Below are 72089 nucleotides of genomic sequence, written 5' to 3'. Positions count from 1 at the left end.
GCAGAGAGAAGGAATTGAGTATTAGTGCAATAATGCATCTAAAGAAAATTATCCAAATAAATGTGATGAAATTAGAAAAAGCTTTAAAAATGAAAGCAAACACAAATGTTCATGAGAACCAGGTGCACGATCCCAGCAGAAAAATACGGTCAAGTTTTATAGGTATTTGAACTGTGTAGCTGTTAGAAGAGGGAGGCATGGATATAGCTATAAAGACCAGACTTGATGAATGATCTGAGGATAGAAGAGATAATAAAATGGGGATGGTGAATAGAATAAGATAAAAGAATGTGAGAAAATAAAACATGGGAAGAAAACTGCAGATTTTGGTGAATGAACCTCTCAACTTATTTGTTTAACAATCAGGTATAACACCAAAAATAACGAGGGACAAAGACCCCAAATCAGGAACATAGTTTTAAATATTACTGTAATTCACAAAGAAATAAACAGAATAACAGGTGATACAACAAAACATTTTCTGACAAATAGGAAGTCTAAAACAATAATGTATGACATTATTGAGTAAACGCAATCCTCACTGATTGACCAGAAAATCAAAATGTTTTTCAGGGTCTGGGAAAAAATAGGAGCCAAAATTAAGAACATTCTGCAAAATCAGGGATGGTTAAGAGCTATGCTGAGAGGTAGAAAGTGCTATACTTACAGATTCTTTTAGTTTTGAGATTATGCTTAACACAAGGTCTGAATGTTGACTTGTTGGGAATATGCCTAACATTTTCAGAAAAGTTGTTCCACAACTTAGCAAAAATGAAACAGCGAGATGAGTCATCAAACATTTTACTAGAACACAAGACTCAAACACGACTGGAAGGATATGAAGGAAAGAAAATAATTCTAATACTAAGTGGAGTTTGATGCATTTATATGTCTACAACAAATAGTGGCCCTGCTACAGTGGCATCATTGTGGCATGCAAGTGGAATTCAAGCTAGATAAGTGACCTAAAGGAGACACAGTGATAAGCAATACAGGAATGTCCAGAAGCAAAATGGGAGATTTTAGTGAGGACACACATAGCAACAGAAGTAAGAAGAAGTGGGGTATGATTAGCCAATCGTAAAGGCCTACCATTTCACTAATTCTAGTGACAAATGAAATTGTTTGTTCTTTGAATTTTAATCTGTTATGAATTATAAATCCTATTTTTTCTGACATGCCCACATCTCTGCTATTTCTGTTAAAGTTTAGTACAATCCATGAAGAGTTTGCACCAGCAGAGGGTTAATGGGTCTGAAAAGGATTGCTTTAGTTTACTGTTCTGGCAGCTTGTCTCACTTAACCATAGCAGTGTGGATTCCTAACACCATCAACTGAGGATTCAGAACACAACAAAGGTGTGTCACCTGCATGATAGGTGAGCTGTAACACAATGTTCTAGCATGTTTTACCATGTTACTGAAGAATATGACAAAAATACGCATTAATCCTTCTTGAACTTCTTGTAAAAGTCTCTCAGGCTGACAATAAAAAGATGGTGGTACCTTGGTTTACTATCAAATGTCAACAACGATTCCATGAGTGATGACTTACGCAAACGGAAATGCTGAAAATGCCAGTATTGAACAGACACAAATACGACACATTGTTGACATTATTGAAACATAACTTGACTTCCACTGACTGTCTACTCTCATTTTGCAGGGAGGCCAAGCCCCCCGACACCCCCCACACCCCCTGATAATTATATATTACAACTCTGAGATTGCACTACAGAGAGGAAAAGGGCAAAGTTCACATTCCCCACTGTAGTGTGATCAACAATCGAAATGTCAGTCTCACAACAATGAATGCACGCTAGCATTCACTGTTGCGGTTTCGATATATCTCAAGTTGTCTTTATGATAACTTTGAAAACTGCCTTTTGATAATCAGTTCGCTTAACGGCAATCAAGATTTTGATTGTAAACCAGTTACCTCGTCTGCTGTCTCGGGGATTCTCTCTAAAATAACTTCAGCACTATTGTAAGGAATCTTCAGACAAGCCATCTGCAGCTAGGTGAATTAATAGGATGGAGATGACTGTCGGTGGTGTCAAAGGCCTTGCACACATTAAGAAATATTACAGAAATTATTGTAGCCAAGAAAACTTGTAGTTTTTTTGTTATATTGAGGAATACAGGTACTCAGTATCATGGCTGCATGGAAGGTATTTTGCTGTGATTTGAGAATCCAGAAAGAATTCCATACAACTTGTAAGTGAATATTTACATGTATGCTGTCTTCTAACACAGATGACAAACTCTTCCTATCTTTGGTAACAGCCTCAGAGCTGGCAAGGATATGAGAAACCACCTTACTGTTACTAAATACACCACCATAAGGGCAACTCTGTTGACCAGTTGATTCTACAATGTGGGATCAATGACCTTCATCTACATTTGGACTCAGCATGGATTCAGTGGGTATTCACCATAAAATCTTTACTTGGCATACTTGTCTTAACAAATGTGCTTCATTCTCTTTAGTTAATCATAAATAGTAACTGAATTTACTACCTTTCTCCATGATGAGGGGCATCCCCTTTTCCTCACCATATAATTAACCCTGCTTTCTGTACATTGTAATAAACTATGGAAGAAGATTTTTCTCATGTATGATATATCATGTGTTATTATTATTACTTAATGAGTGCTCATATTTACTTACCAAATTATTTACCTCTGTTCTCATTTAAGTCTATTATTTAGCATTTTTATTGTTGTACATGGCTCGTCATGTTCACAAAATGCATGCTTTTACGATGTTTATAACTCTATGTTGCTTATGCTGGTAATTAAAAAAGGCATCTTGGGAGTTGGATTTCATTATTTTAAGTTATTGTAACAGATGAAGATGGTTGCACTTATCAAAGTTTTTAAATATACATGAAAGAAGTACAGATAGTAGACTGTTCTGATGGAACTAGAAGGCCCTATGTTATACAGTGGTATTATGACTGCTGCTGTCAAACAAACTGGAGTTATATTTTTTCTAACACCTAGCAGGGACAGTGATGAGATTGGGGATGAATTTGCTAATGATTTTAGTTTATTTGTAGACACTTCCAAGAGAAGAATGTGAGACAGGTTTGAGCCAGTCAGACAAAAGATATAGTGGGTATCCTGCAAAAATAATAAAAAAAGTGATGCCATGCCATAGTGTAGAGGGTAAATCTTTAACTTTGACCCAGTTGACTCAGGTGTGAATAGTGATTCAGGTGTCAGAGCCACAGCAGACGGTGGGTCTATACCAGTTCATCAAATTGCTATTCAGCAAATACCCATTCATCAAACACCTATTTATCGAAGCTGCTCTTCATTAAATGGAAAAATTTTCACTAGGGCAAACAAGCAGTTTTCCAACCGAGAAACCACAAAAAAAAAAAAAAACATAAAATTTAAAATCTGCCAAGGTGGAGGATTACACCCCACACTGGCCCCAACTAAATATACCATCCCAGAGATCAAACTGCAGTGGGGAAAACGGGAAATTCCAGATGGTGGCCAACTACTGGTTTGCTCTAGTGAAAATTCACCATTTGATTAAGAACATAGGTGTTCCATAAATGGCTATTCACTGAATAGCCATTTGACAAACTGATATAGACCCGAGGAAGGATAGGTGTACCTATCCTGTAGGCGAAGGGTGTACATCTGCATGCTCTTTGCATTAGATTCCTTGTAAAGTCTGGGAACACATAAGGGGCCATGCCCAATGTAGGAACAGATGGGGAAATTAGCCGAGTTGCAGAAGAGGCAGAATGATGAGCCACATACCCCACTGCTCCTCCAGATATGAGATATAATTACAGATGTGCACAGGTGAGAATGGGGATTCTGCAGCCAGATGCCTCACTCTCCTCACTGGTCCTGAGTATGGACTGGGGTACGTTCAGTGGCATACAAGAGTGCCTGGTAGACCTGGGGCATGAGAAAGAAACGCTGGTGGCAGTGGATGGTCAGCTGCGGGGAAAAGAGGCTCATAAAATAATAAAAAAGATACTGAGTATTATGATCTCAGTAAATGGGGAAAGTAAGTTGCTATTTCTATGGGATAAAACTTTAGCACCAACATATTTCTCAGCGTCTAAGAGTTGAACCCTAGTGAGCTGTACAAAGTAAGTTGTGGGTGGTGAATTGTTAACAGTGTTGTTTGTGGAAATGAGTGTTACACAGGTCCCCCTGGTGGATATTAAACTGGCCTCTGCATTGCTTTAGAAGTCCAGTTTGTCTACAGACTATGTGTAGCTGTAGAGGTTAATTCTGTGACTTTGATGATACAGGTGGGCAACAGGCAGTTACATACAGTACAGGAACATTTTGCAGAAAAACTCTTCTGTCACTATGTCATTATTCTGGACTGTACTGGGCCCCTCCCATGTAATGAACAAGAGTTGATAATCAGTCCCCTATATCATTAGTGGCCCTATAGCCCTTCCTAGGTGGACAGCAAGGGCACTGGTTACTGCACCCATATTATTTTGGCAATTTCTGGAAATTTCATTTTTCTTACACAATCCACATTTTTATAAAGTATGACATGAAACTTCTGACTAAAATGACACACACTATTTAAATATTCAACTAACTCTTCTGAAAGATGGCAACTGTTTAAGAAACATTACATTGTATCACAAGGAGGCCTTTAACTAATTATTCATCAAGGGATATGTTTTATTTTTGGTTTCATTATTTTTAGCTATATGTTAAGAGTTCTTGATCAAATGAACCATGTGTTAAAACAATAGAACTTTGACAAAAAGAATTAAATACATGAAAGAAGTGAAAATAACTTATTCCATGTCGATGAAGCACTAATCATTATGTTTTCTGAACAGGGCTGGTAAAAAAGGTTTCCTCCTGAAAGGATAACAATTGACCTTCCTGAGAATTCTGCATGGGGTCTATCAGCAGCTAATGGGGTAGAAACGGGTGAACATTGGTCTTCCAGTACATTAAGATCAAGTGAAGAAAACAGCTGAGAACTCAACAGCCACATATATAATGAAGAATGGCCAGTTACAGTAAGTGTACAGATGGTAGGGACAGAACACAAGTCACTGAGGAAACTAGATAAAATGTGCACTGCAAAGATAAGCACGTGCAGTATGGGATATGGGTTGTTCCCTTTTATGAAGATAACTGCTTGCCTAGAACAGACTGCTGTGTTAGTAGGGTTATAGTTTTGTACTGCCTACCAGTATAATTTTTCTATTGCTTATCTCTCATTTTATTGCAGTATTTTATTATAAATCTTTGCATGCGTTTTAAAACATTTAACAATGAGCAATGGAGAAGTGTGCAGGGGACAAGGCATAAATAACTAAAACAACAAAAACATACAGATCGCATAGCTCTTTCTTCACCTGCTGGCATTATTTTTAAGGCTTTGTTGTACATGGGAGCAGCATACATTTGCTGCAAAGCAAGCCAAATCTATTGTTTGCCTGTGGTAGACAGCAAAGAGTACATTACTTTAAGTCCCAGCAAGCCAAACGACTGTTCTGCACAACAGGAAGGAATCGCTTCAACAGGTCGAACTCTGTGAGCTGGGAACTGCAGGTACTAATTAAAGATTGCATCAGATCATGGTTTCCTTCTTGGGACAGGTGGTGGACTCTGTGACAATATGCATAAATATCGATTTTGGGTAAGTCATATACTTATTTATTTATTGACATTTGATAACCGGGAAAGTCCAATTGGGTAGAAGTCCATTTTCAGTGAAGGTCTGGGGAGAAAAGCTGAATTTTTAAATTTACCTAACATGTTTGTTTGGACACATTTTATAATTATTTTACTATCTACTAACTCTTATTACAGAGATAAAGTTAAAAATAGTGGTGTAGTGAATTAGCAGCCTCAGATGAAAATAATCAACTTACACTTTTTGCCACATGAAAGCAATATTTCCTAAAAAATGACTGCACAGTATAATTCTATCTGCATGTGTGTGTGTGTGTGTGTGTGTGTGTGTGTGTGTGTGTGTGTGTGTGTGTGTGTGTGTGTGTGTGTGTGTAGTATGTGTGACTGTTTTATTTACTGGTTATGTTACAGAAAGAATGTTTAATAAGATGATGTGTAGGGTTAGGGTTAGGGTTAGTACACATGAATATGTAGGGTTAGGGTTAGTACACATGAATATGTAGGGTTAAGGTTAGGGTTAGTACACATGAATATGTAGGGTTAGGGTTAGTACACATGAATAAAGTGGTGTAGAGGCAATCCACATTACTCCCGCTGACCATACTACTGTATATCTAATAGAATAGTGTGAAATGCCCATTACAAACATAAACTGAGGATTAGGGAAGACTGCAGCAAGGCAGAAAACCTATAACCCAGATATAGTGTCCTTGTTCCCCCATATCATCTTCTGTAGTGTCCCGACTCCCCCATAGCATCTCCCTTATTGCTGACTCTGTTGCTTTAAGAGTAAGCACAGAAGCTTTGCAAAGCATCTCTGACCCTGACCTGATTACTAGGAAAAAAGGTATCTGATGTAGGTTAAAAACACGTGCAGAGCCTTATGATGTGTTCGTTGTTTATAGTGGAGTAAATAATCTGAAAAAATCATCACTTTTGAATATATAGTAGAATATGTTGGGGCTACTGCATAATCTATAAAGCAACATCTTTCCTGCATTTCACATGACATCAGAATTTCAAACATGCAGTTGTGTGTGTTAAGCACATGGAGCTATAAGCTTGGGGTTCAGTGTCTGTTGGCCGAGAGAGAGAGAGAGAGGGAGAGATAGAGAGAGACAGAGAGATAGAGAGATACATAAGCAGTCTAACTATTTTGCATATGATAGGTTTCGCTGCTCTCCAGTGGCAGATCATATACTTCTGTCCTCATAATATTTTTTTTTAGACTGTAACAAATATCATAAAAAGAAAAACTTGATAGATAATCAGTCTAGAAAAGTCAGAGGTGAAAGTAATGTTAATTAATTTATACTTTTTGTTCACCAGTGTGTGTGTGTGTCTGTGTAGTATGTACGACAGTCTTATTTAATGGTTTTGTTATAGAAATATTTTTTTAGTAAGATAATGTGTAGGGTAGGTGTCAGGAAACTAGGGTGAAAGTTGTTTCAAAGCATAAGGGGACTTGCCCTACTCTTTTTGTGAGGTGTTATAGAATCTTTTACATCCACATAAGATACAATAAACAAGTAATTCTTTACCAACACCATCCAATCTCTTGCTAGCCATCTTTTACCAGACACATCAAATCTGCCTAACGCACCTTTAAACCCTCCTCCATCCTTTCAATTTCAACCAGTCCCTACTTCTACTATAAGCTCTCTTCTATGAAAACTGAAACTTTCCACCCCTTCTGCTGACCAACTCCCAGTAGAATACCTTCAAACTGCTGCCAGACCCATCGCCTACCCCATATCCATTCTTATTAATAGAACTATCAGTGAAGGATATATCCCATCCATCTGGAAAATTTCTTACATTATTCCTCTACACAAAGGTGGGAACTCTAGTGAATACTCCAACTTTCGTCCTATAGCCTTACTTTCACCTCTGGCAAAAATTATGGAAAAATGTATACAGAAGCAACTTCTACACCACCTTCTCCAAAATAAACTACTGGCAAACTGTCAACACGGTTTTAGACCCTACCACAGTACCACCACTGCCCTGCTACAGATTCTATTAACAAGTGTAACAATGGCCTTCTTTCCTCTGCAATTTTCGTTGATTTATCCAAAGCCTTTGACATGGTTCATCATCAGCTGCTCTTGCATATTATGAAATCACTTTCGCTAGATCCATTAGCCATCAACTGGTTCAAATCTTACCTCGATCACAGAAAACAAGCAGTACTTTGGCACAATAATCTCTCTAATCTCTTACCTATCTCCGTGGGCGTCCCTCAGGGCTCCATATTAGGCCCTCTCCTATTTTCTATCTTTATTAACGATTTTCAGTCAGCAATTCCACATACTGCCTGCATTCAGTATGCAGATGACTCCACTATTATCTGCTCAGCTACTTCTCAAATCGACCTGCAGAACATCACAAGGATTGCATTTAATACTGTTGAACAATGGTTTACAAAATGTTGCCTCCTTCTAAATCCAAAGAAAACTAAACTTCTACTCTTCTCCCCAACCCGTAAGTCCACCCCCATCCATTTTACACTTGCATCTAAAGATGGTACTGTTATCTCTCCAGACCTCACAACCAAACTCCTAGGAATAACTATAGACAACAACCTCAATTTTGACACACATATTAACAGTACAATAAAAACAATCAACAAGAAACTTGGATCCCTCTATAGAATCAAACCCTTTCTTACCCCAACAGCCAGGACTGCTATAGCCAGAACACATCTAATCTCTACATTACTCTATGCCTCACCCATTTATACAAACCTTTCTAAAGCCAACATTAACAAGCTGACTGTATCCTATAATAATATTGCTAGATTTGCTGCTGCCTCTCCTCATCGAACTCATCATTGTCTAAATCTTAAACAACTTGATTGGTTAGAGTTTCTACACCATCTCCACTTTTCTCAGCTTACTATTGCCCACAAAACCCTACACCAATCCTCCAATACTCCTATTCTTGCAAGCCTCCTTACCCTCTACCAAAATCCGAAAAACCTACGCTCTTCTAACAAACTTCTGATTAACACCTGCAGATCCAACAATTTGGCAGGAGACTCCCTCTGCTGCAATTCCATTGGTAGACTTTGGAATGCTCTTCCCTCTGAACTTACAACTCTCTGCTCTCATGCTCTTCTCTAAAAGAAGCTTAAGCTTCATCTCATGACTCACTGGTTATGCTCCTGTTCTATCCCTGACTAACTGCTGCTTCCTCCCACCTACAACCTCCTGGTTTAAATAGCCTTCTCTTCTAACTCTGCTCAGGATATAACTTTCTACTGAAGTCTCCACTTAGATATCAATATTTCATCTATGTTTATTGCTCTGGCCATGCCTTATACAAAAAAAAAAAAAAAAAAAAAAAATTTATGCTCTGTTTTTGTATACAACTAATTGTTACTTCCTTCTATTTTGCTGTATTCTTCTGTATACTTTTTCATGATTGTACTTAATTTTGGTGTTTTTTATTCTGTAATGTTAGTTTGTATATCATTTGTTAATGGCTTGTTGTACTCAACATGGAGCTTTTCTCCCAGGGCCTCTACTGAAAATGGACATGCATCCAGCTAGACTAGCCCGGTCAACAAATGTAAAATAAAATAAAATAAAAATAAATAAGTATATGGAGTCTTGACTTAACATCTCATTCGAAGGTTAACTCAGGAGTGCATCGCCCCCCTTATACTGCACTACAGTGTCAGCAACTGATCTACCTGGTGTGGGAATAGAACCCACAGCTTTCTGCAACAAAGGCAAGTGTGCTCCCTTTTGCAGCACTGACACTGTTATGATGCAAGAAACCTTTACAAAGGTTAGGTGATACAGATGCTGTTCCCTTTGTGGGGAATATTTATAACTGCATCACAATCAAAACATGCTTTCAAGGCACAAAATGCTTCCCGCAAATTCCTGGATTTTCCTCCTTCCCATTCTGAAGGTTAAACGGAGTTGGTGATGTTTGTTCGAGGTCACTTAAGTTCAGGAAGTCAAGAAAATGAAGAACAGGAGGAACTTACTAGCACAACTGGAATAGTCAGTTATACTGAATGCAGTATCATAGGAAACTGCTCCTGAATGCATCCAGAGCAGGAATGCATTCCCAATACTTAAGAATCCATGAAAAAAAAATACTAATGGGAATTTTAACTGTCCATGGATTGACTGGGCAAATTATTGCACAGTGAGTAAGATGAATGAGTATTATCAATGTAATAACTGATTCTGCCAATATAGTCTTAAACTAGCACTTTGAAATCCACAAGGAATCAGCAATATCTTAGATATTATACTAATGATTTATTTATTTATTTATTTATTTATTTTACATTTGTTAACCGGGAGAGTCCGACTAGATACATGTCCATTTTCAGCGGAGGCCCGGGGAGAAAAGCTCCAGGTACATAACAGACATATGAACATTGTTAATGCAAAAAAGGAAGATAGTTGAGTTCTAAATACAATATAAAGATACATCACATCTTGGAAAAAAAATAACAGCAGCATATAAAAAAAACATAGGTCAGTTACAAAGGCGCCTTGTTAAAAGCGGTTAAGGATAGTGAGGTAAGAGAAGGGTAAATGATAGTGGTTAATCAGGTTTGGAACAGGGACATTGCCAGAGAGTATTGAGATGGGGTTTAAGCTTTTTGTTGAATTGTAGGAGTGAAGGTTCTGAGGTGAGCATGGTCGGTAGGGAGTTCCACATTTTACCTACAAAGTTTGAGAATAGAGAATCCCCAGCAGAATTATTGGCTTTGATAGTTTGAGCTAAGATCTTATTGGAGGAGCGTAAAGATTGCAGGTTAATATAGGGGTGAATGATGTTTTTCAGAGCTGGTGTTTTCTCTGGGTGATACAGTATCTGGTGAGCCATTTTGAGTTGGTTGAAATGGAGTTGGCTGGAAAACTCTAACCACCCTAGTTGCTTCAAGTTAGTGCAGTGGTGCGTTCTAAAGGTGGAATTTGTGGCAAATCTAGCTATGCGATTGTAACAAGAAGCAAGTTTGTTAAGGGTCGTCTTGTTTAGGTTTGTAAAGAGGGGGGAGACATAGAAAAGAGTTGATAGTAGGTGTGTGCTGGCAATTGTAATTTTAGCGTGAGGAGTGAGAAAGTGTTTTACTTTATAGAGAGAGCCAAGCTTTTTATTGATGGTTTTGATGATTAGATTGAAATGGGTGTCAAATTTAAGGGAGTTATCAATGGTAACACCTAATAGCTTTGTGTGAGCTTCTGGTGATATAGTGATTCCATTGGAGGATGTAATAGAGAAGGTGGGGGCAGAGTCTTGTTAGTGTGTGAGAAAGTAAGTAGTTTTGTTTTGTTGGGGTTGAGAACTAGTTGACGACTTGAGAACCATTTTTCTATTAGGTTGAAGGTGTCTTGGGTTGAAGCAGTGAGGTCTGCCAGGTTGGAGGCAGTGCTGATGATAGTCGAATCATCTGCATATTGAATGCATGTGGCATGGGGGGTGATTGTGGGCAGGTCATTAACAAAGATGGTGAAGAGAAGTGGGCCAAGAATAGATCCTTGGGGAACTCCAAGTGTAACAGGTAGGCATGTGGATAATTTGTCCTGCCATAGAACAGCCTGTTGCCTATTGGACAGGTAGGATTGGAACCATTTCAGCGTGGAATTGCTGAGTGATAGTTTTTTTAATGTATGGAGGAGTTGAATGTGGTTCACCATATCAAAGGCCTTGGAGAGGTCTAAGAAAAGAGCAGATGATAGTTTGTTATTGTTTCTGAAGTTATTGATGGTATTAGAAAAGGATAGTAGGGCTGATGTGGTACTGTGATTTGGCCTGAAGCCATTTTGGGAGTTGGCTAGAATTTTATTTTTGGTGAGGTGTTCCATCAGTTGTTTGTGGACACACTTTTCCATAATTTTGGCCAGGGGTGAGAGTATAGCTATAGGTCTGTAGTTGGTTAGCTCTAGTGAGCTACCACCTTTATGGAGAGGAATAATGTGGGACATTTTCCATATGGAGGCCATGAAGGCTCCTGACAAGGTACGGTTTATGATTATGGAGCGGGATAGGAAATGGCCTCAGCTGCTTTTTGCAGAAACTCAGCTGGGAGAAGGTCAGCTGCTAGCTTAGTGGGTTTTAGTTTTTTAAGAAGAGATGTTATAAAGGATATGGGTACTGGATCGAAGGTAAATAGATGATCTGATGTAGTTGTAGTATTCTGCTGGCATGGGTAGTGGAGTGGGCTGGTTGTTTGTTTGAATTGTGTGGCCAGGGATTGTATAGTTTCTGTGAAGAAACTATTGAATGTGTTAGCAATGTTTACAGGGCACTGTTGTTTGCAAGTTGTTGGAGTGGGGGTGGTTGCCTGGCCTGGGTTGCAGGAGCTTGTTTAAGCCTGCCCAGAATTTTTGTGGACTAATAAGGTGTTTGTGTTGGAGGTGGAGGAAGAAGTTTTTTTTTATCATTTAAGATCATTCTTTTAGTTTCATTTCTAAGTTGCAGGAAGGTTTGGTGGGAGTGTGGGTCTTTAGAGGTACACCATGTGACCCACATCTTGTTTCTAGATAGGATTTTGGATTTTGTTTCCTTAGAGAGCCATGGTGCAGTTTTGGTTTTAGTTCTAATGGACCGTATTGGAGCATGGGAATCTAGAATCTTGAGGAAGGTGGTGTTGAAGTAGATAACTGCCTCTTCAAGAGGAAGAGACTTGAGTATTGTCCAGTTGTGGGCTTTAAGTTCAGTTTGAAAAATGGAGGCGTTGAATTTATTATTGTTCCTGATTTTTTTTATGGTTGTAAGAAGGGGGGTAATTTTCTTGAATTTGATAACATAGGTGAGTAAGTAATCACTCATGTCCTCTAGGTGAGTACCTGCTGAGTACTGGTCAGGATCTTTATTAGCAAGGATCCAGTCCAGGATGCTGTCTTTGTTTTGGGGTTTACCTAGTCTGGTAGGAGTGGATATGAGCTGAGAAAAGCCATGTATATTTATGCTGCTAGATGGGGAGCTAGATGAGAAGGAATTCCAATCGATGTTGAAGTCACCTAACACTATGGATTCCTGGGGATGAGTTTGAGTTAACCAGTGGAGAAAGTCCTCTAAGGTTTTGTTATTATTGTTGCCTGGGGGGATGTAAATACATGCTATATTTATGCTTTTATGTTTGTTTGGTTGAAGTTTTACAAGTAGAATTTCGGCATTGTTTGTTAGGAGGGGTTGTGGAGAGGCAAGGGAGATTTGTAATGTATTTTTGTAGAGTATGGCTACACCGCCACCTTTATGAGTTAATCGGTCTGCTCTTAGTATATCATACCCTGGTGGGACTATCTGTGTGCGTTTCGTACTTGGTTTAAGCCAGGTTTCTGTGAGACATAGTAGGTCTGGGGAACAAGTAGCTAAAAGGGCATGTAGGTTGTGAATCTTATTGTTTACACTTCTGATGTTTAGATGACAGGTCAGAAGAGAGTTAAAGGGTCTAGAGTTTAGATTGAGAAGTGGAGGGGAGGATAGGGTGGAATTAGAATTGAGTGGAGGGGAAGGGCCAGGGTTGGGGTGGATATCACCATCTGTGGCTAGTCTGTGATTCAGAGTGGTAATGAATTTGAGGGCTTTGAGTAGAAGTTTGTAGTAATGTTTATCATTTGGCCTAATATTGGTAGGTTTGATAATTACATAGCGATAGAGTTCTAACAAGGAGGGTGAGTAGGGAGTTGATTCATGGCCTCTGTTGTTAATTATGGGGAGGGGTTGGTTTGGTAGCCTGGGTGGTGGAAGCCTATGTAAGACCAGGTTTCATATAGGGTAGCTAGGTAAGGGACAAGTAGGAGGGAAAAGAGTTAGTATGATAAGCTTCCTGGGTGGTGTCATATTCCGTTTGATCTTAGAGGCGGTAGTGAGGTACAGGAAGTTAGTGGACAGTAGGGGAGTGGTTTGAGGTTATAAAAGTCACAGTACTGAGGCGGGTGGGAATAGGGGGGAGAGCGGGGAGCAAAGCGAGCTCGAGCGAGTGCTTTCATGAGCGGGTTTACTAAGCCACTAGAGCCCAGGTTTCAAGATGTAACTCTTGAATAATTAACTTGCAGGTGAGTAATCTCGTCTAAACAAACAACAGGTTCAATTCCTATGCTTTGGGAGCTTGTTTTTAAAATTTTATAGCTGTTTGCCTTAGTTTTAGAGTGTGTTCTGTAGTTTAAGTGGAGTATATGCAAACAAGCTTGGATTTTTTGTTTGGGTAAGCCTAGGGAGATTTGCGCTAGTGCTGAGGACCCTTAAATAATCCTTTACTTTAAAGTCTATACTAAAATGACCAGATAATGACCTGTTTTGTTTTACAGGTTGTGGGCAATAGTAGAGTAGTCGCTCGAAAAGGGCGAAGTTCTTTTCTGCCTCACGCTGTGCAGGGGAAGACCTGTTTTGTTTTTACAGGTTGTGGGCAATAGTAGAGTAGTTGCTCAAAAAGGGCAAAGTTCTTTTCTGCCTCACGCTGTGCAGGGGAAGACCTGTTTTGTTTTACAGGTTGTGGGCAATAGTAGAGTAGTCGCTCGAAAAGGGCGAAGTTCTTTTCTGCCTCACGCTGTGCAGGGGAAGACCTGTTTTGTTTTACAGGTTGTGGGCAATAGTAGAGTAGTCGCTCGAAAAGGGCGAAGTTCTTTTCTGCCTCACGCTGTGCAGGTCAAGACCTGTTTTGTTTTACAGGTTGTGGGCAATAGTAGAGTAGTCGCTCGAAAAGGGCGAAGTTCTTTTCTGCCTCACGCTGTGCAGGGGAAGACCTGTTTTGTTTTACAGGTTGTGGGCAATAGTAGAGTAGTCGCTCGAAAAGGGCGAAGTTCTTTTCTGCCTCACGCTGTGCAGGGGAAGACCTGTTTTGTTTTACAGGTTGTGGGCAATAGTAGAGTAGTCGCTCGAAAAGGGCGAAGTTCTTTTCTGCCTCACGCTGTGCAGGGGAAGACCTCAGGAGGTAGAGTCCGGTAACAAGTTCCTACAGCACTAGGGATTTGAGCTTGATAATGAACTTAGACTCTTCTCATTCCTCCCCAATAACTATCCCCTGCTTATGTGAAATTAATCAAATAAAGTGATCCAAAAATAATTATTCTTACATGTTTATATATATATATATATATATATATATATATATATATATATATATATCTGCACTGATAAAATGGAAATTATTCTATAACTGAAATGCTTTCAAAATAAACTGGAATAATGTCCTTAATAACTCAAAATCAAATCACTGAACATGAAAGCAGTGTCTTCTATGATATTAACACTCACATTTTCATATCTACACATGTTCTACAACAGCAGAAATTGTAAGTCTCTTTGAAGATACCAAAAATGTGGGATTCAGTTGTGTGTGTAAAGTATGGAAAACAGAGTATCACAATTACTATTGTTAACAGACATTATTTGGCCAGCAACCAGAATAAACATAATATTATATTCTCAGGTGATACAATGTTTCCCTTGTGAGTAACTGTTTAAAGTGTCAGGAATTGGATTACTGAGTTCCAAAAGACTTAATGACCAAAAATCCAGACTTATCTATATTGAATCAGAGATAACCATTTCTTGAAATATTCCCTTTTCTCTTACCCCGGGATTCAATAAAGTTTTTTTTCATGCAAGAGTAGTGTAGCCATTCCTGCACGGAATATGACCGCAGAGTAATCCAGTAAACAAGCCTGGGGACATGCATGAGCCTGTATGCACTATTCTACCATGGACATGACTGAATTATGCTAATTACCTCATTTGCTGCTGAAAACTATGCAAATGAGGTCAATTAGTGATCCACCAAGCAGGCAGGCATCCATGGCAGAATAGTGTAGCATGCAGAAATGTATTTGGCTATTAGCCGAATACATTTCTGCAGAAATCAAAATGGAGGCATGACAGCTCAAACTTTAGCATGTATTATAATTCTTAGGCATGCCAATGGCCAAATATAAGGCCATTGGCATGGAAAAGTGTTGCAAAATTCTAAAAATCAAAGTTTTTTTGGACTGATCTCAGCCGTTTAAGCATAGGGCAGAGACATGCAAACGTGATTGTGCCGAAAAAAATGTGAAATCTGAATTTTGCCATTATAGTCAATGGCAAGCAGAATCGAAACAACAGCAGTGAACAGTGGTTGCTAAGGGTAAAGGCTCTTGTGTAGTGCTGTAACTAGGGACTAAAGCAGTGGGGTATGCTAATGAGGGAAATTTACTGAATCACAAAAAGAAGACAAGTGCCAAACTGGACATAACCGTGTAGGAGCTATAAAGCAGAGGTGTATGCATGAGAACCAGATGAATGAAAACAGGGTGTGTCATACTTGGTGTAAGCACAATGGAGCTACACAGCTCACATTTGAGCTTAGCTAAGCACAGCTAAGCAAGGAAGGTGTGTCTGAGGCTGTATTGACTTATTCCATTAAATGAAAAGCATGTTTGTGTCCAGGAGAGGACCATTTCTCATTGTTTACCTTAGCTAAATGGGTTTGTGTGGTGTGCACTGGTCTAAAACAAACAAAAAAAACCCTGGAAATAGCAGGGCTGTTTACATTTGGACACCGAGTTTGTGCGGCACATCTCAGGGCTTAAAAGGAGCAGAAAAGGGAAGGGAAAAAATTAAAAAAGGGAAATAGCAGAATAAAAGCAATCAAGTACAAATAACATAGCTGTCGGGTGGAATGCATCATAGTTAACCAATCATACAGGCAGCATCTGCAGCACAACACTATAAACTATGCAAACACCTTCCAGTCTGTTTTTTCCCAAAAACTCTGCACCACTGGTGTACACATGCAGGGGAATTTTAACTGACAAAATGTTAAGGGCTGCTGTTGCTTTAATCCATCAGTATGTGCTAGAGGCTGAGGGCAGTGAGGAGGATAATGCTGACAACCACCACAGACCGAGGAGGAGGAGAAGAGTGTTCAGACCCAGGGTAACTTACCAGGGGATCTGGAGATAGTAGAGAACTACAGGGTGGACAGGGACATACTTCAGCAAATAATCAAGCTGTGCCGGCCTCAACTCAGACCCAGAGACAACAGAGGGGAACCCATCCCAGTGGATACCAAGGTATGTGTAGCCTTAAGAATACTAGTTACAGGTACTTTCCAAAGACCTACTGGGAGTCTCACAGGCATCTGCATCCAGGATACTCCACCAGTTTCTGGATACCATGCTACCACATGCAGGTGAGCACATTTAATTCCCCAACACCCTCTCTTCCACCATGTAGCAGAATACCTGGAGGTACTGGGTGCAATAGACTGTACGCATATCCACATCAAAGCATCACCCAGTGAACAGGGTAGGGTCTACATAAACTGCAAGGGCTTCCCCTCCATCAACTGCCAGGTCATGTGCAATGCCCAGGCCATTATCATGAATGTGTGTGCTGGCAGTCCTGGAAGCTATCACAACTCCCACATCTGGCATTCATCACAACTGTACCAGGCATTTGCCAGTGGGGACATCCCACATGGCCATCTGGTGGGGGATGCTGGATATGCACTGGAGCCGTGGATGATGACACGCATCAGAAATGCACACATGCCCACTCAAGAATGCCATAATGAGGCACACACACACAAACCCAGATCATTACAGACCATGTGTTTGGGATGCTCAAGTCATGGTTCCACTGCCTTGACATATCTGGTGGAGCCTTGCAGTACTCTCTAGCCACATGTGCACACATGTTCATAGTATGTGCCATGCTACACAATATGATCCTGTGAAAACAGCTGCAGCAGGAACAACACGGGGAAGGGCCACACAGCCACACACCATTGCCAAGGTCCCCACAGGCACAGAGGGACTCAGAGGAGGAAGCCCATGAGCCTGCTCCTGTAGGCACATGGAGGTATGCCCAGTATGCCCAGGCCTTGTCAAAGAAGCAACGCATAGCACACACATTGACACTGTAGGGACCAAGGGACTAACACCTCTCTCTGACTTGCGCACACAGTAAAATGGATGACACACACATCACATTACCTGTGACTTACCATGTATAGGCAATGTGCTGTGTGCATCCAACATAGGCAGCTCTCTAGCACTGTCCTCACTACTGCCACAGGCACAAGGTAAGTCAGTCTCCTTAACAATAAATGAATGGATTAGTATGTTTTGGTAGCATATCTGTGGTAATGCTGCATGCATGCAAAGGAATGGGGTGGCTTACTGGGATAGTAGCAGACGACTGACAGCTATGTGTGACACCAGGAAATATATACACAATACTGGCTTCCCCACACTATGCAGTATCATTTAAGGTGACAAATCCCACTGCAGTATATATGTGGGACCAACTAAGGGGAGTCATAGGTCACATGCATGGATGTCACTGTGGGGATCCCATACTCACCCCCAGACTCCCCAGCAAGTCACCTGTAGAAAACCATAAAGAAATGTCTGGCAAAGGCACCCAAATGGTGGAAATGATGGAATACCCCCCCTACAGACTTACACAGTGATATCACAGCAGGCCTTGCATTTGCAGTAAGGCTCTGAAGGGTACGAAGTCTGAAACTGAATTGTATGGCATTACAATCTAACCTGTGGTCTCTAGTGATATGCCTCTATTCTCCAAGACAGGGCAAAATACTATGCTAAATGGAACCAAAATGTAAAGCCAATATCAGCACAGTCTGTGCAAATGTGTACTGTTGACAGATGTGCCCCCCACACCCATATTCCCATAGAAATGCAGTAACATGTAAGTTTGTAGAGTAATAGCAGCAGAGCACACATTGCCAGGGCTGTCCCAATCAACAAGATAACTTGTTGCATGTCCACAATATGCAGGCGTCAATGAGCTATGCATATGTGTGAGGAATACTGTCAGGGTGTGGCCAGCAACTTCTCGTAGCTGTTGTGTCCTAGTGGCCTAGGTACTGTACTGTGGTAGACAGGGCAATGTTCCATGAAATGCAGTGTCAAGTATTTTGCATGTCAGCAACACCTATGGTGGGGGTTGTACACACTGTCCAAATGTCAATATCCATTACTGCCAGGAATCTGGGCAGATCATATACAGGGGCCACACATATGAACACTACACAGGATGGAGTAACCTACACAGTACCTACCATACATCCCAAATGTACAGACCTTTTGCAGAATGAACAGAGGTTTGCATCATATTTGTGGCGTCTTTATTCCGAAATAGTGGTTGTCCGGCAAATCTCTGCTAAACCACAAAAGTCTAAAGTTAGAAAATAATGATGGACTGTAGTGTCTCAGACTTCATAACCTATAGAAAATGCATGCTAATGCAAAATCTGTTACTGTATCACCCTTCCAGGTTTGTTAGACCAATAGTTATAATGATCCGTATATTTACACCCCTGTCACCCAATTACTCATGGCTTTGTCCAAATGTCTGGCTCACATAAGTAGAGAAGTGCCTAGTAGCACAGCTGTGCATTCTGTCACTTACCATTGTCACCCCAGGGGAGTCCACTGCCTGGCAGCCTGGGAACATATGAGTGATAGAATGCACTGCCTAGCTACAGATGCCTGCTCAGTCTCACATGGCCTACATGCCTCTGGCAAAGGTCCATGTCTCACCCATAGTGCCATTGTAGGGAATGTCATGGGGTCCATACTACCAATATAACACAGTCAACAAAATGCAAATGTAAAGCCATGTTGCTAAATGCTAGTAGCATACTTCTCAACCTCGTAGAGGAAGAAATCTGGACAAAGTATACATAATGATGGGATAAAGGCCCAATTATAGGGACACATTTGAAATATTGCTCTCATAATGTTAGAAAGTTGATAGAATGACAGAGTGAGTGTGTAGTAGCATGGATGTCATGGAGGGTGTGAAGTCTGACACTCTAATGTTCTGTCAGTATTCCCTGACTGCAACCCTGAGTGATATGCAACAAACGTGCTAGAAAACCACAATGTGAAGGGAAACCGACCAGATATATGAGGCATGAATCTGGATAATCTGTGAGAATCTGTACAACTGAAAAGTGTGGCCAGACCAGGATATGACCTGTCAGATAAGAAGAATACCACACAAGCAGGAGATCTTCATCCAGTATATCACCAAGGTGCTGGACCTTTTACACAGCTTCATCAGTCAATCAGCTGTAGCCACACCTCCCAACTGGTCAGATTGTGCAAGAATGTCGAGCCTTTACCTCATAGTATAGGTCTGTATATCATCCATCTTGCATTTCTCTGGTAAATAACTGTGATGATCTGATTATATCTGTCAGTAGGTAATGACACAATACAGTACAGTGTCAAACATTACACATGTCAGAAAATGTCTGCTAAAACAAACCCTGTAACTGAAGCAATGCATACATTGATAAGTGCAATAGTTGCAGTACCCCCCATGTTTGACCCATTGTTTCCCCATATTAGCAGCCTGTCCCCAGATATCTTACACAAACAGGTTGAAAGGTATGGCTGTAGCACACAACACCCCAGACTGGAGTACAGCTATCCCTAGAATGGATTCCCACACTTACTACAGAAGGTCATACTGAGCATGGTCCTATGAGAAGTGAAGCCCATGTCTGAAACCACATTGGACTATATATCTCTGTATTGTGCAAATGTCTTTGCATACACACAGCTATGTAAACCTGTCTCCATACACACCCATCAGACAGGATTACCCACATCCAGCTGTAGGTGGTACATATGTGGTATATCTGCATCTGTTGCATGTGATACACACACATATATATATGGGTAACATATTACAATATGTCAAACATACACACAAATAGACATGGGAAAGAAAGGGACAGACAACAATAGAGTGAGACACACAGGGAGACACACACAGAGTGAGTCATACACAGGGATACCCTGAATGACATAGAATAATGTCCTGCTGCAGACAGTTGCATACCAGATGTAACGACTGGCATATGCCAGCATGAAGATGAGATTCATTGTCTGATGGTGGGGGTTGGAATATCACATCACCTACACTTGTGTGTGAGTGTGTGTGTGTGTGTGTGTGTGTGTGTGTGTGTGTGTGTGTGTGTGTGTGTGTGTGTGCGCGTGTGTGTGTGCGTCTGTAGGTCTAAGTATTATGATGCCTTACCCACCCAGTACACTTCCCATTTCCCAACTTTACCAGATCTGCTAATGTCATTCACTTTAGAAGTACCTTTGGACTAGCTTCAGCCCTGTAAGCTCTATAGCATATGTGATAACTCTGTAACACTATCATCCAAATACCTAGATAGTTAGGGGGTTCTAATCACAGTCCCAACATATATAACTGTGTGTGTGTGTGTGTGTGTGTGTGTGTGTGTGTGTGTGTGTGTGTGTGTGTGTGTGTGTGTGTGTGTGTGGTGTGTGTATGTGGGTGTGTGTGTATAGGAATACGTGTTTTAGTCCATTTCCACCCAGTAAACCTTCCATTGCCATATTTCACAAGATCTGCTGATGTCATTCACTGTAGAAGTACTGTTGGACTGGCCTCTTCTTTATAAGCTCTGCGGTGTGTGGGATAACTACATAACACTATAATACAATTAACTATTTAGATAGAGGTTCTACTCTCAGTTCTAGCAAATGTAAAAGTGTGTTTGTGTATTTGTAGGTTAAAGATTTTGAGCCCATTCACATCCAGTACACTTCCCATTGCCCTACTTTAGCAGTCCTGCTGATGTCAGTCACCTTAGAAGTACCATACAAGCTCTGTGGCACGTGTGATAATTGTGTAACAATGTAGTACAAATAACTAGTTAGGTAGGGGCTCTAATCTCAGTCCTGGTAAAAGTGTGTGCATGTGTCTGTAGGTTAAAGATTTTGAGACTGTTTGCACTCAGTACACTTCCCATTGCCCTACTTTAGTAGTTCTGCTGATGTCAGTCACCTTAGAAGTAATTTTGGGCAGCCCACAGCCCTATAATCTCTGTGGCACATGCGATAATTGTGTAACATTATAGTACAAATAACTAGTTAGTCAGGGATTCTAATCTCAGTCCTCGCAAATGTGTGTGGGGGTGTATTTGTGTGCATATGTGTCTTACCCAGTACAGCACCCATTGCCATACTTTACAATGGCTGGTGATGTTCCTCACCTTAGACATCCCTTGGGACACCCTTCACCCTATAAGCTCTGTGGCATATGTGATAAATGCATAACACTGCATGGTTAACATGCAGTGGTGCAGTGGTTGGCATTGTTGCCTCACAGCAAGAGGTTCTCCTGTTTGATTCTCAGCTGGAGTGCCTTCTGTGTGCAGTCTGCATATCCTCCCCACGGCCGAGTGATGTTTAAAGACATGCAGGTAGGTGTGTGCATGAATGGGTGTGCCTTCTTTGAAGGTTGGGCATCTGGCTGGCAAATCGGCACCGTAAAAAATCCACTGCCAATCATTAGCGGACCAGAGTTCTGCTGTGGTGACCTCTAACCAAGAAAAGCCAAAAGATATTACTTTTACTGCATTAGGGCAATAACTAGATAGGTAGGGGTTCTAATCTCAGTCCTGGCAAGTGTGTGTGTGTGTGTGTGTGTGTGTGTGTGTGTGTGTGTGTGTGTGTGTGTGTGTGTGTGTGTGTGTGTGTGTGTGTGTGTGTGTGTGTGTGTGTGTGTGTGTGTGTGTGTGTGTGTGTGTGTGTGTGCGTGTGTGTGTGCGTGTGTGTGTGTGTGTGTGTTTTGCAATGGTCCACCCATTACATGTCCCAGTGTCCATTTCACAAGACCCACTGTTGTCATCTACGGTACAGGTAGCTGTAGACACTCTGCAGCCCTATAAGCCTGTGCCATGTGCAATAACTATGTAACAGTAAGGAATAAATAACAAGACAGGTGAACCTTCTATTCCTTGGATACCATTACCCACTCAGGAATTATAGACAAACATACTCAGCTAGGCATCAACCCTATATCACTAGCACTCACAGATAGAACCCATGGTGTGAAAGCAGTGGACTCCATGTCAGACTGCTGACCAGTCATGTGTGGAGTCCCACAGGGTTTGGTCCTGGGTCCCTTCATATTCAGTATCTACACCTCTGAAGTCCAGCCCAACATGAAGGTACTCTGGCTGACAATGTTTGCAGATGACTGCAAGGTGGGTGCTATTATTACCTCACCACATGATGTTGACATCCTGCAGAAAGGCCTCATTGAGACCTATGACTGGTGTCAGAACCCTGAACTTTAGCTCAATGCCAGAAAATGTGCCAACATCCCCTTTGGGAAAAACATGGTTCCCATAAATCACCACATCGATGGCAGTTCACTGAATACTGAATTCATTATAAGAAAACTGGGAACACAGGTTGAAGCGAGCTCTCTTTTGACCACCACAGTGCTACTGTGTTCGGAAAGTCCTTCAATGTGCCACATCTCATTACTAAGGGTATTGCATCCAGGAAGTAAGAGGTCATGGTCTCCCTCTACTCTTTCATCATTAGGCCAATCAATGAGTACAATGGCCTATTTGGCATGTACCTCACTGGACACCTGGAACAACTGTAGAGGCTGCAAAAGTACCTCACAAAGAGGATCCTAGTCCTTAAACACTTGTCCTATATGGACAGACTCCAATAACTCTGACTATTCTCTGTCTCATATTGATTACTTAGAGGCGATTTCTGCTTCACTTACAAAGCCATGTCTGACCCAACTCTGTCAGGAATGCTACATCTAAAGAACCCAATCCATCTGCACCACATGCCCCAGAGATCTCAACTCCATCTTCACAATTAACAAAACATGCTGGAGGGGACAGGTTCATAACCCAGAGACTGCCCAGGCTATGAAGTAGACTTCACATACATGTCAAGCAGAGCATCTCACTAGGCCTCCTCAAGAGAAATCTGGATGAGTGGATGGGGAACAGAAATCACACCCCAGGGATCACTTCAGTGGCTATACTCATTAGACACACTGGAGACTATCATCAGGTGGCATGATGCCAGGGAAATCCAATGGGATAGGCTTGTAAAGGTTTCATGGCCATTCACCTAGTGCACACCTATGAACCTATGGATCTCAGTACTGGCAAATATGTGTGTGAGCATTAGTGTGCATACAAGTGTTTGTGAGAGTGTAAACATGTGGGTGAAAGTAGTTTGAGGCCCTTCTCACCCAGTACACCTACCATTGCCATACTTTACACGGCTGGTGATGCTATTCACTATATAAGGACCTTGGGACACTCTTCACCCTATAAGCTCTATGGTGCATACGGTAACTGCATAACACTATAGTACCAATGACTACATAGGATTTCTAATCTGAGTCCAGGCAAGTGTGTGTGAGTGTGTGTGTGTGTGTGTGTGTGTGTGTGTGTGTGTGTGTGTGTGTGTGTGTGTGTGTGTGTGTGTGTGTGTGTGTATGTTTGTAAGTGTGTATATTTGTAGGATACAATATTTTCAGGCCTCACTCTCCCAGTACATTGCCCATTGACATAGGTTACAAGGGCTGGTGATGTTGTTCACCTTAGAAGAACTGTTGGCGCATGTGATAAATACACAACACTGTATTAGCAATAACTAAATAGATAGAGGTTCTAATCTCAGTCCTGGCAAGTGTGAGTGTGTGTGTGTGTGTGTGTGTGTGTGTGTGTGTGTGTGTGTGTGTGTGTGTGTGTGTGTGTGTGAGAGAGAGAGAACTGTATCATGTGTATGTGTCTGAGTGAGAACTATATCCATTGGGGGGGTGGTTTTTACATTTTAGGCCATGGAACTCCCAGTACATGTCCCAAGGTCCACTTTACAAGGCTCGCTGTCTTCATTAACCATAGAGGTATCTCTTGCACTCTTCATCTCAATAAGCCCATGGCACATGCAGGAACTATGTAACAGTACAGACTGACTGACAAGATAGACAGGGCTGCTAATCTCAGTCCTGGCAAATGTGTGTATGAGTGTATCTGTGTGTGTAAGTGTGCATAACTGTAGTTTCAAGTTTTTGGGTCCATTCTCAACCAGTAAATCACCTATTGCCAAACTTTACAAGGCCTGGTGATGTTGTTCACCTTGGAATTATCTTGGGAGACTCTTCACCCTGTAAGCTTTGTGGCGCATATGATAAATGCATAACACTGTATTAGCTATGACTACATAGGTAGAGGTTCTATTCTCAGTCCTAGCAAGTGTGTGTGTGTGTGTGTGTGTGTGTGTGTGTGTGTGTGTGTGTGTGTGTGATAACAGTATCTTGTGTGTGTTTGAGTGAGAACAATATCCATTGGATGGCCGTTGTTTAGAATTTTAGGCCATGGTACTCCCAGTACACGCCCCAAGGTCCACTTTACAAAGGCCGCTGTTCATATCCACTGTAGAGGTATTTGTGGACACTCTTCAGCCCTATATGGCCATGCCACATGCAAAATTTATGTAACAGTATGGAATGAATAACATGATAGGCAGGGCTGCTAATGTCAGCATTGGCAATTGTGTGTGCATTGGTATGTATAGCAGTGTTTCTTCATAGGTGCATAGGCTGGTACTAGGCTATCGGCCCTAGGGCCTATAGAAGCCTAGCCATAACAATTCCCTGGCTATTTCTCCCCACACTATTTACTTCTCTGGACCCCTGTCTAGCAGGGCGACTGATCTGATCCCTGGGGTGAATTTACTTTCTCCCATCCAATCATCAAGGTTCCTTTTGAAGAGGGCCAAAGAGGTGTTTTGCTTGACATGTATGGGCAGTCTATTTCAGAGTCTGGGGAGTCTCTGGGTCAGGAACCTATCCCTCCAGCATGTTTTGTTTATTGTGATGATGAGGTTTAGATCCATGGAGCGTGTGGCTTTGAGGGATTGGGATTTCTTTAAGTGTAGCATGTCCAACAGCTCTGGGTTTGACATGGCCTTGTATGTTAAGCAGAGATCGCCTCGGAGTAGACGATATGCGACAGAGTATAGCTGGAGTTATTTAAGGCGGTCAGCATAGGTCATCTGCTTTAGGCCTGTGATTCTTTTAGTGAGGTATTTCTGCGGCCTTTCCAGTTTTTGCAGATGTCTTGAGAGGTACATACCAAATGGGGCATTGTATTCTATAATGGGTCTAATTAGAGATGAGTACAGTGGGACAATGACCTCCTTTTTTCTGGATGAAAAGCCCTTAGTGATGAGATGTGTAACATATAAGGATTTACTGACTGTTGTGGCGATGTGGTTATTGAAGGTGAGACCACTGTCCACCTGTGTCCCTAGGTCTCTTGTCACACTTTCAATGTTTAGTGTACTACCACCTATGTGGTAATTCATGGGTACGTGTTTTTTCCCAAAGGGGATAACTATACATTTCTTGGTATTGAGCTTGAGCCCATGGCTCTGGCACCAAGCATCTATTTCTGTAAGGCCCTTTTGTAGAGTATCAACATAATTTGGGGATTCAATAATGGCTCCCAGTTTGCAGTCATCTGTGAACTTTGTTAGCCAGAGTCCCTTAGTGTTGGCCTGTACTTCAGAGAAGTAGATTCCAAAAAAGAGAGGTCCCAGGACTGAACCCTGAGGTACTCCATTTGTCACTTGTCTGGAGCTGGATTTGGAGTCAGCTACTTTTACAGTGTGGGTTCTGTCAGTAATCCAGTTGGCAGCCCATTGAGTGACATAGGGATTAATGCCCAGTTTAGTAAATTTATCTATGATTCCAGAGTGGGGGATGGTGTCAAAGGCCTTGGTGAGGTCCTGATAGGCTGTCTGGATTGCCTTACCCTCGTCCATGGCTCTGGAGACTGATTCAAAGAAGTCAATCTGGTTCAGGAGACAAGATCGGCCCTTCATGAACCCAAACTGGGTGGGGTCCAGTGTTTTAAGGTTGCCAATGTCTTTGTTTCTAAGTACCATGATAATTCATTCCATGGCCTTGTAGATCAGGCTCATCAGACTGATGGGGGGTAGCTCCCGGGATCCAAGGTGGATCCCCCCTTGTAGAGTGGGATAACTGTAGCTGTGCGCCACTCAGTGGGCATGAAGCCTGAGGTGAGGGTATGATTAAACATGACACTTAGGTGAGGTGCCAGTTAATTTTGTAGTTCATGTATTACACAGTGTGGAATGTCATCTGGTCCCATGGATGCTGTATTCTTAGCTTTGGAGAGTGCGTTTTTTACCTGTGTGGCCATTATTACCGGAATTTGGCAATCTTCCAGTATTGAAATGGGCCATTTAGGAACTGAGAGGGGGGGTGAAGTTGGCACTGAATAGATCTGCCAGGATATTGGCAATATCATTGGGATCAGTATATTTAATACCATTCTTTTGTAGCTCAGAGCGGATCTGAGCATTGCCATTTCGATTCTTGACATAGTTATAGAATGTCTTGTGGTTGTCTTTGGAATCTTTGGCAATTTTATTTTCGTAACTAGCTTTGGAGGATTTCATGAGGGAATCTCAGCTTCTTCCTGAGGCTGGTAAGGGAGTTTTTTGCATCGTGGGATTTTCCTCTTTTCTGCAACAGTTTCTTCCTTTTGTTGCAAAGTTTGTTTATGGCAGGGGACCACCAGATTTGCTTCCTTTTTTTGGAGGAGAGCATCTTGGTTCTATTTGGGATGGCACGACTCATGCATGAGTGGATGTTCTCGTACAGTGCCTTAGTGTAGGACTCAGCAGTCAAACTTTCAGTTCCCATCTGCATGGGTGTCATGAAGTTTGTAACTTTGTGAGTGTGTAGCCTCATAGTTGACAGTCTAATGAGTCCTTCCACTCCCAGTACACCCCCCATTGCCATACCTCACAAGGGCACATGATGTAATTCACTTTACAAGTACCATGGAACAGTCATCACACTATTAGTTTCATGCCACCTGTGATAACTACATAACACTGTAGTACCACTAACTAGATGGGTAGGGGATCCAAACCCAACACTGGCAACTGTGATCCTGTGCGTGTGTATGTGCGTATGTGTGTGTGCACGTGCGTGCACGTGTGTGTGTGTGTGTGTGTGTGTGTGTGTGTGTGTGTGTGTGTGTGTGTGTGTGTGTGTGTATGTGACTGTCTGTGTGAGAACAGTATCACAATGTCCTTTGGGGTGTGGATTTTACCAATCGAGAACAGTATCACAATGTCCTTTGGGGTGTGGATTTTACCAATCTGAGGTGTGTTTCACCCACTACACTTACCATTGTCCACTTTGCAAGGGCTGCTGATGTCAACCACCATAGACTTACCTGTATACACCCCTCAGTCCTATAAGCTCTGTGGTACATGCAATAACTGTTACACAGACCTGGTAAATGTGTATATATACAGCTGTACCTTGGCTCTGACATGATCGATGTGTTACCACTCTGCCATGCATGCATGCACATGTACCACTGGAGGGGACAGGGGGTGGTGTCTACACTTCACCTGTCTGCAGCCAGTTGGCTATATCTATGCATATGTGCATGTAGTATTACTGACCACCACTACAGAGCAGATTTGTGTGTAGCCTCTGGAACTGCAGACACATGTGAGGAGGGCCTAGTAATTTGCCTTGGTGGATGTGTCCAATTTGCACTCAAAGACAGCCTTAGGGTATATCACCTGTGCCCTTATTTGCTTGTGCAGACCAAGGTGACATTGCTTCCAATGAGGCATTTGTTCCTTCTTGGCCCATCCAGTAATTGTTTCTACTTATTATGGTATTTGTGTATTGCTGCAGTCCACACAGGCATTTACTCTACCTTGAGGGAGATGATGTTGTCCTGTCAGGTACTGCTGAGTCCATACAGCTATGTAGGTGCCCATATAGTATTCTGGTGTGGGCCTAGACACTGCTCCTAGTTCCAACAAATGGGACTATGGCTGTACAGCTACTTCTACATGCTCTGAGGGGATATATAGTCATTTGTGTACAGTTCATTCTGTTTGACACTGTAAAGGAGTGGGCAGGGGAGATGGTGACCTGAACAGTGATGGCTATGTGGTCAGATATTACCAAGGGGGATGGCACTGTAGGAGTGCTACAGTGGCTATTCATGTTGGTTAGGACCAGGTACATGAGATTCCCATCTGCCATAGGAGTGTTGACCAACTGATCCACTGCATTGCCATTGACAAAGCTGGGGAATCTATGTGAGTTCATGTGCAGGTGGCATAGGTCAGGCACACTATGGTTGGATCTTTGAAGTCACCCAGGAGCAGGGTAGATGATTGAATCCTGACAGATTCCAGCAGGTCCCAATAGATGTGGTGGGTGTCCATAGTCATGGTTGGAGGCCTGTAGCTTGCTATGATTTGAGCAGGTGTCTTGTCAGCTGTTAACTGCACACAGGATGTCACCCATGCAACATACTGCATAGCCAGCCTGGAGGTGTGTATGTGTATTTAATGTTCAACACTCCATTTCCTGTGGCTTTGTGGGCCTTCATTTGGGGTCTAAACGTATGATGGGATGAGTGACCTGGCAAGCTTGGTGTGCTCTCTGCAGCTAGAAAGCAGGTGTCAGTGACTGCACAAATATCAGCATCTTACAGGACAAGGTACGCTTGCATTGACATGGGTGTCATGGTAAGACACCTAGTTTCTGTTAGAGCAAGACATCTGCACAAAGGCACACATCAGTGGTGGGCAAAGGCCAGTAAATAGTGTCACTTTATGAATCTAGCTGAAACACACTTAGTTGACAGCAAAGACGGTGTCACATTCACAGGTGTACTTTGCAGGATATGACATCTGACAATGAAATGTGTGCTAATTTGTTATGACTTTAGTTTTTAATGGCTTGCTAATGATGTACCAGACAATACATAACTGACTGAGGCATTGACTACAAATATGAGGCAGATGTGTGGTCACTCTGCAAAACTCTGGACAGTTGTCACCTATGGGCTCAGTATATCACATACAGTATAACACACATATCTGCACCTGTCGTGTAGTATGCATATACCTTATGTACATCTCTTACATTTGTAAGACAAACATATGTATCAGATTAGAATTCAGAGGTGACATATGAATAATTACAACATCCCAGGTAGCTGCCTTACCAGTGACACACTCAGTATTGGACAACAGAGACTCCATTAGTAGTCATACATGAGCTGACCTTTGCTGGGGTGACTCAAGGGGCAGAGATGTGCTCCATGTCAATGCAGGCTGGGCAAGCAGAAATGGCCATAGGTGCTGGACAGCAGCATGTGAATTCAGCAGGTCTTGTTGCAGCCTAGTTTTAATGTCCCATTTGAGATCATTGCATCCCTCTTCTGCATTCTATTACAAAATTATATGATTGACATACCTGTTATAGTGCTCAGGAGCTCCCTCACAACAATGCAAATGGTTAGGTTTGTGTAGTCACAGTTTGTCTTTGTGTAGATGGGTTGAGACCTGTGTTGCATAGGCAGCAGTTTGCCTTTTGTAGGTACTGCTCATGAGCAGGTGATGGCCTGTGCACCAATCGTTGTCTCCCACTTGCTACTTGCATTCAGAGCAGCTGTGTTGTCTTTCCATTTGCCAATGCCATAGTAACACAGTACAATAATTATGGCCTTCATGTGTGCCTTGTCCCTTTTCTTTGCCTGTGTAGGGGACATTATGGAGGTGTGGGGGCTACAGCTTCACAGACAGGTTGGAATACTTCTCAGGAGAGGATATGTGGAGACAGCCCAGCAACATGGGGAACAAATCTCCAGAAATGGGTACAGATTGTAAGTCAGTAGTCCTGTTATACACATAGAGGGTTGCTAGGTGAACAGGGTTCATCTGGACATACATTTTCTGTGTGACTTGACATCTAACAGTGATATGTCTCTGACATACCTCTCAACTGTCCTGATGTCCACAGACTGCCCAGGGGTTTACTTGTTATGTTTGGTCTGTTCCTCCGACAACATCTGTTTTTGTGGAAGCAGTAAGATAATATGAGGATTGTAGTCAGTAACTGTTGACATCCATTGGTGTTTCAGACATCATATCAGGGATGTTATGCTAAAACAAAGCCTGTGACACTGGCAAATATTTCAGTTTGTAACACCATTATGTGAGATATGTCCCTCTTTCCAGCTCCCTGTCCCCCAAGCATGTCATGTTTTGTCCAGATGTCTTGCAGTAAGAGGGTCAGAGGTATGTGATATCATTTAGTGACTGCACTCAAGGTATCATCCCATTGACTTAGCAGACTCCTGGAAGTGGTATGCAGCAGTGGCCATGAATATGGTCTCACACCCTGGATATTCTGTGGAAATCTGTACATATGAGAGTTATGTATGTCTGGCCATTGTGAAGCAACTGCTAAGACTGTGTAGCAGTGTTGTGTGTAGATGGTTTTTGGGCTGAGTAGGGGGAGTAGCAGATGTGAGTGTCATAGATCCTTTTTCTATTTGACTGTGCATGCTGCTACGGCTGCTGTGGTCTATCAGATATGCATGTTTGTAGGGGCAGACTAAGAAATGTCCTGTAACACCTCAGGATTCCCAGTACACTATGAGTTGGGCTAGTATATGTCAGTGTAGTGTCTGACTGGGAATCAGGATATGTTCGTTCAAACAGTTGTTCTACTCTAGAGTTTATTTGGGATACTGGTATGTTGCTGTGACTCTGGTGCAAATGGTTGTGGGTGGACATGTATGCACCAATATCTGCTGTTCCCTACAGTTCCATCCCTGTAGTGCATGATATATTTGGATGTACATGGGTAATTGCCCAGAGATGATTTGGGTTAGTGTCTTGTTGGTCTTATTGTGGTTCAGTAGGTGCTGGGTGACATGGTTGGCAGCTGTCACGGGTTTTTCCATTATGTTACATGACTGCAGTCACACCTCTCCACTGTCCAGATGTCTAGACACTGTCCAGATGCGTAGCTCATGTTTTGTTTGTTGGCCACAACAGCTGGGGGTTTCTGAAAAATCATTGGGATGATGTGAGTATTGACATCAGTAAATAAAGACATTCATTTGTTTTTCAGACCTGGAATCAATCTAGCATTGTATGTTAAAGCACACTATGCCACTCTGTCAGACTTCTACACGTATGACAGCCATATTTCAAAAATGTCACTATTGTTTGCCCTTTATACCCCCCTCATTTGTCAGGTTTTTTGCAGGTATGTTGCAGTAAGAGGTTGGTTATTTGTCTATATATCTCTGTATGAATAAAGATACACACACACACACACACACACACACACACACACATATATATATATATATATATATATATATATGTATATGGATCCCTATCACATGGTCGACAGGCCATATGATCGACTTTCATTTGGTCAACAGTTCATTTGGTCGACAAGCAGTGCCCCCTACACCCCCCTAACTATATATATCAACTTCAGGGTTGCACAACATTGGGGAGAGGGGAAAATCTTCCTGTCGACCAAATGAATTGTCGACCAAATAAAAGTCGATCAAATGGCTTGTCGACCATCTCAGGTAGACCCATATATATATATATATATATATATATATATATATATATATATATATATATATATATATATATATATATATAGGGTCTATATTATATGTCCTAAGATTTCTAACTTCGAACACCATATGATCAACATCATATGGTTGAAGTTAGAATACTTCGATCATACATAAAAAAAAACAAAACAAAACTAACGGTTTCTGGAAAACCTACAAGAGTTCCCTTTACCGCACTGCAGTTTGATCTCAGAGTTGTTATATTTAAAGAGTGGGAGTGTAGGGGGCACAGTTTCCCATGTGGGGGGGGTTTATTTATTTTTTTTAATGTTCGAAGTTTTCTAACTTCGATCATATGGCGTCGATCATATGGTGTTCAAAGTTAGAAATCTTCGGGGAGACACACATAGACGCACACACATACACACACACACACACACACACATATATATATATATATATATATATGCAGAAAGAGAGAGAGAGAGAGATATTGGTATCTATAGATACATATATATGTATATAACAGTACTACAGATATATAATTCCCCCTTATGTTGAATAACTGTTGTGCATGATATGTTTGTAAAAACATTACAACTTCCTGTAGCTCAGATGGTGTAGAGGTATGTTGCTGTGATTGCTGTGCATAGTTTTCTGGATTCCAAACTTGGAAATGATTATTTTTTTCATTAATGTTAAAAGACCAGAATGAATGATATGTTTGTAAAGCATTACAGATTCCCATAGCTCAGGTGGTGTAGTGGTACGTTGCTGTGATTGTCGTGCACAGCAGCCCAGGTTCAAGACCTGGCAGGAATGATTATTTTGTTGCTAGGCAGAGCAAAAAATTATGGAGACAGAGTGATTAAAGCATCTTTAAGCATTTGTAAGTGGGTTTGCGCAATTTTGCACAGACCTAAGTGATGCTAACAGATGGTTAAGCCCTGTTAGCTTTGTTTAGCACTGCTTTCTCCCGTTTACACCTGCGCTAATTTTCTTTAAAGAAAAGAAAAAAATGGTAATAGAAAAGTGGTGAAATTGAGGCAAACAGTGGGTAAAACATTACAAAAAGCAGCTAGGGATGTGCAGGACAGGTGTAGGAAAGGATCATAGCTCTATATTTCTTTGGCAGCAGCAGCTGTGATTTAAATTTGTAGAATTTGAAATTTACAGCCTCACACCCCACAGGGAGGGGTGTTGGTGACAGACTTTTGCAGAGTAATCTGTGGGTTGATTGATTAGTTTCACTGTACATGGGGGTGAAATGTAGAACAATGTATGGGGCAATGTTTTTTTTTTTGTGAGACAGATGCCTTTTTTTAAGGTGAGAATGGGATGTTGGGGAGGGGCTGTAGGTATGTCTGGGGAGGTAGGTTGTGTGGTATAGGTTGCATTTGCAGACAGATAAGACAGACAAGACAGCAGACAGGGAAGGTATATGACACATGAGGGGATAAATATTTTTGATGAGGAGGGAGGTTAGGAATCCGAAGCCCATGAGCCCCCAAATGGATACAGTGGGACTGAGGTCGCAACCCATAGGCATTCACCACTGGCCCTTCATGGCCCCAAAGGTGACTGAGCTGGGGAATGAACAGGAGGGGTGGCCTGCCCCTTGAGGTGCAGCAGGCAGCCTTCAATCTGGCACAGCTTCACACCCAACTCTACTCGGATGGCGCTATGCACCAAACCCTTGAACTGACTGCGGGTGACAGGCTCCTGTCTGTGCCTGCTCCCACAGGGAGGTTAGGGCCCCATCCCATGAGGTGGTTCCACCCGAAGGTGGTGCAGGACCAGCAGACTAGGAAGTCCCAGATTGGGTCCCAGACATGCTTGTGCCCAGTGCTACAGCCAGATGAGGTGGGATAGGCAGATCCACCAGAATCTGCCTTTCCAACTGTGCTATGGTGTTGAGGTTTTAAAAAAATATGTTGTTTAGTCATGAACAACACATTTCAAGATTAGTTATAACAGCATGCATGGGTGTCCCAATTGACCCCATAAAACAGATTTGAAACAGTTGCATAGCAAAACAAACACATGCATAAATGGACAACACTATGAACTGTAACAGCATGCCAGTAACATTGACGGCAAAAGACCAGTAACAATGGTATTTGAACAAGGTATGTTAACATGCAACTAATCAAATATATGAACAATAATAGAACACAAGACCCAACATTAGGTTTGGAGAAAAACATACCCGAGGTATATGAAGTATAGTATTGATCCAGATAAGGGGTGGGGGGAGAGACGAAAAGTCCATTAACAACTGTTTATGCTTCTTTTTCCACAACAGTACTGCTCAATATTCTGTGGATCTTCCCTCACTTTACATCTGCCTGTGAACCATAGTTTCTGTAGAACAAACATGCCTATTAAACTGTCAGCCTGGAAAGGTATGGGGCAAACTGTGATAACTCTGGATACATGACTAGACGGGACTCATACATGCCAGGGTACATATCTGGCACAGGAGGAGTACCCTGAACTGCTGTTATGTGAGTGTGCTACTGGCATACTTCAACTGATCTATCTGTGTCCAGGGTTATTGGCAGTAGTGACCACTAACATGACACTTGAGAGACACGTATCAGGAAGAGTGCATGTGGTTTGTACCTATTCTGCTATCATTTGGAGGCACGTGGTGGGACAGTTGAACAGTTCTACACAGTTTATTAGTATACCTTTCATAAGATCATAGGAAGTTACTAGGCTATTGGCCCAGAGGCCCTTATAAGCCTATCTAAGAGTTTAGCCCATGCATAGACAAATCAGCACCCAATGCCCCTGTCCAGCAGGGATATGGCTGGAATCCCAGGGATGTATTTTCTATTTTCCACACAGTTATCCAGATTGTGCTTAGAAAGGGGTAAAGAGGTACTCTGTTGATGTGGACAGGGAGTTTATTCCATAGATGGGGGAGTCTTTAGGACACAACTCTGTCCTGCCAGCAAGTCCTATTGATGTCACAGACTAGGTTAAGGCCACGTGTGTGGGTTACTCAAATGGAGCTTGACTTGCAGATATACCGCAGTCCCATCGAGGCGGGGTCCGAGATTACCTTGTATGCCAGACAGAAGTCACCTCTGAGGAGGCTGTGTGAAACAAAGTAGAGGCATAAGGCTTTTAGCCTATCTGTGTATGGTTGATTTTTGAGGCCCTGGATTCTCCTGGTGAGGAACCTCTGTGGTCTCTCCAGCTGCTGCATGTGCTTTACGAGGTACATGTTGAATGGGGCATTGCACTTAATGGGCCTTATAAGGGAAGAATACAGGGATGCTATGACCTCCTTGTTCCTGGATGAGATACCCTTACTTATGAGATGGGCCATGTAGAAAGTTTTCCATACAATGGAATCAACATGGTGGTCAAAGGTCAGGCTGCTATCAATCTGGGTGCCCAAATATGTCACGACTGACTGTGTGCTTAGAACTTTGTTATTAATGTGATAATTTGTGGGGACATCTCTCTCCCCAAAGGGGATGATGATGCATTTTTTTGTATTCAGCTTGAGGCCATGTTCCTGGCACCAGTCATTTGTTTGGGTGAAACCCTCTTGGATGATGTCCACTTCACTAGGAGAACTGATGACAGCTCCGAGCTTACAGTCATCTCCAAACTTGGTCAGCCATAGCCCACTGGTGTTGGCCTGTACCTCAGAAAAGTATATCCCAAATAACAGAGGCCCCAAGACCAAACCCTGGGGTATGCCACTCGATACGGCTCTACTGCTTGAGTTGGCTTACCTTATTTTGACTAGGTGGGTTCTATCAGTAAGCCAGATGGCTACCCATCTGGTAATATATGGACTGATGCCCAGCTGAGAGAGTTTATCTATTATGCCCGAGTGGGGAATAGTGTCGAAGGCTTTGATCAGGTCAAAGTAGGCAGTGTGCACTGTCTTCTCCTCATCCATGGCTTTGGTGACTGTCTCAAAAATGTCGACCAAATTTAACAGACATGACCTCTGCCTTGATGAAGCCAAACTGTGTGGGATTGAGTGTTTGGAGGTTGCCAATGTCCTGTTCCATGGCCTTGCAGGTCAGGCTAGTTAGACTTATTGGTCGATAATTTCCTGCATCAGTGGATGCTCCACCTTTGTGTAAAAGGATGACAGTGGCTGTCCTCCACTCAGCTGTGACAAAACTGGTACTCAGGCTTTGGATGAATAAGGTGCCTAATGGTGCTGCAAGTTCCTGCCTGAGTTCATGTAGGATGCAGCCTGGGATGTTATCAGGTCTCATGGAGGCAGTATTTTTTGCCTTAGAGAGAGCAGTGGTGTCTTGATCCCTAGTTATAAGGAGAAGGGGCAGGTACTGGTTATATCTTGATTTACTGATGGGGGGACAGAGGGGTGAAATTTTCGCTGACTCTGTCAGCCAGCAAGTTTGCTATATCTGCATCATTTGTATATGTGGTGTCCTTAACCATCAGTTCTGAACATATATGGGTGATACCTTTGAGATTACATATGGAACACACTTTGAAACTTTACACATTACTATTCAGGGTTCAAAGCTTAGTGCAGTATATATTTCACATTTCAGTTATATCTTGTTTTGCAGCTCCATGATCTACAGTTTTTCTTAACAGCTGGTTCACAGAACAACCTCAGTTAATGTATGCTGTCACAGCGATATTTGCTGTGAAGAACCTGTATACATTCTATATGTCTACAACAACATACCAGAATAAACACAATTTTTTGTAGGGATCTTTATTACACTTCAGTATTAGTCAGTCAAACTTTTTTATTTATTCAGTTCACACAGTAACAATATACCTACTAGCAGTAAGCAATGTACTCCTTCATAGCTATTTGCACACTATACTGCAAAATAGATTTGTGCTCACCAGCCTGTCAGCACAGCCTCAGCAGTCTATTAGCATTGGCTTTTACATTACTAGCTCTCTCTGCTGCAACTGTAGGGGAGAAAAAAATCAAATATTATGCATACCTGTCTATCACATTATCAGGCTAGTATTTGCTACAAACTACTTGATAGTGATACATACTACTGGAGCATTCTGTGTCTGTACATCTTGAATCCACTGGGCCAAGAGCACCCTCTTCCTCTGCTTTAGGTCAGCATAGTGGTGCTGTTACCTGTTCATCAGTCCAGGGGATGCCAGTAGCACTGGTGAGATCACATGCGAGATAGTCCCAGGCCTCTGCTTTGTATTGTGAGCCTGGTACTGGCCTGCAGCAGTCTCTTCCTATGGTTTTCTACAAGGAGTCCAGCCATGACCCTGGACTCCTGAATGCGCCAGAGCTGTGCCTGAAAGCATGCTCCTTCACCTACACCAGCCATAGTACCTGCACAGATGAACTATAACAGATTCTGTCTGTACTCCCACCTGTGCAATTTAAATGAGGTGATATTCCCACCCTTTGTCGGCATTGGACCATTTTGAACATGTTAAGTTCCACTAAGTAGTGCACAAATACGCTAAGCTGAGTTGAACAGTGCTTAAAGGGGTAATTGCTGAGCACTGCTTAACAGTGCGCAAATCTGCTTAACTGAGCTACCTGCTGCTTAGCATTCATGTCTAAGTGATGCTTAAACCTGCTAAGCATAGCTGAGCATTGCTAACCATCACTTTTCATTTTTGAAAGAAGAAGAAGATCTGACTAATGATTTCATTTAGTAAGTGTATATGATTTACTTTACATTACATCCTTCTTTCATTACATTAGCAAGGAGTGCGACTATACTGTATGGGACACTTGTGTATACATGGGTGATTTCACATGTTATATGCACTCATATTTCCATTTTACACCAGCTGCACTACCCTTATTTTTTATTTATTTACATTTGTTGATCAGGAGTGTCCGACTGGACGTAAGCCCATTTTCAGCGGAGACCCGGGGAGAAAAGCTCCACAGTTAAAATAAACAGACAGTAGTTACATTGGATTACATAGCAATTAATTTAACATAGCAATTACTTACAACATATTTACAGATGAAGAACATAGTACATCAGTAGACAACTAGAATCTTTATCTGTGAAGTACATAATCGACATTGACAAATGTTACAATGAGAAGTTCCTGCTGTATAATAAGTATTAGGCTTATGAGCATCTGAGCTTGCTATAATCAAGGTAGTTAGTAGAGTGGAAAGAAAGGTAGTGGTTGGATGAGGTGGGTGATATTAGAGTGGGAGTTGCAAGGGAATAGCCAGCATGTTTTTAGGTGCGCTTTTAGTAAAGTTTTGAAGTGAGTGCATGATGGTACAGAGGTAATTGTGGGTGGAAGGGAGTTCCATAATTTGGCTATGGTGCAAGAGAATAGTGCTTCACCAGCAGAGTTATTGGCTTTAGTGATCTGCAAGTGATTTTTGTTGCTGGATCTTAGTGGTCTGGTGGTGCGATAGGGTTGGAGTAGATTCTGGAGGGATGGGACATTTAGTGGATGGTTTACTAGTTTGTGGGCAAGTGAGAGTTGATACCACTGAAGGAGGTGAGGGAGTTCAAGCCAGCCCAGTTCAGCAAGTGAGAGACAATGGTGACTACGGTAGGATGCCCCTGCGGTGAATTTGGTGATTTGGTTGTAGCAGGTCTCTAGCTTGTTTAGATCGCATTGCCTTAGGTTGGTATATATTTGAAAGGCATAAAGTAGGGTGGAGATAAGGTGGGAATTTGCAATTGAAATCTTTGCTGCTTTGGTGAGAAATTACTTATTTCTGTATAACACTCCTAGTTTTTTGTGGACTTTTTTATGTGAATGTCAAATTTTAGTTTATTGTCTATTCCTTCTCCTAGCAATTTGGTGTGTTCAGTTGGGTATACAGTGGTGTTGTCTTTTGCTGTGATGTTAAAATGAGAGTTGTTTTGAGTATGTTTGGTGGGTTGGAAAATGAGTAGTTTAGTATTGTTTGGGTTGAGTATTAATTGGGCATCGGATAACCAGGTTTCAACAGAGGAAAAGGCTTCCTGTGTGACTTTTTGCAGTTTGGGTAGGGACTGGGCTCAGCAGATGATGGTTGAGTCATCTACATATTGTATGAGTGTGCCATGTTTGGTGGCAGAGGCTAGATTACTGGTGTAAACAGAGAAGAGTAGGGGTCCAAGGATGGATCCTTGGGGAACCCCTATGGAGACAGGTAGTTGGGGAGATATGTCATTCTGCCATACAAAGGATTGTTGGCGGTCAGACAGGTAACTCTGAAACCAGTTGGTGACTGATTGAGAGAAGGATAGGTTATTGAGGACAGAGATAAGTTGTTTGTGTGGGACCATGTCAAAGGCTTTAGATAGGTCTAGGAAAGTAGCAGAGGAGAGATAGCCATTGTTTTTATGTGGAAGGATAGTGTTAGTAAAGGAGAGTAAGGCAGTGGTGGTGCTATGGTTTGGTTGGAAACCATGCTGAGTACTGAAAAGGAGGTTGTTAGTAAGGAGGTAGTCTGAGACCTGAGAGTGTATGCATCTCTCTAGTATTTTGGAGAGTGGAGAGATAATAGCTATGGGGCTATAGCTACACTACCCTGATTGACAAAAATCAGTTACTACATGCTTTAAGATGAAAATCATGATTTTAACACTGCTTTCCCATGTAAAAATAAATTGCCTGTCTTGATATGGTACTTGAACAGTGAACGCCTGCATGTAAAGCCAGGACTCTAACCACTATACTATCTCAGTTGGGAATTTTAGCTGTATATTTTTTATTTATCTCCTCTGGGGTGTTTAAGCAATGCTGGGCAGAGGGCCATAACAAGCACACCCACTCAGTTATGCTTACACATGCCTTAGTATGAAAAAAATAACTATTTATGTCCATGTTTAGCTTTGTTACTGTAGGAGGTTGACGGGTATGTGAGGCAAGCATCTGGGCATTCTGCAGACACCTGTATAGTTGAGGGCTTTGCCCATACAGCACTTTCACATGGCAGATATTTCTGTTTCAGTCTTCAAACCCTGCAGGAAGTCTGTGCTACTGCAAACCTTTTATTCTGTCAGCTTTTGGGTTTCTCAGTGCCCTTTGTATAACATGTCCCTATGTATTTGCCTTTGTCCACCTGTTATTCATGGCTTTGTACTGCTTTATTGCTGTAGGAGGGTGAGAAGTGTATGAGGAAGGCATCTGGGCATTCTGCAGACAGCTGTACAGTTAACAGCTATGGCCGTATGGCACTTTTACAATGCAGGGGGTGTGTGACAGAACCTATCACCCCCCCCCCGCATTTCCTTAATTATCTGCTTGCTATTTCAGGGTCCGTGGACACTGACAATGCTATATTATTAGCTGTCAGTGTCCACGGATATTGATAGCACTTGCAAAGTGCCGTATGGCACTTTTACAATGCAGGGGGTGTCACACACCCCCTGCATTATTTCTTGCTTCCCTAGCTATTTCAGTGTCTGCAGACACTGAAATACTCATTTTAATTTCAATTCTGTGTCTGTAGACACAGAAATACTTTTGAAAGTGGCGTATGTCACTTTCTGAGTGCAGGGGGCATGTTCAATGTCCATGCACTACTTAAACACACCTCCTGCACTCATTCACTCTTTGTGGCCATTTAGCCTTAACAGCAGCAAGCCTTCATGAATATGTAAGGTGCGCTGCTGTTAATACTAATGCTACACGGACATGAATCAGTCCTTGCAGGAATAGCACTATTCCTGCATGGAGTTTATTGAATCCAGGGATGAGAGTACGGTAATCTTAGAGTTTGAACCACTCGTAGGTAACCCAATATAAGGTGAAACTCCAATAGCAAAAAAAGCACACCAGACTCCTCCAGTAGACCACAACTGAAATGAAAGGACTGGAAACAGTACAGTTGAATAAACAAGTCTAGTTTAATTTCTAAGCGCTTTTGCATTCAGTAAAGGCTTCCTTAGAGATGAATGACAAAGCGCTTACAAATTAAACTAGACTTGTTTATTCAGCTGTGCTGTCTCCAGTCCACTCATTTCAGTTGTGGTCTGCTGGAGGAGTCTGGTTTGTTTATTTTCCCATTGCAATCTTAGAGCTGGTATAGATAGGTTCAGGAGGCAGCTTACCATCCTCATAATGGGGTGCAGGGGGTCTTGTCCTCTGCAAAAAAATAAACTCATAGGTCCACAATGATGTTCCATAATCACTGTTCTCCTATATTCTTTGGCTTTTGAGACTCAACAATTTATTCATTTATTTATTTATTTATTTATTTATTTATTTATTTATTTATTTATTTATATTTGTTTACCAGGGCAGTGCACTGATCAATATTGACCAATTTCAAGCTCAGCCCATATGAAATACAAAATATTTCAGAAATGAAAAATACAAAAATGTAGCTTTAATGGACTAGTTCAGAGTATTTACATACAAAAAAATGTATATATACATTCTAGTCAACAAGCAGTGTGTAATATACAACATATACATTAGTGTCACCAGCAGTGTGTAATATGCAACATATACATTAGTGTCACCAGCAGTGTGTAATATACAACATATACATTAGTGTCACCAGCAGTGTGTAATATACAACATATACATTAGTGTCACCAGCAGTGTGTAATACACAACATATACATTAGTGTCACCAGCAGTGTGTAATATACATGTACATTAGTGTCACCAGCAGTGTGTAATATACAACATATACATTAGTGTCACCAGCAATGTGTAATATACAACAAATGCATTAGTTTCTAAAGTAGGTCACTCTTCACTGAATCTTCAGAGAGAAGAAGAGACCTAAAATGACATAGGTTTGGTGATCTATCCTGTCCTGAAGCAGGAGCATTTGGCTTGGATGAAGAAGTGCTTTTTGGATTGCATTATGAATTTGGAATAAGAACTGATTTCCTTAGTGCTAACATGCAGAGTCTGCCAAAGAGCAGGTGTGCCTGACAGAAGAAAGCAGTCAGTGTATGGAGTTTGGTTCGAGGGGTAATGACAGTCAGTGTGGTTTGTGAGGAGTGTCTCAGATTTTATGAGGAGATTTTCTTGTGAAGTCTAACTACAAAAGGAGTAAATATGTGGCGTTGGAGTTATTTGTAAAGCTGGGATCCTAAAGTAGGTTAGATCTTTGTTTTATAGGAAGCATTTTGGCTTTCCCAAGGATGTTACATTGATGCTCACCTTACAATTGCGTCCTGCAGGGGTTACCGTTTCCCCTTTCTCAGGAACTATGGTATCTCATGAACCAGTGTGATTTGATCCAACAACCTCCACCTCCCAAGATGCTAGGATTACAGCCATATGCCACACGCCAGGCAAAAATGTTTGGGTGGCACCATGATCGCTTTTGTTTTATTTATTTTATTTTATTTTTTTTTGTTATGTATCACCTAGTTTAAGTAAAATATGAGTCCCACATATTTTGGATAATATGTACATACTGACTCATAGATAAATGCTAGGCTTTCAGTCTGCAGACTACTGCAGGTTTAGTCAATCAGAGGTAAGAATCAAACCTGTCTTGTGTCTGTGAGGTAAGGACCTTAACTGTTAAGCCAACTGTCACAGAAAGGCAAGTTTGTAATGAATTGGAAGATGCTGTTAGAGACAGTCTGAAGTGTGTCAATGTTTTCTTGGAGGCAGAAGGAAAAATTAGGGCCCATATTCAAGTTGAGAAAGGTAGACTCCTTTACCAGTGGCTGGTCTGACTGGTTAGGATAGAAAAGGGGAAATCTTTTTGACACAAAAGATGAGGGAGTTTATTTTGGCTTTCACTTTATCTAGGTGGAAATGGAAGTTTAGTGACTGATCAAACCATGGTCCTAGGTATTTGAACGTAGATCTTGTCTGTTTGGAATGGTTGTGTAGGTCAAACATAGTCAGAGTCAGGTGCCTGGTGAATTTTTTGTGGCGTTTCAAAAAGCATAGTTTTGGTCTTTGTTGGGTTGAGAAGTAGTTTGTGGTGTATGAGCCGTTGGTGGAGCTCAAGTAAGTCTGACTGGCATTAAATGTTGGTATGAGAGTGACCTGAATGGTAAGTGACCATGTGATCAACATAGAGGATAAGTGGGAGATGGGGGGGGGGGGTCACAAGGAAGTTTGTTGATGAACTTGGAGAAGAGAGGAGAAACAATGGATCCGTGTGGTACATCTTTGGTAACAGGTGCAGACTCTGATTGGGAGGATCCAATTTTAACTCAGTGGTGCCTGTGAGTGAAGATTTTTTTTAAACCAGAGAGTAGCATCTGGACCGATACCAGTTTCAGTTAGTTTTGCAGAAAATAGTGGTCAGTGAGGTCAAATGAGTGTGTCAGGTCTATAAATAAGGCACCTGTAAGAAGTCCACTATCAGAGTTTAGCAGGATGTCATCAGTTGGGGACCCTTAAGCTGTCATACTACTATGTCCATGCTTGAATTCCTGTTGCTTGGAGGAGAGCAGGTGGTACTGCTGGATACAGAGGGAGAGTTGGGTGCAGACTATACTTTTACAAAGATTGCCAGGAAATGAGAGGATAGATATTAGACAGAAGTGGCAGGTATCTTTTGAGTTAGTTTTCTTTGGGAGGGGTATAATCAGAGCAGTTTTACAAATCTTGAACATGTTTTGTGTGAGACCCAGATGATATATGTCAGTGAGAAGATGACACAGATGCTGACTGCAGTGCTACATGAACCATGGGTTTATGTTGTCATATCCTGGAGGGGTGTTAGTAGAAATATTTAAAGGGAAGACTGGAGACTTCTTTGGGATGTATGTGTTTGAAGTGGAGGAAGGGGATGAATAGTGGGAGTGCAATGCATAATCTGTGAAAGGTGTGGAGTTTTACTGATGGGAGATTGCTAAATTCTTTAAGGAAATCTTCTGGAAAATGTTTTGCTCTACCACATTGCATGGTGTTTGCAAACAGGGTATCATGAGAAGAATTTCTTCCTGTGAGGAAGTTAACCTCTTTCCAAAAATGTTTTGGGGAATATACGAAGGTAATTTATTTCTTTGTTTGGAGATTTGTTTTGTGTCTTCTAATGGATTTCTTCGCTAGATTACACAAGCCTATAAAGGAGGTGTGATTGTCAGTTGTGGGGGTCTGTTTCCATTTTTGTAATGTTCAATCCATTAAAGTTAAAAGATGTTTGAGTTCAGTGGATAGCTATTCAATTTCGGTGGATTTATATAGCCTTTAGATAAGGGGGGAAATTTTGTTTTGCAACTAGAGTAGAAAGTTGGTTAGGCTTAAACCTGCTGTATTAGGGTCATTTGAGTATCAGCATTTCAGTAGGGAGCTGTTCTACATTATAAGCTGTTCACAATTTCTGTATCCTTGTACTTGGCAATATACTACTTCCCTGTACCATAAATACACAGTTTGTGCATCTGCAGCCATTACACCCGTATTTGTAATAAAGCAATACTGGTCCAGTGACAAGGTACCAAACATAAATGCTGCTTTTATGTATGATCTATGCAAAAATGCATTGCACTATAGTATCCTGATTTTGCAAGCCTTTTATTCTCTCATATTCATGGGACATCGACACATACTCTGTGGTGTGGGGCACATATCAAAGAGAGAGAGGCTCATCTCAATGTCTCATTCAGTATTGCAGTGGATAATGCACATTTCCATCTTTTAGTATTAGCTCTTAACAACATGCTGCCATCATTGTTGTGACAGTTCTTGTATTGTGATTGGACCAGCAGCAAGACACCACTGATCTGCTTGTAACTGGCCCTTCTAGAGTAAGTATTGTGCTATACCAATAATATACCATACCATGTGATTATTTGTTACCTTTGCTGCACAATTCTATATGGTATCCACACTATGCTATTCTTGAAACAGACAAATATATATGTAACAAAGGTACCCTTGCCATCACCATATGCCTATACTTGGTGACAGGCTTAGGTACAATGCATTAGTGATACGTACTGTGATGTACAATCATTAATGTAGGATCTACAACTTTTGTATTTAAAGTTCAGCTTTGCAATATCTCAAGTCTGGCCTCATGGCATAGAGGGATAAAGCCGTAACTGCACCGCAGTTCTCCTGGGTTCAACTAGCGGCATTGATGTTGAGAGCTCAGACTGAAGAAGATGACAATGATTGCTGACACTGGCTTGCCATCCTGTCTGAGGGGGAGGAGGTTGTCTAGACTCACTGCAATAACACCATTAAAAGTGGGACAAGCCCTGCGCTGCAAGTTGTACACCACTTGGATGAGAGGTTGCACATGAGTGAAAGCATTCATCTACATTCGTTAGGCAGCACTATAAGCTTTCAGTGCTGCTGAAGGTTGGGGGGCATATTCACTGGCAGTAGTATGACACTGCACCATTCAGTGCTACTGAGGGGTGGGCATATTCACTGCTAGTAGTATGACACTGCACAATTCAGTGCTACTGAGTGGTGGGGGGCATATTCACTGGTGCTAGTATGACACTGCACCATTCAGTGCTATGGAGGGGTGGGGGCATATTCACTGGTACTAGTATGACACTGCACTATTCAGTGCTACTGAGAGGTGGGGGCATGGTAGTATGACACGGCACCATTCCATGCTGCTGAGGGGGTGGGATAATATTCACTGGTAATGGTATGACACAGCACCATTCAGTACTAGTGAGGGGTGGGGGGCATATTTACTGGTAGCAGTATGACACCGCACCATTTAGTGCTCCTGAGGGGTGGGGGGCATATTCACTGGTAGTACTATGACACTGCACCATTCAGTGCTATGGAGGGATGGGGGCATATTCACTGGTAGCAGTATGACACTGTACCATTCCATGCTACTGAGGTGTGGGGGCATATTCACTGGTAACAGTACAACACTGCACCATTCAGTGCTACAGAGGGGTGGAGGGCATATTCACTGGTAACAGTACAGCACTGCACCATTCAGTGCCACAGAGGTATGATGGCATATTAACTGGTACTAGTATGACACTGCACCATTCAGTGCTACTGAGGGGTGTGGGACACATTCACTGGTAGTGGTATGAAACTAAACCATTCAGTGCTACAGAGGGGTGGGAGCATATTCACTGGTAACAGTACCACACTGCACCAGTCAGTGTTTTGGAGGGGTGGGGGCATATTCACTGGTACTAGTATGACACTGCACCATTCTGTGTTACTGAGAGGTGGGGCCCATTCACTGGTAGTAGTATGAAACCGCACCAATCAGTGCTACTGAGTGGGGGGGGGGGTCATTTTCACAGGTTGTGGTATGACACCACTCCATTCAGTGCTACTGAGGGGTGGGATCATTTTCACTGGTTGTGGTATGATATCATTCCATTCAGTGCTACTGAGTGGTGGAATCATTTTCACTGGTTGTGGTATGACACCACTCCATTCAGTGCTACTAAGGGGGGGGGGGCATATTCACTGGTAGTAATATGACACTGCACCATTTAGTGCTACTGAGGGGTAGGGGCATATTTACTGGTACTAGTATGACACTGGACCATTCTGTGTTACTGAGGGGTGGGATCATATTCACTGGTAGTAGTATGACACAGCACCATTCATTGCTTCTGAGGGGTGTGGGCATATTCACTGGTAGAAGTATGACACTGCACCATTCCTTGCTACTAAGGGGCGGGGGCCATATTCACTGGTAGTAGTATGACACTGCACCATTCAGTGCTAGTAGTATGACACTGCACCATTCAGTGCTAATGAGGGGTGGGTTCATAGGTTCATAGGTAGGTATTAGGCTATTGGCCCTAGAGCCAATACAAGCCTCGCCAAAAAGGTACCCTGGCTTTCGCCACCCAAGAAAATTATTTTCCTGTGCCCCTGTCAAGCAGAACCAAAGAAGTGATCCCCAGGGTGAATTTCCTATTACCCATCCAATCATCAAGATTTTTCTTGAAGAGTGTTAATGAGGAGCTCTGTTTGACATAGATAGGTAGTCTGTTCCAGAGTATGGGAAGTCTCTGGGACAGGAATCTATCCCTCCAGCATATTCTGTTTATTGTGGTGACAAGGTTTAGTTCCCTAGAGCTTGTAGCTCAGAGGGATTGGAATTTCTTTAAGGGAGCATGTCCAACAGCTCTGGGTTTGACATAGCTTTGTATGTTAGGCAGAGATCATCTCTGAGTAGGCAATATGTGATGGAGTAAAGCTGGAGTTTTTTGAGACAGTCAGCGTAAGGCATCTGTTTGAGGCCAGTAATCCTCTTTGTGAGGTATTTTTGCAGCCTTTCCAGTTGCTGTAGATGTCTTGTGAGGTACATACCAAAAGGGGCATTGCACTCTATAATGGGTCTAATGAGTGATGAGTAGAGGGGAACAATGACCTGTTTTTTTCTGGATGAGAAACCTTTTGTGATGAGGTGTGCCACATAGAAGGATTTCCTGAGCACTGTGGTGATGTGATTATCAAATGAGAGACTACTGTCCACCTGTGTCCCAAGGTCTCATCACTCTTTTGGTGTGAAGTAGACTACCACCTATGTGGTAGTTCATGGGTACAGAGTTTTTACCAAAGGGGATGACAATGCACTTTTTCACATTGAGCTTGAGACCATGGCTTTGACACCAGGCATCTGTCTCAGTGAGGCCCTTTTGTAGGATGTCCAGGATGTTTCGATTATGGCTCCTAGTTTGTAGTCATCTGCAAATTTAGTTAGCCAAAGATCTTCTGTGTTAGCCTGTACTTCAGAGAAGTAGATACCAAACAGGAGAGGACCCAGTACTGAACCCTGTGGTACTCCACATGTCACTGGTCTGAAGTCTGATTTGGAGTCTGCTACTTTCATGGTGTGGGTTCTGTCAGTAAGCCAGCTGGCAACCCATCTTCTGACATAGGGATTTACACCTAGTTTAGTGAGTTTATCTATAATTCTAGAGTGGGGGATGGTGTTGAACGCCTTGGCGAGATCTAGATAGGCTGTGTGATCTATGGCTTTGGTGACTACTTCAAAGAAGTCTATCAGGTTTAGGAGACATGATCTGCCTTTTACAAACCTGAACTGTGTGGGATCCAGAGTTTGGAGATTTCCAATGTCTTTGTTTATGAATTCCATGATGATACATTCCATGGCCTTGCAGACCAGGCTTGTCAGGCTAATGGGGCGGTAGTTGCCGGTGTCTGTTGTGGCCCCCCCATTTGTTGAGTGGGATAACCATCACAGTGCACCATTCAATGGGCACAAAGCCTGAGGTGAGGCCTATGACTGAACATGGTACTTAGGTGGGGTACCAGTTCATTCTGTAGTTCATGTAGAAGGCAGCCTGGGATATTGTCAGGTCCCATGGATGCTGAGTTCCTGGCTTTGGAGAGTGAGTTTTTACCTGTGAAGCCATCATTACAGGAACTTTGCATTCTTCCGGTATAAAGATAGGCCCTTTAGGGGGTGAGAGGGGGGTAAAGTTAGCACTGAACCTATCTGCCAGGATGTTGGCAATATCAGTTGGTTCTGTATAGTTAGTGTCATTGTGCTGTAACTCAGAGCAAATCTGAGTGTTGCCATTGAGATTCTTGACATAGCTATAGAATGCTTTGTGGTTGTCTTTAGAATCAGTGGCGATTTTGTTTTCATAACTTGCTTTGGAGGATTTTATGAGGGATCTCAGCTTCTTACTAAGGCTAATCAGGGAGTTCCTCCAATTGTGGGATTTTACTCTTTTTTTCAACAGTTTCTTTCTTCTGTTGTAGAGTTTGTTTATGGCAGAAGACCACCAGATTGGCTTCCTTTTTTTGGAGGATAGCATCTTGGTTCTGTTAGGGATAGCACGATCCATGCACTCATGTAAGTGCTTATAAAGTGCATTTGTGTAGGATTCAGCAGTTGTACCTCTATTGTCCATCTGCATGGGTGTCGTGACATTTGCCACTTCTGTCTTAAGAAGCATAAAGTTGGCTTTGTAGAAATTTTTTACGGTTGTTTTCCTAATGGGGGTGGGAGCGGGATACGGATATCTAGGGTGATTAACTTGTGGTCGGATCTGAACAATGAGGAGCTGACCTCTGGTGTGGAACACTGGTCACCCATGTTGGTGATGACCAGGTCTAGGATATTGCTGCCCCTGGTAGGGGTGTGGATAAGTTGATCCAAGGCATTGGAATTGATGATTTCCAGAAAACGTTGAGCAAAAGAGTTGGTACATGAGTAGTTTTCCCAGTTAATGGTAGGGTAGTTGAAATCACCCATTATTAGAGTGTTGGGTTGAACCTTAATATTTTCCAGTGTATCAAGAAAAGAGGAGTGGGAATCCTGGGGCATGGTGGGGGGGTCTGTAGCAAGCTACAATCTGGATTGCAGTTTTGCCCAGAGTTAGTTGAACTTGGATAATGTTGGATGCCTTATGCTGAGCAACTAGCTTGGAGGTATGAATATCGTTAATGAATATGGACACGCCTCCACCTTTAGTGTTTCAGTCCAGGTTTGGTGGCCGAAAGGTGTGGTATGAATTATAGCCTGGTAATGCAGGGGTGCTCCCTGCAGCTTTGAACCAGGTCTCTGTCACTGCACAGATGTCAATGTTCTCCATTTTAAGGAGTGCCTCGAGTGAGTGCATTTTGAGGTTTAGACTTCTAGCATTAAGGAGCATTACCCTCAGATTTTGCTTGCTTGTACCTGTTACAGTGGTGAATTTGTCATTTGAACCTTGCCTAAAAAAAGGCACTATAGGGGTGGCAAGGGCCTTTGCCAGTGTCTGGAATCCCAAGGGCAACAGGTGCAGGCCATCTCTGGCAAAGCGGGGTGGTCTGTCGATCATGTCATCCCAGGCAAACAGATACTGTATTCCCTTAGAATGACACCAGAAGCTTAGCCAATTGTTAAAGTCAATCATTTTGTCCTTGTACTGTGGTATCATTCTGGGTGATGGCAGGATGCTACTCAAGTCTAGGGTCATACCTGCCTGGGCTACAAGATTGGAGAGCTCCTCCATGTCTCTTTTCATGTAGCCCAGGGAGGTACGTCTCAAGTCATTCACACCAACATGGACAATGACAGAGTTATATTTGTACTTGTGGAGTGACCTGAGTGCGTGTGCTATGTGGCAGATCCTGACACCTGACAGGCAGCTGACAGTAACTTTTTCCTTGTTTAGCCTGGTGAGTGGAACATCAGTGTGTCTGACTATAGAGTCGCCTATGACTAGAGTGTTGGGTACGTTATGCCTTATGGGCTGTAGTTGAGTGGCACACTGAGTATGTGGGCTATGTGTCATTTGGGTTGTGTTGGGGGGGATGAGGTTGCTTGCATTTTTGCTTTGGAGGTCTCGGTTGTTTGGGCAGATTTTTACTGAGAGCCTCTGCGAATGTAGGTGTGTGTTTTGTGCTTCTGTGTGTGTGTTTTGGCGGTGTAGGTTTTGAGGGACTATGTGATGCATGTGATGCGGAGCAGGTGTTTACCTTCTCCTCTTGACTGTCTAGTCCAGTCTTCAGTGAAGAAAGCTTTGCTTCCAGTTTGGCTATAAGTGCATCTCTCACAGGTCATAGTGTTGGGCGGTAGGAGGAGAGGCTTGTCTGTGTACATGAGGCAATTGCTGCATTGTCCCAAGATGCCCAGATTCATCAGGTAGACAGGGGAAAACACCAGGAGCTGACCTTTAGACATGCTTGAATAGGTGCTTATTTATTAAGTACTAAAAACTGTTTTCCTCTAGACAAGTGAGGAAAGTTGAGTGCTGTAGTAATTTGTAACTTATTTAATGCTTACAATGAGTTCTGAACAAGTGCTGAGCTCAAAGAAACAGATTTGAGTGCTAAAACTAAAAAGCTGGCTAGTTGCAAGGGAAATTTTGAAGAACATGCCTAAAGAAGGCATGTCTAAAGGTATAGTCATACCCTTTGGCAAAAACAATGTGCCCACAAATTACCACATAGGCGGAAACCCATTAAGTACAGAGAAAGTTATTAGGGACCTGGGGACCCAAGTTGATAGCAATCTCTCCTTTGAAAACCACATTGCCAAAGTGGTTAGAAAGACTTTCTACATAGCCCACCTCATCACGAAGGGTTTCACATCTAGATCAAGAGAGGTAATCGTGCCCCTTTATTCATCCCTCATCAGGCCCATCATAGAATACAATGCCCCTTTTGGGATGTACCTTACCCGACACCTGCAGCAATTAGAAAGACCCCAAAAGTATCTCACCAAGAGGATCAAGGGTCTCAAACAGATGCCATATGCTGCTCGGTTAAAAAACTCCAGCTCTACTCAGTTGCATACCACCTACTTCGAGGCGATCTATGCCTGACATACAAAGCTATGTCAAATCCAGAATTAATGGACATGCTCCACCTCAGTAAATCTAAATCCCTTAGAGCCACACGCTCGAGGGACTTGAACCTCAGCACAGAAATAAATAGAACTTGCTGGAGGGACAGGTTCATAACCCAGAGGCTTCCTTCGCTCTGGATTAGAATTCCAGTTCATGTGAGGCAGAGCACCTCACTGAATCTCTTGAAGAAAAATCTCGATAGGTGGATGGGGCATCGTAGGTTTGTCCCAGGGATTACTCCCATGTCACTATTGGACAGAGGCACAGTAAACTAAACCTTAAAAAGGGCACAGTATACTCAAATCAAGGGGTGGCGTAAGCCATACAGAATCGGGCTAGGCTTATAATTGCCCCAGGGCAGATAGCCTAGCATGAACCTATGAACCTATGAACAGACTTTATGGCGCCAGGAATAGTTTAACCCTAGTTAAGTGGGGGGGGGGCTCAGGAGCTCACAAACAGTCCCGGACACAGCAAATCCATATCTGGACAAGACCTGCCACAGGAAAGGGGGGAAGCAAGCTTAGAATTTTTTTTTCCAGTAAAGTGGAAATGGAGAAAGCTGGAACAGAAGTTAATTCAACGTTAAGAATCTGAGTGGGTTGGCCTTCACAAATGTTCTCTATTAGATTGAATGAACTAATGACACTAGACTGGGAGGAGTGTCATAGATCAAATATACAGTATGGGCGGGCAACTGCAAAGCCACCAAGTATAAAAACACCACAACACTAGAAAGGGTGGGTGGGAAAAATTACAGCTCCTAGCAAAGGCGCCCGCAGGCAGGTGCAAGGGGGTGCACTTGCATCCCCCTGGAACTGGCTGGCTGAGAAATTAATTTTATTTAATTAAAAAAAAAACTTCTTTTTGTTTTTTTTAAAGGGCGTTCCTCTTTAAGAATGCCCCTTTGCATCCCGTCCAGTCGCACAGACGCAACAGGTGTTTATGACCTGTTTTCGTCTTTTGTGTCTGTGCGACTGATGGTTTACATTTTCGTCTTTCGCGCTCCTACCGGGAATTTGAATTCCAGAGGACGTTTGGACTGTGGAAACACCAGACGAATGTAGAAGTGAGAGGTAGGTGTGTTCGTTTTGACATGAAACATGAATTGTCCTTTCCTCTGGGGGATATCAGTCAGTAAAAGTGTTATGCATTGCAATCGGCATATACTTTCTGTAAATCAGGATATTGCTGATAGAGTGTTCCAGTAACCTTTATTTAATAATAAAAGAGAAGGAAAGATATTTGAAACAGTTTTTAAACAGAGTACAAAATGACAACTGTCAGGAAAGATGTTGAGGATATTTTAAATATCGCCCTTGTAATGTTTAGATTAGTGTCAGATAGCCACACATTTTATTCTAATTTCACTAAGACAAAGGCACCTGTAACTTTTACATTTAATTCAGATAACATAGTATGTAATTTCTTTTCTACTGGAAAAACATCTAATGAACTAAGAATCAGAATTTATTAGCATTGCTATGCTAAGCACAATAATGCTGTTAATGATCTTTGCAGACATAGTATTTTTTATATTATAGATTATGTAAAATGATATCAGACGAGGTGGCAGGGATGTCATTTTGGAACTTCAAGAATATAAATAGCAGATAATGTAGAATGCATGTGTTTTCTCAAGCTTGATCATTGTATTCAATTTTAAATGTGTTCTTAAAACGGTTATTGAGGAGGAAACAGAAAGTATTGCAACATAATACTGGTTGGTGTATTCCTTTTACTCTGTCTTAACATTTTGATATAATATGTCATGAGATCAGTTATCAGATATTCAATTAGCATTACATGCATGGTCAAACGTCTTGCGCAGAAGAAAAAAAACACTAACTGATTTCTATTTTTTTCTGAATAAAACTTGTGTTTCAGCATGTTAGAGCCCGCTTCTTTTATTTACCATTATTACAGTCAGAGTTTAGTGTTACTTATTTGCTAAGGGTGTGTTTGTGTTGGAGTGAGTGCACATTTATGTTTTAATTTCCTTTTACTTGGGACTTTGCAGGTTGTGGTGTATGGGCTAATTTTATTTAGGCATTGTTTTTATATTTTCAATTGGCTTCTATAGGTTTATGTCTAAGACTGAATGTAGAGTTAATTCTTAACAAGAGTTGTGTTGTTGATTTCCAAATCAATATGGGATATATGATGTATCTGATACTGAGTGCTTATATTCTGCACATATTTTTCTGTCAGACTGCAGGATAGCTTCAAATAGAATGGAGGTCATGCAGCAGTTTAATGACATTTTTATACATTTTGTGAAGTTGTTTATTAATTTTGAAATTTGCTGCTAAATTAGGCTCGAGCATCTGTATATGCACTTGAGGGGTAGGTATGTAAAGAGATTTTCTTAATTATTTTACAGGCTCATAGGAGATTGCAAGGATAAATAACCCCCGGGGAGGATTTCTAAGCCTGGTCATGCTGCCCAAATATATATGACAAGTTATGCTAACCTAAGATTATTCTAAGGGGTATGTGTAGGCTTGGGCATGGGTGGTCAATCATGCTTCTGTTTTGCAGTTTTTCTTGGGTAGACTTGTTCTACATTTGTGTGGGTAGAATTTGGCTCATGTTTTTTATGCCAGTTCTGTCTTTTATTGCTTTGGTAGCTAGAATTGCTTCTTGTGTATTTTTTTTTCCTGCCTGTTCTTTCTGTTATGTATTTTTCTTAATTTTTAATGGTGACCAGATTACTTCTTTTGGACTACATTTCTTCAAAGTGTCTGGAATGGGGGCTCAGGGTCTATTTATGCTACTGTTTTGTTTTAATAAAGGCATTCTTTAGTTTTTAGTGCATGATATATATTTTGTCCCATTAATTACTGCTGTGTATTTCAGATGAACATTAAAGATTTATTAGCATATATCTTTCTGGCTTTAGTGTTGATGGAGCTTGTTGTAGTTTATTTTATTTTTTTTTACTTTTTATTTTAATTGTTTTTCTAGTTTTAGCGCTGTTGGAATGATTTTTCTGGTAATCCAGAGATCCCTGCCAGTAAGAGCTATGGCCAAAATGGCCTTTTTCCAACAGGCAGAGAATTGCAAATCAGAGACGTGTCAGCTGCAATAAGGTAGGACCTCATTATTGGCTAACTTGAATGTCTCTGAATTGCCCTCAACTAGTGTGAGTGCAAATCAGTGCTTTCATTTGGTAGTTTCTATTGGTGGCTCATGTATCGTGTTAGCACAGGCCACCCTCATTAAATCTGCCATGCATACACACGCACACACACTCATAGCCAGACAGACACACACACACACAGACGCACACAGACAGACGCACACATACACACACGCACGCACACACACACACACACACACACACACACACACACACACACACACACACACACACACACACACACGCACTCACAGACAGACACTCACACATATACACACACACTCACTCACAGACAGACACGCAGACACACACACACATGCACACACACACACACCTCTTACCTGTCTCTGGTCTGACAGAATGACCCAGACGCCTCTTCTTATTTTGGACCCTGTCCTTGTAAATCATGGATCCTTACAGTCAGTCAATAAGGCCAGACATGGAATTTCATTTCTCTTAATGATGGTAAAGTACATCATGATGCTACAGCTGTAGCTCTACTAATGTTTTCAGTGAGTGGTAGGTGTGTTCGTTTTGACATGAAACATGAATTGTCCTTTCCTCTGGGGGATATATTCTAATCCAAAGTCCTTATTTGTCTCATCACAATTTGATATTAGTTGCTCTTTTTTCAAGATTAGGTGACAATTTAAGCAAGTGATTTTTGAAGGTAGCATTTCTACTACTTATTTTAAGATATCAGAGCACATTCTGTTCCTTAATTTTATAACACAGTGGCAGCAGCAGGGATTGAGGGTTCAGGGACCTGATAAGGATTGGTGTTGTTTTGTAGCTCATCTTCTCCTGCAGGTTTGATGTTAATAGCTCTTCTCCAGAAACTTCTCAAGAACTTGTATTTGCAACACCATCAAGATTCCTGGTTACACGTCTTCCCTTCTTAGGACAAGCAAGCATTAATTAAACATCAGTCACACTATTTCTCTGAAGGGCTTTAGCACAGCACATGCAAAAGATATGTTGAGGTTACCACCTCAGGATTCAAATGTACCATATTGCAGGGTACTTTACTCCCTGAATGTTTTATGACACTTTTTCACTACAAATGGAAATTAATAAATTAGTAGTTCTGTTTTCATTGGCATTCTCATGCACTTCCTGACATCTACACAACATCAGGTTGTTGGGGCAGCAGCAATCTGAGTGTGTTAAGCCATACTGCTGTAGCAGTAATAGTTAACAAATCTTTTTTTTTCTAGCACAGTTAAATTATAAGGATATTTCCTTTAGGAGCAAGGAAGCTTTAATTCCTCTCTGTATATCCCTCATTAGGTCTATCATTGCATACTATGCTTTCTTTGGCAGGTACCTCTCCAAATATTCTTTATTTTAGGCTTTGTCCAGATTTCTTGCACTAAGAGGTTGAGGTGTCTGTGTGTGTGTGTGTGTGTGTGTGTGTGTGTGTGTGTGTGTGTGTGTGTGTGTGTGTGTGTGTGTGTGTGTGTGTAAGAGAGAGGGGAGGGGTATAGGGGGGGTTCATACCACACAATTATCCAGATTTTTGCCTCATATTTTCAGATTGTTTCTCATAAAATTGTGTTTTTTTTCTGGCAAATCATTGAAGACTGAAGTTGAGTTTTAGACTTCATATCCTCAGAAAATGCATACTAATGCAAAAATGTTGTTCTATCCACTTTCTAAGAAGGTCGGGGTATGTATGTGTGTGTCATACCTCTCAACCGTACAGATTTTCACAGAGGTTGAGGTATGTGTACGTGTTTGAGAGAGAGTGAAATGCCATATTTAAAGTCAGCAGGTGGAATTTATTTTCAAGGAATTGTGAGCTTCAAGGGAAGAGAAGTTTACTACTGCTCATGCTAAGTCTGCTTAAAATGTGCAACTGTTTTGTTTAGCAAATGGTAGCACTGTTGTGGTATAGAATTTCAAAACAGTCTTAGTAGCACAGCAGGTAGCATACTTGCATTTTGCTGTAGAGGGCTGGAGGTTCTACTCCCACCACATGTAGATTTGTATTTTAAGGTGGTTGAGTGCTGCAGTCCTGAGTATGTCCTCCTTTGGATGAGATGCCTAGTAACTATGAACCTGTGTTTCTGCTTGCCACTTATTCCTATTGCAATATACAAGCTTAGCATTTTTTTTTAAATGTAACATAGGTAATTTATTGTTTAAGGGCAGTAGGCACTGAATTTGTAGATGAAACACTGAAATATAAAGTTGTTTTCTAGCAACAACCTCTTCATTAGTTTCAGATCTCTTTAATGTGAAGTTATTCAGATTACTTACTTCTGCAGAGATTGTGCATATTGACTGATATTGGTAGATTGTAATGATAGATGTTTAAGTGGCCTTTTATGGTTGAAATGTTCTGAATTGGACAATTTGTCATTATTGGTTCATATGTTTTGTTTCATTGCATAATGGAAAAAATGTTCAAAACTATAAAACACACTCTAAGTGGTGCTGTATTAACAAGGGATATAATTCAGTTATTGTATATTATAATTAATACAATCAGAAAGGTGAATCAAAGCAGTTATGCATGGTTCTGAAATGTGTGCAAGGGGCCTATGATTTGAAAACAGTCCAAAGGTAAACTTAACCTGCCACTGGCCAGATACATTTTCTTTGAATGTGGGTTTCAATGCTGTTTCAGTGCATGCGAGTTTCAAAGGTAGAAAAGTTTTAATGCTAAGTCTGTTTTCATTGTAAGACTATTGCTTTGTTTAAGTTTAGCAAATGTTTATTAGTGTTTGTGCTATAAAATAAGAGGTTACTAGGCTATTGGCCCTGAGGCCCTAAAATTTGAAATAAAAGTTGAAAATTAAAACCAAGTATCTGTAATCGTTGTAGAAGTAATGCATAAAACAGTATGCACACAGAGAGTTTTTAACAGTGTTTATGGCAACTGGGGAGAAATAGCCAAGTAATGGGATACTGGAACGACTGTGTGTGTGTGTTGGGGGTGTTGAAGGGGGTGGGGTTGGGGTGGTGCTTTGAAGGGGGTGGGGTTGGGGTGGTGCTTCGGGTTTGCACCCCACTGAAAAAAAATCCTGCGGGCTCCCTTGGTTCCTAGCTGTAGCCACTAAATGAAAGTTTTAAACAGATCAAGAAGCAAGCAGACTCTAGAGAATGCTTTTAACTGTAAACAGACAATTATTGTAATGCACAATTACAGTTCCTAGCTGTAGAACACAGAAACCTCAAAATATCAGAAATGCACAGAAAAGCTCAGACAGAGCACTCACAAACAGAAAATACAGCTCTTTCTATGAAAAAGCAGTTTACAGTTTAGTAATTCAGTAAACATGCAGTTAGAGTAGAGGAACATTATCTAGCGTTGAAACAGTATAAAATAGTACAGAAATGCAGTGAGGGGACATATTCACTGGTAGTAGTATGACACTGCACCATTCAGTGCTACAGGGAGGTGGGGGGCATATTCACTGGTAGCAGTATGACACTGCACCATTCCTTACTACTAAGGGGTGGGAGGCATATTCACTGGTAGCAGTATGACACTACACCATTCCTTGCTACTAAGGGGTGCAGGGGCATGTTCACTGGTAGTAGTATGACACTGCTCCATTCAGTGCTACTAAGGGGTAGATAATATTCACTGGTAGTAGTATGACATTGCACCATTCTGTGCTACTGAGGGGTGGGGTCATATTCACTGGTAGAAGCATGACACTGCACTATTCCTTACTACTAAAGGGTGGGGGGGGCATATTCACTGGTAGACGTATGACACAACATCATTTCTTACTACTAAGGGGTGGGATCATATTTACTGGTAGTAGTATGACACCGCACCATTCAGTGCTACTGAGGGGTGGGGGCATATTCACTGGTAGTAGTATGACTATGAACTATTCAGTGGTACTGAGGGGTGGGGGGCATATTCACTGGTAATAGTATGACACTGCACCATTCTTTGCTACTAAGTGATGGGGGGGCTTAATCACTGGTAGTGGTATGACACTGCACCATTCTGTGCTACCAAAGGGTGGGATCATATTACCTTGTAGTAGTATGACACGACTCCATTCCTTGCCACTAAGGTGTGGGGGGCATATTCTCTGGTAGTAGTATGACACTACACCATTCAGTGCTACTGAGGGGTGGGGGGCATATTCACTGGTAGCAGTATGGCACTGTAACATTCCTTGCTACTAAGGGATGGGGGCATAATCACTGGTAGTAGTAAGACACTGCACCATTGCTGCTAAGGGGTGGGGGGCATATTCACTGGTAGTAGTATGACACTGCACCATTCTGAGCTACTAAGGGGTGGGGGGCATATTCACTGGTAGTAGTATGACACTGCACCATTCTTTGCTACTTAGGTGTGGGGGGCATATTCACTGGTAGCAGTATGACACAGAACCATTCAGTGCCACTGAAGAGTGGGATCATATTCACTTGTAGTAGTATGACACTGCACCATTCCTTGCTACTAAGGGGCTGAGGGGCATATTCACTGGTAGTAGTATGACACTGCACCATTCTGTGCTTCTGAGAGATTTGGGCATATTCACTGGTAGTGGTATGACTATGAACTATTCGGTGCTACTGAGGGGTGGGAAGCATATTCACTGGTAGTAGTATGACACTGCACCATTTCTTGCTACTAAGGGGTGGGGGGCCATATTCATTGGTAGTAGTATGACACTGCACCATTCAGTGCTACTGAGGGGTGGGGGGTAGATTCACTGGTAGTAGTATGACACTACAGCATTTAGTGCTACTGAGAGGGGGGGCATATTCACTGGTAGTAGTATGACACAGCACCATTCTGTGCTACTGAGGGGTGGGATCATATTCATTTGTAGAAGTATGACACAACTCCATTCCTTGCTACTAAGGGGGGGGGGGATATTTACTGGTAGTAGTATGACACTGCACCATTCCTTCCTACTAGGGGATGGGGGATAATCACTGGTAGCAGTATGACACTGCACCATTCCTTGCTACTAAGGGGTGGGGGGCCATATTCACTGGTAGTAGTATGACACTGCACCATTCAGTGCTACTGAGGGGTGGGGGGCATATCCTCTGGTAGTAGTATGATACTGCACCATTCCTTGCTACTAAGGGGCAGGGCCATACTTACTGGTAGTAGTATGACACTGCACCATTTAATGCTACTGAGGGGTGGGGGGCATATCCTCTGGTAGTAGTATAACACTGCACCATTCAGTGCTACTGAGGGGTGGGGGGCATATTCACTGGTAGTAGTATGACTATGACCTATTCAGTGCTACTGAGGGGTGGGGGCATATTCACTGGTAGTAGTATGACATTGCACCATTCAGTACTACTGAGGGGTGAGGGTCATATTCACTGGTAGTAGTATGACACTGCACCATTCAGTGCTACTGAAGGTGGGGAGCAAATTCACTGGTAGCAGTATGAAACTGCACCATTCAGTGCTACTGAAGGGTGGGGGGCATATTCACTGGTAGTAGTATGACACTGCACCATTCTTTGCTGCTAAGGGATGGGGGGCCTAATCACTGGTAGTAGTATGACACTGCACCATTCTGTGCTACCAAAGGGTGGGATCATATTACCTTGTAGTAGTATGACATGACTCCATTCCTTGCTACTAAGGTGTGGGGGGCATATTCACTGGTAGTAGTATGACACTACACCATTCAGTGCTACTGAGGGGTGGGGGGCATATTCACTGGTAGCAGTATGACACTGCAACATTCCTTGCTACTAAAAGATAGGGGGCATAATCACTGGTAGTAGTAAGACACTGCACCATTTCTTGCTACTAAGGGGCAGGGGGGCATATTCCTTGGTAGTAGTATGACACTGCACCATTCAGTGCTACTGAGGGGTGGGGAGACATATTCATTAGTAGTAGTACAACACTGCACCACTGCTGCTAAGGGGTGGGGGCATATTCACTCAAAGTAGTATGACACTGCACCATTTCTTGCTACTTAGGCATGGTGGGGGCATATTCATTGGTAGCAGTATGACACAGAACTATTCAGTGTCACTGAAGAGTGGGATCATATTCGCTTCTAGTAGCATGACACTCCACCATTGCTTGCTACTAAAGGTCAGGGGGCATATTCCCTGGTAGCAGTATGACAACACACCATTCAGTGCTACTGAGGGGTGGGGGCATATTCACTGGTAGTAGTATGACATTGCACCATTGTGTGCTACTGAGAGGTGGGGGAATATTCACTGGTAGTAGTATGACACTGCATCATTCCGTGCTACTAAGGGGCTGGGGCCATATTCACTGGTAGTAGTATGACACTGCACCATTTAGTTTTACTGAGAGGTGGGGGGCATATTCACTGGTAGTAGTATGATACTGCAGCATTCCTTGCTAATAAGGGGCAGGGGCATATTCCCTGGTGGTAGTAGTAGCATGATACTGCACCATTCAGTGCTACTGAGGGGTGGGATCATATTCACTGGTAGTAGTATGACACTGCACCATTCCGTGCTACTAAGGGGCAGGGGCCATATTCACTGGTAGTAGTATGACACTGCACCATTCAGTGCTACTGAGGGGTGGGGAGTCATATTCTTGGGTAGTCGTATAACACTGCACCATTCAGTGCTACTGAGGGGTGGCGGGTAGATTCACTGGTAGTAGTATGACACTACAGCATTCAGTGCTACTGAGAGGTGGGGGGCATGTTCACTGGTAGTAGTATGACACAGCACCACTTTGTGCTACTGAGGGGTGGGATCATATTCACTTGTAGAAGTATGACACCACTCCATTCCTTGCTACTAAGGGGTGGGGGGCCATATTCACCTGTAGTAGTATGACACTGCACCATTCAGTGCTACTAAGGGGTGGGGCGCATATTCACTGGTAGTAATATGACACTGCACCATTCCTTGCTACTAATGGGTGGGGGGCATATTCACTGCTAGCAGTATGATACTGCACCGTTCAATGCTACTGAGGAGTGGGATGATATTCACTGGTAGTAGTATAACACTGTGCCATTCAGTGCTACTGAGGGGTGGGGGGCATATTCATTGGTAGTAATATGACACTGCACCATTTAGTGCTACTGAGAGGTGGGGGCATATTCACTGCTAGAAGTATGACACTGCACCATTCCTTGCTACTAAGGTATTGGGGGCATAATCACTGGTAGTAGTATGACTCTGCACCATTCAGTGCTACTGAGGGGTGGGGGGCATATTCACTGGTAGTAGTATGACACTGCACCATTGCTTGCTACTAAGGAGTGGGGGGACATATTCACTGGTAGTAGTATGATACTGCAGCATTCAGTGCTACTAAGGGGTGGGGCATAATCATGGGTAGTAGTGTGACACTGCACCATTCCTTGCTACTGAGGGGTGGGGGCATATACACTGGTAGCAGTATGACACAGCACCATTCAGTGCTACTGAGGGGTGGGATCATATTCACTTGTAGTAGTATGACACTGCACAATTCCTTGCTACTATAGGACGGGGGGGCATATTCACTGGTAGTAGTATGACACTGCACCATTGAAGTGCTACAGAGGGGTGGGATCATATTCACTGGTAGTAGTATGACATTGCACCATTATGTCCTACTAAGGGATGGGGGCATATTCACTGCTAGTAGTATGACACTGCACTATTCCCTGCTACTAAGGGGTGAGGTGCATATTCACTGGTAGTAGTATGACACTACACCATTTCTTGCTACTAATGGGTGGGAGGCATATTCCCTGGTAGTACTATGACACCACACCTTTACTTGCTACTAATGGGTGGAATCATATTCACTGGTAGTAGCATGACACAGCAATATTCAGTGCTACTGAGGGGTGTGGGCATATTCACTGGTAGTAGTATGACTATAAACTATTCGGTGCTACTGAGGGGTGGGGGACATATTCACTGGTAGTAGTATGACACCGCACCATTCATTGCTACTAAGGGGTTGGGGCCATATTCAATTGTAGTAGTATGACACTGCAACATTCTGTGCTACTGAGGGGTGAGATCATATTCACTTGTAGTAGTATGACACCACTCCATTCCTTGCTAGTAAGGGGGGGGGCACATACACTGGTACTAGTATGACACTGCACCATTCAGTGCTACTGAGGGGTGGGGGGCATATTCACTGTTAGTAGTATGACACTGCACCATTCCTTGATACTAAGGGATGGGGGAATACTCACTGGTAGTAGCATGAAACTGCACCATTGCTTGCTACTAAAGAGTGGAGGTGTCATATTCACTGGTACTAGTATAACACTGCACCATTCAGTGCTATTGAGGGGTGGAGGGCATATTCACTGTTAGTAGTATGACACTGCACCATTCCCTGCTACTAAGGGATGGGGGGGAATACTCACTGGTAGTAGCATGACACTGCACCATTGCTTACTACTAAATAGTGGGGGTGTTATATTCACTGGTAGTAGTATGACACTGCACCATTCAGTGCTACTAAGGGTGGGGCATAATCACGGGTAGTAGTATGACACTGCACCATTCAGTGCTACTGAGGAGTGGGATCATATTCTCTTGTAGTAGTATGGCACTGCACAATTCCTTGCTACTAATGGATGGGGGCATATTCACTGGTGGTAGTATGACACTGCACTATTGAAGTGCTACTGAGGGGTGGGATCATATTCACTGGTAGTTGTATGACATTGCACCATTCTGTGCTACTGAGGGGTGCGGGCATATTCACTGGAAGGAGTATGACACTGCACTATTCCTTGCTACTAAGGGGTGCGGGGCACATTCACTGGTAGTAGTATGACACTACACCATTTCTTTCTACTAAGGGGTGGGGGGCATACTCACTTGTAGTAGTATGACACTGCACTATTCAGTGCTACTTAGGGGTGGGGGCATATTCACTGGTAGTCGTAAGACACTGCACCATTCAGTGCCACCGAGGGGTCGGGGGCATAATCACTGGTGCTACTGAGGGGTGGGATCATATTAACTTGTAGTAGTATGACACCACTCCATCACTTGCTACTAAGGGGTGGGGGGCAGATTCACTGGTAGTAGTATGACACTGCACCATTCCTTGCTACTAAGGGATGGAGGGGATAATCACTGGTAGTAGTATGACACTACTCCTTTCCTTGCTACTAACTGGTGGGATCATATTCACAGGTAGTAGTATGACATTGTACCATTTTTTGCTACTGAGGGGTGGTGGCATATTCACTGGTAGTAGTATGACACTGCACTATTCCTTGCTGCTAAGGGGGGTGCGGGGCATATTCACTGGAAGTAGTATGACACTACACCATTTCTTTCTACTAAGGGGTGGGGGGCATATTCACTTGTAGTAGTATGACACTGCACTATTCAGTGCTACTTAACGGTGGGGGCATATTCACTGGTAGTAGTAAGACACTGCACCATTCAGTGCCACTGAGGGGTAGGGGGCATAATCACTGGTGCTACTGAGGGGTGGGATCATATTAACTTGTAGTAGTATGACACCACTCCATTCCTTGCTACTAAGGGGTGGGGGGCAGATTCACTGGTAGTAGTATGACACTACTCCTTTCCTTGCTACTAACTGGTGGGATCATATTCACAGGAAGTAGTATGACATTGTACCATTCTTTGCTGCTAAGGGGTGGGGGCATATTCACTGGTAGTAGTATGACACTAAACCATTTCTTGCTACTAAGGGATGGGGGGCATATTCATTGGTAGTAGTATGACACCACCCCTTTCCTTGCTACTAATGGGTGGGATCATATTCACTGGCAGAAGTATGACACCTCAAAATGCAGTGCTTCTGAGGGCTGGGGGCATATTCACTGGTAGTAGTATGACTATGAATTATTCAGTGCTACTTAGGGGTGGGGCAGCATATTCACTGGTAGTAGTATGACACTGCACTATTACTTGCTACTAAGGGGTGGGGGGCATATTCACTGGCAGTAGTATAACACTGCACCATTCCTTGTTACTAAGGGATGGAGGGGATAATCACTGGTAGCAGTATGACACCTCTCCTTTTCTTGCTACTAACGGGTGGAATTATATTCACTAGTAGTAGTATGGCATTGCACTATTCTGTGCTACTGAGGGAGGGGGGCATATTCACTGGTAGTAGTAAGACACTGCACTATTCCTTGCTCCTAAGGGGTGGGGGGCATATTCACTGGTAGTAGTATGACACTACACCATTTCTTGCTACTAAGGGGTGGGGGGCATATTCACTGGCAGTAGTATGACACCACTCTTTTCCTTGCTACTAACGGGTGGGATCATATTCACTGGTAGTAGTATGCCACCTCAAAATTCAGTGCTACTGAGGGGTGGGGGCATATTCACTAATAGTAGTATGACTATGAGCTATTCAGTGCTACTTAGGGGTGGGGCGGCATATTCACTGGTAGTAGTATGACACTGCACCATTCATTGCTACTAAGGGGTGTGGGCCATAATCACTGGTAGTAGTATGACACTGCACCGTTCAGTGCTACTGAGAGGTGGGATCATATTACCTTGGAGTAGTATGACACTGCGCCATTTCTTGCTACTAAGGGGTGGGGGGCATATTCACTGGTAGTAGTATGACACTGCACCATTCAGTGCTACTGAGGGGTGGGGATATATTCACTGGTAGTAGTATGACACTGCACCATTTCTTGCTAATAAGGGGTGGAGGGCATATTCACTGGTAGTAGTATGACACTGCACCACTCAGTGCTACTGGGGGGGGATATATTCACTGGTAGTAGTATGACACTGCACCATTTCTAGGTACTAAGGGGTTGGGGGGCATATTCACTGGTAGTAGTATGACACTGCACCATTCATTGCTACTAACGGGTGGGGGCACATATTCACAGGTAGTAGTATTACGACACTGCACCATTCCTTGCTACTAAGGGGTGGGGGCATATTCACTGGTAGTAATATGACCCCACTCCTTTCCTTGCTACTAATGGGTGGGATCATATTCACTGGTAATAGTATGCCACCTCAAAATTCAGTGCTACTGAGGGGTGGGGGCATATTCACTGGTCGTAGTATGACTATGAACTATTCAGTGCTACTTAGGGGTGGGGTGGCATATTCACTGGTAGTAGTACGACACTGCACCATTCATTGCTACTAAGGGGTGTGGGCCATATTTACTGGTAGTAGTATGACACTACACCATTCAGTGCTACTGAGGGGTGGTGGCATACTTACTGGTAGTAATATGGCACTGCACCAATCCTTGATACTAAGCGATTTGGGGCATAATCACAGGTAGTAGTAAGACACTGCACCATTCATTGCTACTAAGGGGGTGGGTGGATCATTTTCACTGGTTGTAGTATGACACTGCACCATTCAGTGCTACTAAGGGGTAGGGGCATATTCACTGGTAGCAGTATGACACTGTACCATTCAGTGCTACTGAGGGGTGGGATCATATTCACTTGTAGTAATATGGCATTGCACCATTCTGTGCTTCTGAGGGGTGGGGCATGTTCACTGGTATTAGTATGACACTGCACTATTCCTTGGGACTAAGGGGTGGGGGGCATATTCACTGGTAGTAGTATGACACCGCACTATTCAGTGCTACTGAGGAGTGTTGGCATATTCCCTGATAGTAGTACGACTATGAACTATTCAGTGCTATGCAAGTGTGGGGGGGCATATTCACTGGCAGTAGGGAGACACTGCACTATTCTTTGCTACTAAGGGGTGGGGGCCATATTCACTGGTAGTAGTATGACACTGCACCATTCACTGCTACTGAGGGGTAGTGGGCATATTCACTTGTAGTAGTATGACACTGCACCATTCAGTTTTACTGAGGGGTGGGGGCATATTTACTGGTAGTAGTATGACATTGCAGCATTCTTTGCTACTAAGGGATGGGGGCATAATCACTGGTAGTAGTATGACACTGCACCATTCTGTTCTACTGAGGGATGGGATCATATTCACTTGTAGTAGTATGACACCATTCCATTACTTTCTTCTAAGGGGTGGGGTCATATTCACCGGTAGTAGTGTGACACTGCACCATTCAATGCTACTGAGGGGTGGGGGGCATATTCTCTGGTAGTAGTATAACACTGCATCATTCAGTGTTACTGAGGGGTGGGGGCATATTCACTGGTAGTAGTATGACACTGCACCATACAGTTCTACTGAGAGGTGGAGGGCATATTCACTGGTAGTAGTATGACACTGCACCATTCCTTGCTACTAATGGATGGGGGCATAATCACTGGTAGTAGTATAACACTGCACCATTCTGTTTTACTGAGGGGTGGGATCATATTCACTTGTAGTAGTATGACACCATTCCATTCCTTTCTACTAAGGGGTGGGGGGAATATTCACTGGTAGTAGTATGACACTGCACCAATCAGTGCTACTGAAGGGTTGGGGGGATTTTCAATGGTAGTAGTATGACACTACACCATTCAGTGCTACTGAGGGGTGGGATCATATTCACTGGTAGCAGTATGACACTGCACTATTCGTTGCTACAAAGGGGCGGGGGCATATTCACTGGTAGTAGTATGACACTACACCATTTCTTGCTACCAAGGGGTAGCGCATATTCACTGTTAGTAGTATGACACCACTCCATTTCTTGCTACTAATGGGTGGGAACATATTCACTGGTAGTAGTATGACTCCACACCGTTCAGTGCTACTGAGGGATGGGGGAATATTCACTGGTAGTAGTATGGCTTTGAATTATTCAGTGCTACTGAGAGGTGGGGGGCATATTCACTTGTAGTAGTATGACACTGTACCATTCATTGCTACTAAGGGGTGGGGGCCATATTCACTAGTAGTAGTATGACACTGCACCATTCAGTGCTACTGAGGGGTGGGGGGCATATTCACTGGTAGTAGTATAATACTGCACCATTCAGTGCTTCTGAGGGGTGGGGGGCATATTCACTGGTAGTAGTATGACACTGCACCATTCTTTGCTACTAAGGGTTGGGGGCATTATCACTGGTAGTAGTATGACACTGCACCATTCTGTGCTACCAAGGGGTGGGATCATATTACCTTGGAGTAGTATGACACCACTCCATTCCCTGCTACTAAGGGATGGGGGGCATATTCACTGGAAGTAATATGACACTGCACCATTCAGTGCTACTCAGGGGTGAGATCATATTCACTGGTAGTAATATGACATTGCACCATTCTGTGCTACTGAGGGGTGGGTGCATATTCACTGGTAGTAGTATGACACTGCATCATTCTGTGCTACTGAGTGATAGAATCATATTCACTTGTAGTAGTATGACACTACTCCATTCCTTGATACTAAGTGGTGAGGGGCGTATTCACTGGTAGTAGTATGACACTGCACCATTTCTTGCTACTAAGGGGTTGGGGGCATATTCACTGGTAGTAGTATGACACTGCACTATTCAGTGCTACTGAGGGGTGGGGATATATCCACTGGTAGTAGTATTACACTGCACCATTTCTTGCTATTAAGGGGTGGGGGGGCATATTCACTGGTAGTAGTATGACACTGCACCATTCAGTGCTACTGTGGGGTGGGGATATATTCACTGGTAGTTGTATGACACTGCACCATTTCTAGCTAATAAGGGGTTGGGGGCATATTCACTGGTAGTAGTATGACACTGCACCATTCCTTGTTACTAAGGGGTGGGGGCATATTCACTGGTGGTAGTATGACACCACTCCTTTCCTTGCTACTAACGGGTGGGATCATATTCACTGGTAGTAGTATGCCACCTCAAAATTCAGTGCTACTGAGAGGTGGGGGCATATTCACTGGAGGTAGTATGACTATGAACTATTCAGTGCTACTTAGGGGTGGGGCAGCATATTCACTGGTAGTAGTATGACACCACCATTCATTGCTACTAAGGGGTGGGGGCCATATTCACTGGCAGTAGTATGTCACTGCACCATTCAGTGCTACTGAGGGGTGGTGGCATACTCACTGTTAGTAATATGACACTGCACCATTCCTTGCTACTAAGGGGTGGGTGGATCATTTTCACTGGTAGTAGTATGACACTGCACCATTCAGTTCTACTAAGGGTTGGGGGCATATTCACTGGTAGTTGTATGACACTGCACCATTCCTTGCTACTAAGGGGTGGGGGCATATTCACTGGTAGCAGTATGACACTGCACCATTCAGTGCTACTGAGGGGTGGGATCATATTCACTTGTAGTAATATGACACTGCACTATTCCTTGCTATTAACAGATGGGGGCATATTCACTGGTAGTAGTATGACACTGCACCATACAGTGCTATTGAGGGGAGGGATCATGTTCACTGGTAGTAGTATGGCATTGCACCATTCTGTGCTTCTGACGGGTGGGGCATATTCACTGGTAGTAGTATGACACCACACTATTCAGTGCTACTGAGGAGTGGGGGCATATTCACTGGTAGTAGTATGACTATGAACTATTCAGTGCTACTCAAGGGTGGGGGGGCATATTCACTGGTAGTAGGGAGACACTGCACCATTCTTTGTTACTATGGGTTGGGGGCCATATTCACTGGTAGTAGTATGACACTGCACCATTCACTGCTACTGAGGGGTAGAGGGCATATTCACTTGTAGTAGTATGACACTGCACCATTCAGTTTTACTGAGGAGTGGGGGCATATTTACTGGTAGTAGTATGACACTGCACCATTCTGTTCTATTCTGTTCTACTGAGGGGTGGGATCGTATTCACTTGTAGTAGTATGACACCATTCCATTCCTTTCTACTAAGGCGTGGGGGGCATATTCGCTGGTAGTAGTATGACACTGCACCATTCAGTGCTACTGAGGGGTTGGGGGAATTTTCACTGTTAGTAGTATGACACTGCACCTTTCAGTGCTACTGAGGGGTGGGATCATATTCACTGGTAGTAGTATGACACTGCACCATTCATTGCTACTAAGGGTGGGGGCACATATTCACAGGTAGTAGTATTATGACTCTGCGCAATTCCTTGTTACTAAGGGGTGGGGTGAGGGCATATTCACTGGTAGTAGTATGACACCACTCCTTTCCTTGCTACTAACGGGTGGGATCATATTCACTGGTAGTAGTATGCCACCTCAAAATTCAGTGCTACTGAGAGGTGGGGGCATATTCACTGGTATTAGTATGACTATGAACTATTCAGTGCTACTTAGGGGTGGGGCGGCATATTCACTGATAGTAGTGTGGCATATTCACTGGTAGTAGTATGACACTGCACCATTCATTGCTACTAAGGGGTGGGGACCATATTCACTGGCAGTAGTATGACACTGCACCATTCAGTGCTACTGAGGGGTGGTGGCATACTCACTGGTAGTAATATGACACTGCACCATTCCTTGCTACTAAGAGATTTGGGGGCATAATCACTGGTAGTAGTAAGACACTGCACCATTCCTTGCTACTAAGGGGTGGGTGGATAATTTTCACTAGAATTAGTATGACACTGCACCATTCAGTGCTACTAAGGGTTGGGGGCATATTCACTGGTAGTTGTATGACACTGCACCATTCCTTGCTACTAAGGGGTGGGGGCATATTCACTGGTAGCAGTATGACACTGCACCATTCAGTACTACTGAGGGGTGGGATCATATTCACTTGTAGTAATATGACACTACACTATTCCTTGCTACTAACGTATGGGGGCATATTCACTGGTAGTAGTATGACACTGCACCATACAGTGCTATTGAGGGGAGGGATCATGTTCACTGGTAGTAGTATGGCATTGCACCATTCTGTGCTTCTGAGGGGTGGGGCATATTCACTGGTATTAGTATGATACTGCACTATTCCTTGCTACTAATGGGTGGGGGGCATATTCACTGGTAGTAGTATGACACCGCACTATTCAGTGCTACTGAGGAGTGGGGCATAATCACTGGTAGTAGTATGACACTGCACCATTCTGTTCTACTGAAGGGTGGGATCATATTCACTTGTATGACACCATTCCATTCCTTTCTACTAAGGGGTGGGGGCAATATTCACTGGTAGTAGAATGACACTGCACCATTTAGTGCAATTGAAGGGTTGGGGGAATTTTCACTGGTAGTAGTATGACACTGCACCATTCAGTGCTACTGAGGGGTGGGATCATATTCACTGGTAGTAGTATGATTCTGCACTATTCGTTGCTACTAAGGGGTGGGGGCATATTCACTGGTAGTAGTATGACACCACTCCATATCTTGCTACTATTTGGTGGGAACATATTCATTGGTAGTAGTATGACTCCACACCATTCAGTGATACTGAGGGGTGGGGGCATATTCACTGGTAGTAGTATGGCTTTGAACTATTCAGTGCTACTGAGAGGTGGGGGGCATATTCACTTGTAGTAGTATGACACTGTACCATTCATTGCTACTAAGGGGTGGGGGCCATATTCACTGGTAGTAGTATGACACTGCACCATTCAGTGCTACTGAGGGGTGGGGGCATATTCACTGGCAGTATTATGACACTGCACCATTCTTTGCTACTAAGGGTTGGGAGCATTATCACTGCTAGTAGTATGACACTGCACCATTCTGTGCTACCAAGGGGTGGGATCATATTACCATGGAGTAGTATGACACCACTCCATTCCTTGCTACTAAGGGGTGGGCGGCATATTCACTGGAAGTAGCATGACACTGCACCATTCAGTGCTACTGAGGGGTGAGATCATATTCATTGGTAGTAATATGACATTGCACCATTCAGTGCTACTGAGGGGTGAGGCATATTCACTGGTAGTAGTATGACACTACACCATTCTGTGCTACTTAGTGGTGGGATCATATTCACTTGTAGTATTACACTACTCCATACCTTGATACAAAGGGGTGAGGGGCATATTCACTGGTAGTAGTATGACACTGCACCATTTCTTGCTGCTAAGGGGTGGAGGGCATATTCACTGGTAGTAGTATGACACTGCACCATTCAGTGCTACTGAGGGGTGGGGATATATTCACTGGTAGTAGTATGACACTGCACCATTTCTTGCTACTAAGGGGTGGGGGGGCATATTCACTGGTAGTAGTATGACACTGCACCATTCAGTGCTACTGTGGGGTGAGGATATATTCACTGGTAGTAGTATGACACTGCACCATTTCTAGCTAATAAGGGGTTGGGGCATATTCACTGGTAGTAGTATGACACTGCAACATTCATTGCTACTAAGGGGCGGGGGCACATATTCACAGGTAGTAGTATTATGACACTGCACCATTCCATGCTAATAAGGGGTGGAGGCATATTCACTGGTAGTAGTATGACACCACTCCTTTCCTTGCTACTAACAGGTGGGATCATATTCACTGGTAGTAGTATACCACCTCAAAATTCATTGCTACTGAGAGGTGTGGGAATATTCACTGGAGGTAGTATGACTATGAACTATTCAGTGCTACTTAGGGGTGGGGCGGCATATTCACTGGTAGTAGTATGACACTGCATCATTCATTGCTACTAAGGGGTGGGGGCCACATTCGGTGCTACTGACGAGTGGTGGCATACTCACTGGTAGTAATATGACACTGCACCGTTCCTTGCTAGTTAGGGATTTGGGGCATAATCACTGGTAGTAGTAAGACACTGTCCCATTCCTTGCTACTAAGGGGTGGGTGGATCATTTTCACTGGTAGTAGTATGACACTGCACCATTCAGTGCTACTAAGGGTTGGGGGCATATTCACTGGTAGTTGTATGACACAGCACCATTCCTTGCTACTAAGGGGTGGAGGCATATTCACTGGTAGCAGTATGACACTGCACCATTCAGTGCTACTGAGGGTTGGGATCATATTCACTTGTAGTAGTATGACATTACACCATTCCCTGCTACTAACGGATGGGGGCATATTCACTGGTAGTAGTATGACACTGCACCATACAGTGCTATTGAG

Source organism: Protopterus annectens, chromosome 17.part0 (assembly GCF_019279795.1).
Source record: "Protopterus annectens isolate FY-2018-M chromosome 17.part0, PAN1.0, whole genome shotgun sequence".
NCBI lineage: Eukaryota > Metazoa > Chordata > Ceratodontiformes > Protopteridae > Protopterus > Protopterus annectens.
The sequence above is the reverse complement of the archived record's forward strand: the minus strand, read 5'-3'. Positions refer to the sequence as shown.